The following is a 70,299-nucleotide window of genomic DNA, read 5'->3' as shown; positions in this document are numbered from 1 at the left end:
CTTGTCCACATTGGCAACTCCTGCCGCCGCTGTGAAAGCAGCTCAGGTTGTGCTTTTTATTTAGTCTTCTGCCTCCCCTCGGCTGAAGTGAACTTCTAATGGTTATGCTTCACGTAACCCATTGGGAAAGTTACCGTACACCAGGTAAATGCTATACCATCCTGAAACGTCCTTCTCCGTGGCCTGAACTGACCTTTAAATCAATCACCTGTCATCCGGGTTTATGTGTATCTGTGTCTTTTCCTTCTCCAAGGCAAATGTAAGTTCTGTGAAAGCAAGCCCATGTTCCATGCATCTGTCCCACAGCACGGTGCTCAGTGACCAGGGGACTAGTGGTTTTCCTCTCTTTAACCCCCGAGTCTCCCAGCCTTTCCATTCCAACAGTCCCCTGGGATTCCAAGCTCAAAGAGGGCACTTCCTTCATCTCTGACCTGACCCCAGACCAGGCTGTTACCAAGCCCACCTGCTCCTCTCCCATCGGACCGACCGACGCTACCTGCAGCCCCGCGGCCCTGGGCCAGCCCTTGTGCACGAGTCCAGGGCTACACGGAGTGTACCAAACGGGAGCATCCGGACTCCTTCTCCTTTACAGTCTCCAGTCGCCCAACCACCTGCGCGACGCCATGTGGCCGCCGGTTAAGCACACACCCGAGTCTCACGTCCCTGGTGTAGTCCTGGTAGCCCTACCAGGGGAGGGGGCCACAGCCAACACATTCACCAAATGCCCATGACTCTGAGCTCATCGGAAAACCCCCAAACAACGGGAGGTGTATGCAGGACCTGCCTTGACTAAAACCCTACTGTAATTTTTGATCTAGAAGCACGTTGCATGGAACAATTCAAACACCCTTACAAGGTGTGATAACACCAGCTTGTCTGTGGTTTAATTTTCCACCCAGTATGCTGTTCTCTTTTAGGGGCCGTGGAACTTTGTGGAGCAGTTATGGCTCTCATACAGACTCAAGCGGGAGGCAGGCAGCTGGGAGTTGGTTTCAAAAGACTTGCACACGGAAGGGGCCCCTGGGTGAAGAAGTCAGGGTACGTGAGATTCGGGTAGAAGGGGTAGCTGGGGACGTGTCTTGGATGAGGAGCTGGTGACGAGACTGGCATTTGAATACGGTTACTTGAAAATCCTGTCTGATACGTGATCAACGGAAGTGAGCATTTTCTGGCCAACATTTTATATCACCTCACCATGGAATGAAATCGCAGGGGTCACTCCCCATCGCCGCCTTTGCGGGTGATCGCCTCGTCCAAGGTCAGCCCTCTGCACGGGAAACTAGTTGTGCCGAGCGCTCACCGGGTGCCAGGTGCTGGGTGTGTTGAGAGCTGGTAATGTTACCTCGTTTAAATGTCTCACCACCCCCCTGACATGATTATCTCCACTTTATACGAATGAAGAAATAGAGGGGGCTGAGGGGGGTTGAGTTTCTAGCTAAAGGTCAGAAACAAGCCCCGGCACCAGGATGTGGACCCTGGCGGCCCGACGCAACCCCATGGCGCCCTCCCTGGTGCCTGGCGCTTGTAGGTTCTTTCTAGGTTCTGAGTACTGTCTTTAGAGTTTTGTAGACCCTACTCTTAAACCTCGAGACAGTCCCATGAAACGAGAACCAGTTTTGTCCCTAATATGCAGACAAGGAAACTGAGGCCCAGGAGATCCCCTGACTTACCCAAGGCCACGTGGCTGGAGAGGGACAGGGCTCAGAGGGCAAACAGGCCTCTTCCGGTCCTGAGGCAGCACCCCGAGCACTGTGTTGTAGGACCCCTCTCACCTGCCCCCAGGGACAAAGGACGGGCCACCTCTCGGGGCCACAGGCAAACAATGGGTATAAGGCGTGGGCACAGAGCTGGCCCAAGGGTGTGCCCCACCCCAAGTCCACGCCCTCGTTTCCTCTGAAGACTGTCTGTCTCACCACCTTCTCTCTCTCCCTCTCCTCTGCCGCACGGCGTCCTGGTCCCTTTGCTGTGGCCGCACTCCTGGGGCGGGCTGGAGGGCAGCCCCCCCGGCTTCCCGCGGCCAGGTTTTGTCTGCACGCCCGTGAGAGCCCAACTGTTAGAGCATCACGTGGTTCCGGTACGTGGTTCTGTTAGAAAGGGACTCGGGAGGGCCGAGGTCCTGGTGTGTCCTTCCCCTTTTGTCTGCACGGGCTGAGCAGCCGGCCCGGCCTGGGCGAGTGCTGCCCCCCCATTCTCCCTCATAGTCTGTTCACCAAACCCCGTTTCTTGGGCCTGGCGCCTCAGACTGTGTGCTTGTCAGCCCTTCGCTTGTCCTCAGGAATCATTTCGAATGGATTCGGCAGCCTCACAAACGTGGCGAGTCTCAGTTCTGTTTGCAGACCTGGAGGGGGTGGCGAGCTGCAGGGTAGATGCGGGCCCCAGATGCCCCGGTTCTGCGCGTGGCCCGGGGAGCTTCTCGGAAAGGCAGTTGAGAGAAGGCCGAGCAGTGTCTGGCCCCAGAGCTCAAAGCCTGGCCCCCTGCTCTTGGGGCGCACGTCGCGGAATTTCCAAATGATAATTCCAGGTGATCTGCACCTGATGCAAGAAAGAAGAACCGGCTGGCATAACACTGTAGATGAACAGAAGACGGGGAACGTGGTGCTTTCAGATTACGCTGCTCAAAATGTGTGCGGTCAGGAGAAGAATTGACGGGGTCACGTGCACAGTGTCCGGTGGGGCCCTGGAGCCCGGTCCCCTGGGCCCCTGCCCCAGCTCTGTCACTAACCTCGAGCCGTGTGCCCTTGGGCAAGAAATGAACATCTCTATTTCTCCGGCACCCCCCTCTGCAAAATGGGCCAGCCGGTGGGCGGGGAGCAGGGCTGGGTGGGTAACGCTGGTTACTAAGCACCAAGCCTGCCTGCCGCGGAGTCGGTCTCCGGAAGGGTCAGCGGTCCCTGTTCCCCAGGAAGGAAGGGCGTGGCGGGTGCTCCGCGGGTGGCCGTGAAGGATTCATTGAAAGGTCCCGCAGAGAATACAAGCTTTGCTCCCTAGGTTCTTCCGTGCTGCCTGGTGGTGAACCTGTGTTTACCTGGGAACCCTCAAGAACTACTGTGAGAACAGTTTGCAATACTATTCTTTAAGTGTTTTTAGAAGAAAATGTCGTGAAAATGCTAGGATTTTTGTAATGGGTTCATTTCTGTTTAAAACGTACTATCTTGTTTTTAGAAACGATTTTTTAAAATCACGTACTGGGGTTAATGAACTAGAAAGCGAGGAGGGGAACGGGATGGAGAGGAACGTGCCCGCGGGGAACCCTGCCTCGGGGAAGCTCTTCAGAGCAACACCAGCCGGGGCCCGAACCCCAGCCGCACCCCCTGCGGGTGCGTGTCCCTGCGCAGCTGGCTGGCTCTCGCTTGTTTGTTTCTTCTTTTCGTAAAGCAGCACGAGTACAGCCTGTTGCTGGGGTCTCGGGGGGTCTTCCGAGAGCTGCTGCCTGTCTTCCCCCAGCTAGCCACACCGCAGGCCCCCATAAACGCTCCATTGTTCTGTCCTGCGATCGTGAAGTGGAGATAAAGGGACCAAGCGGCGGGGGGAAGGGGGGGGGGTTGGGGGTCCAGAGAGTGAGTTCTGTGGGTTTGAGGACAAGTTGGTCTGGACCGCCTGTTGAGCTGCGTTCAAAGCAAAACTGTGAAGAAGTGTCAGTGGCAGTCTGGGCTGCCTTCTCCGGGTCCTTTCTAACGGGGTGGGGGGGGACTTTGGAGGGGAGAATGAGATTAATTTATTCCTAGGGACGGACCAGCAAACGACAGGCTTTGCATATAACGACTCTCGAGAAAATTTGCATTTCAACGTCTGAAAAGCCTTAAATTGAAGGAACAGCATGCCTGCCGTTGAATTTCAGCAGGCCCCGTGGAGGGGAGAGTCCGTCTTTGCTTCTATCGGTGTGGGAGGCAAGCAGAGGGAAGGCTTTTTGGCTGCCTTTGAAACATGCCACGTTCATAGACACTTTGGTGCGGGGCGAAGGAAGGAGGAAGTGACAAGGTCCCTTCGGGCGCTACTCAGTCTCAGATGCTGACTTGCGTGGACAGTGGGGCACCCGGAAAGGTCCCGGCCTCCGCCCAGTCTCCGGGCCCAGATGCTGTGTCGGGGAGGACGGTGTCATCGGGCCCCAAGGACAGGCGGGAGGAGGGAAGGACAGGGTCTCGATGAGCCAGGTGACACCGGAGCTCTCACAAACCTCCTCTCACCTCGCCCTCGCCCTCACTGCAGTAAGCGGAGGATGCTCTCAGCCGCGTGCACACGGGAAATAAGGCTCCACATAGACCCGGCAGTGGCCCAATGTTAGGTAGCGGGAGATCAGCCGCACCGGGATCCCAAGTCCAGCTGACTGGCTCCATTAGAACCGAATCCGCCACAAAGGACGCAATAAGCCTGGTGCCTGCTGGGTGAGGCCCCGCCCTGGGGTCCCAGGCGGCCCGTGTTGCCGCCCTGCTGGCCCTGTGCTCTCCCCGGCCCCTGTGTCCGGGGAGCTGAGAGAGCGTGGCCAGTACTGCTGCGCCTGGGGCCGTGCTTCCTTTGTCATCCTGCGTCCGGACGGCTTGGGTTCCACTGCCTCCGCGGGCCTGTCTCCGTGGGAGGCCACGTACTTGGGTGATTGTGCTGGAAAAGGAGTAGGAGGAAGATGGTGAAGAAGAAGAAGAAGAAGGAGAAGGAGAAGGAGAAGAAGAAGAAGAAGAAGAAGAAGAAGAAGAAGAAGACCAATCAGTCCACCCCAACCCTTGGGAAAATGCACCAATGAGTAACTGTTTCCTTTGTTGGGGCTTTGGGATAAATACCTCACTGTCATTTGTCCTGGGGTGCAGATAATCTAAATCAGATGTGATTGGGACAGGTGGGAAGCGCCACTTCCCCATCGGGGTTGGGAAAGTTAGGAGGCAGAAATACCGCCTGCACTTGTTTTTCTCCCCATGGGACATGGCAGTTGCCTCCGCAGTTTGACAGCCTCCAGCCGCCCCATCCGGTATAGGCTCCTGGGGTCACACCAAGTGTATGCTAATGATGCCACTCACGGTGGGCCACCAGGAGCTTTGAGCCACGTGGTCTCCTCCCAAGCTCCTGGCCTTCAAGGAGAAGCAGGAGGCTGGAGATGAGCTCACGCACGTGGCCAGTGACTCGGTCACTCAGGCCCATGGAAGGGAACCCTGAGAAAAGCTCTGGATCCCCGGGCTCCGGCGGACGTCCTGGCTGGTGAGTACGTCGACGTGCCGGGAAGGTGACCCACCTGGTGCCTGAGGAGAGGAAACGGAAGCTCCGAGTGCGGGATCCTGCCAGTTCTGTCCCCATAGGTCTCTTCTTGTGGCTGGTCCTGATTTTTTTTTTAAGATTTTATTTATTTATTTTTAGAAAGAGGGGAAGAGAGGGAGAAAGAAAGGGAGAGAAACATCGGTATGAGAGAGACATCGATTGGCTGCCTCCTGCACGCCCCCAACTAGGGGGTACCAAACCCACAAACCAAGGCAAGTGCTCTGACCAAAAATCGAGCTAGTGACTCTTCATTGTTCGGGACAACACCCAACCCACTGAGCCACCCCAGTCAGGGCCTGGTTTGCATTCCTTGTAAGAAAACCGTAAGTTCGTGTTTTCTTGAGTCCTGTGAGCCATTCTAGTGAATTATAGACTTTGAGGGCATCATGGGAACCTCCAGAGGTGCAGACATTGTGGAACAGCATGGGTGGCCGGGGACCCCAGAACACGTGGCTGGTGCAGCCTGTGGAGGCGCATGCCCTTTGCTGGTGCGGTCTGTGCCCACGTGGAGTGGTGGGTGTCAGATGGGAGCATCGCATGTCTTTGAATGAACAGACGGATCTCCTGCAGTCCCATGAGGGAGGTGACAGCAAACTGCAGTCCCTCTCCTTGCCTCCTTTGGGGACGAGAGGATGCCGTGACTCAGCGCCCCGTCAGCTCTCTCTCCGGGTGAAGTGACGGCCACAGTTCCAGTCCCAGGGCCCGCCCTCACAGAAAGCCCGAGAGCGTGTTTACAGGCTGCCGCCACGCTGACACATTTGGAGTCGGATCAGCTACGTCGGCTGATACGACATGCTAGTGCTAAGGAGGGAAAGGACTGATGAGGAATCCAGCTCCTGTGTCGTTTTTAAAATAGAGCTAATTTCACAGAGTTCAGACGCAGCCTGATCATTTCGCTAGGAAACGGGAATTGGCTTGATCCTCTGCAATGCGATCAGCTGCCTGGCGCTCGACGTGCCAACAGTTTGAGCCTCTCCGCGTCTTCTCTGTGATTTCAACTGGAGCGCTGGGATAAAAGGATAGTCCACCCATCTGCTGCCTTGGATTTTTTCAGGCTTGATTTTAAGAGAGAATTTTTTCTTTACGTGTTCACTTGTTTTCCTTCCCAGACTAAAGGAATCCAACTATTATTTCACAAACCTTTTATTTCTTTTCTTCCACCTGGCATCCCCTCATCTTCTCCAGTACCTTTTCCTTTCCCCCTTTTTTCATGAAAAAATCTGGAAAGAAAACTAAATACAGTTATGAATTTTAGCCAACCAGCCTTTGGATAAGTGGGCTGTGAGCAGAGCATGGCCTGGGTGCAGAAAGATGTGTGGACAAGAGTTGCTTTGCTCGAACTTGCCAGATAAATAATTCGGACACTCCACCCTTTTATGAACAGTGAGACAAAAAGACATGTTTTCACTTCATGGTTAAGATAGGATGCTGGGTTGGGGGCGGGGAGGAATGGTGCCTCTGGTCATTTCCAGGTCAGATTTCTGTGCATTGTTTTAAAAATCAGTGAGATAACACACTTACTTATGTAGCCAAAAAATTTTTGTGTGGTCACGCTAAACAGGCAGGCCGGGTCCTTGTCTTCATAGAGCTTACAGTCGACAGGAAGTCAGGGTCTCATCATGTCGCCAAGTACAGAGACACATGTAGAAGTGTACATGGGCGCTTTGAAGGAACAGCACCCAGTAGCACGAGAACAATACTGAAGACACAGCACGGAGGTGGGCGGGCGGCCAGGAAAGGCTCCCACGGAAAGATGTTTGCGCTGAGATCTGAGGGTGACTGACGATGGGGAGGGAGGACTCGGGCGGAGGGAGTGGAGTGTGTGAAGTTTCCGGGCTGGAAAGGAACACGGCTCGGCCAGGAACACAAAGGAAACGGTGTGTGTGGGATGGCGTGTACACAGTGGGAACAGACCCGCCCAGCGGGTAGCGAAATGCCCCCTTTCCACGCCGAAACCTTTGGGGAAATCCAGCCAAAGGAAACACGGCACCCCACAGGACGTGAACATGTTCACGCAGGCTGGCATTCGGGAAACAACAAAGAAAAAGAAAGGGCTACAAAACACAAAGAGGAGCTCTGATAAAAGAAGGGAAGAGTTTCTGAAAAGGCTGGCCGCGGAGGTCCACGGCACTGAGTCTGCTGCGACGTCGACCGGGCTGAGACCCGAACACCCTGGACCCACAGACAGGGCCCCGATGGTCATCTCGCTGGACCCGTTTCAAGGGCCTGGGCGGGGTAAAGGCCGAGGGGGCTGCAGAGATGGCAGCAGCTGTTCCGCAGAGGAGAGACGTGGGGTGCTCACTGCGGGGGGGGGGGCGGGAAGCAAGGCCGGGGGCTGTGTTTTCAGATTCTTGTAAAGTGCTCAGCGGTTTGGGGCCCATTCAAATATTCAATTAAATAACTTCTTCATTTTTTAATTTTCTTTTCCTTTCCTTTCCTTTCCTTTTCTTTTCCTTCCTTCCTCTCCTCCCCTCCCCTCCCTTCCCTTCTTTTAGAGAGAGTAAAATCTCCTGACGTGTAGCAACAGAAAAAAATCTCTGTCCAAAGGCATCTTGGTTTCCTTGCTGCCGGTGGCAGCAGCAGCAGCAGCCCTAGCCTTTGACTGCTCTGCTAGGTTGCACAGTCAGCAACACTGGGTTTAGTTTCTAACCCTTGGTGCCCCTGCACGCTGCTGCACAGCAGCTTGGGCGCGAACACGGAACTCAGGGAGGACTTACTGAGCTCCTGCGATGCGCTGGCGTGGGACAGGTGCCGCAGGCCTGACAAGGAATGACACACAGTGTTTGCATTTAAGGAGCTCACACCAGGCCAGGGAACAGACCTGGAAACAGATATTGACAAAATAGTGCTGTAAGTGTGTGATAAAAATATAACCAGAAGACAGTGTTAGTAGGGGTTGGGAACAGAAGCCTGACCGTCTCCCGAAGGGCCAGGAAGCACCCGGGATGTAGGAGTTGGTGTGAAGAGTGCGGTGGTTCTTGTTTTCAGGTTATCTCAACTTTGTTCCATTTCCTTTCCCTGACATTCTCGAATCGGGTCCTTCCTTGAAGCCAACAACATGAATTTGTAACAGATTTAACCACTGAACACAAAGAAGCTGATTGGTCAACATAAATAATCCATTTCCATACTTTTATAAGCACCCTACTTGCAATACTTAAAAACATCTAATATACCGAAATAGTAAAATGCAAAACTTGAAACACGTGACTTCCTCTAAGGTGTCGCATTTTAAAGTGTAAAACACATTTGTAAATACTTAACACAACAAATATCTAAGTGGAAGCGTACTTTCCTCCTTTGGTTTTAAATTCCTTGCACTGAGTTTAGGTGGGTGGATGGCGGGCTTAGGCAGAGAGGTGACAGGAGGTGGGACAGGAACGGATAAGGCGAGGACAGATTACTGTGGTTAGCTAGGTCAACAAACTCAATGTCAAACCATGTACTCAAGGAAGACTCGGGCCTTAGGTGAAAACTTCTTTACGAATCTCGGCAATCTTTCCTCACATAATAAAAGTCAAATATGCAGCAACTGTAATGACTGAGTTACCTGGCTGAGAAGTAAAACTTAACTATGTCAAAGAATAAAAATAAAAAAGTTAGAAAATGACTTCCAGAGTTGACTTCCTGAGACCGTGCGCACCAAACTGTGTCCCCCCAATCACACCTGGCTGTAGGACAGACGCCGAGAGTCCCCAGAGATCCCCTCGCCCGTGAGCGCGAGGGGAATCATCCCAGACTGGGGAGCCGGCTAAGCATGGGGCTGTCTGGACCCAGTTAGGGGACCTGCCTGTGTCTGTTGCTGCCCGTGTCTTTTCTAGCGTTCCCAGGCACCTGGAAGCTTCTCCCTGGGGTGTCCTCAGACGGTTCAGTGATAGTGCCACCAGCCTCCTCCTCGCTCACCCCCAGGGAGCAGGTGAGTCCTGGCTCTGCACCATGAAGCATCTGTCAACACCCTAAGCTAACAGGTTCAGAGCTTGCAAGGATCCCCTGCTTCTTCTGCCCTCAGACGTGCTGATGTTTATGCGGTATGTCAAATGCCATCCTGACACGGCGATGTTCTTAAGTCCCCTTAGTGAGTGCCATGGCTTCCGGCTATCAGAACCACCTAGAAATCTTCTGAAAACCCAGACTCCTGGCCCCCACTCCCAGAATCAGCGATTCAGGAGAACAGAAGGATTTGCTTCCCTAGCAGGTTCCCAGCCATGCTGATGCTGCTGGCCCCCGGACCCCACTTGGAGAATCTCCATCCTGGGGGATCCTTGACCCTACTGAAAGGCCGTGCACAGTCTGTGCAGGTGCCTGTGTGGTTTTGTCCTAGCATGAGTGTCCTCATTTTCATCAGAATTCTCCACGTGAGTTAAACCACAAACAAACAAAAGCCGGTCACTTGGAGAACATTTACCAGGGCCCGAGGCCCGAGGGAGTGCTGGTCTCCAAGACCAGAGAACTCACTGTGGCACAGGAGGTGGAAACTCGCTGGGTGGGACAAAGTCACTCCCACGGGAGGTGCTCGGGGTCACGGGTCAGAGCTGGGTGGTGGTCGATGGGCACAAACAAAATGATTTGAATAGGAATGAATATTCTCACCCAATAGGAATTTATTTTTCATTATAGGTCATCGTGCTGGATTGCAACAAGATGATTGGGAGCATGACGCTCATTCAGGAGTAATAAAGCATGAGTCGCTGATGCAATCTTTAGAAATGTCACATCCATCAATCAGCACTGGAACAATAGACAAAAGGCTGGCACCTGGCAGTAGTAGTTTATGGTTTCGTAGTTAAAACCGGCCTGTAACTTACTCTTTAGGAGCCCCCACAGGGCAGTGAGAGGCTCCACGCAGGGCCAAATGCAGGTCTACGTCCTTCCAGGCTCCCCTCCCCACCCCCGCTCCCAGAATCCCTCGCTTCTTAGAGGCCGTGGAGCACAGTCGGTACAAGCACAGGCTTGTGTCCACTCAGACCTTGGTCCAAGCCCCAGCTTTGACCTTTGCTAGTTATAGACCTTGAGCAAGTTTCTTGCACCTCCTCGAGCCTCGGCTGCCTCATCTGTAAAATGGGAATGGGGCATTAAGCACCCGACGCTTTTCTGATGATTAAGCGATGCGGTCCATCAAGTCTCCGACACGGTGAGAATTTGACAGGTGGTCAGGTAGACCACGTCTCGCCCTGATGTTGCTGGTAGAGTCACATTTGGCTATTAGGCTTAGAAACGAGCACCTCGCCTTCCTAGGAGCCCCTCCAGACTGGGGTTTGTTTTCTAGGACATGGTCGTCTCCCTAGTTTTCCTACGACTAACCTGTCACGAGGGTTGTGGCTTGGTCTGAGAACGGTTCTCGAGTGTGCCGACCCAGTAATAAGATGCTTCAGTCCGGGCGGGAAGACAGCGCTGGGCTCACTGACTAAACGTCTGCCCCCTGTGTATTCTCCCCGCTGAAGCCAGGAGACCACAGACCGGAGAAGACAAGGAGGGGGTGGGGAAGTGGAGGGAGGAGCTAGACGACCAAAGTCTCCCCCACAGGGACTGCTAATTTCATAGCAGAAAAGGTGATGACTCGCTCAAGGCGCAAACTATTTCATGAGGAAGGAGGGAGAAAGCGGTATTGAGGACCATCTCTATGTATGGCTTCTATCACAATGCCTTTTTATCGAAAAAAAGAAACAGAACAATATTACCCAAATTTGCAGAGCCAGCGATTGGTAGAGTTGGGATTCAAATGTTCAGACCTGTCTTACTCTACGTGTCACATGCCTTTAGTTCAACCATGCTGTCTTTACCAGAACAGTTGACTTCTATTTCCTAACTTTGCTGTTTTAAGTAGAAGAAAAGGTAGATGGTGGGTCTATGGGGAAGAAAAACCATAATGTACCTACCGTAGTTGCAAGGAAGTCGAGAAAAAAGCACATCTCTGCACACAACCAGAACAAAAATTCGTGCTCAAACACACAACATCGCTTGACAAAAATACAAGCTCAGTCTCAGGCCGCGAGACCTTATTTTCCTCGTAGGATCGCAGAGAGCCCGTCCAAGGGCAGAGGCAATGACACCGTGGGCCTGCTGAGGGCAGCAGAGAGTTGGAACGTGATGACCTTTTCTGGGCGGACATGGAAGCCAACCAATAAAAGTTGCCTGGTGAGATCGCATTGACTTTGGAGAGTTGGGCTCTGTATGAAAGGTAGACAGAGGTTAGGGTGGATCCGGCGACAGGTCTTGGCACTTTTGTCCAGCCACACATTTGCACGTGGGTCAAGGTGGCGAAAGGGTCTCAGCCGGAGAACAAACGGCCGTAGCTGTGAGTGAGGGGAACCAGAAGAGCTGACGGAGGTGGAGCCTCAGGGGTGCCCCCTGTCGGGGTGAACATACTCGGCCCTGCTGGCTCCCAGCCGGGCAGACGGGCTTGGCTTCCGGGCAAGAACACGGACCTGGGTGGACCATCTTCCTTAGTTACTTGCCTGGCTCCAGAAAGCTCATGAGTGTTGGGCTCTCGGTTTTAAGTGGGAGATAACTTTTGAACCCGACAACACCCACTGTAGATGTCATAGACATACGGGGAATTCAGAGCCTACACAATGGAATGGACCAATGGAGACAATGTGACACATAAAGAAGAAATACAGTGTCCGTGTTCTCATGTAGACCTTTAATTTAAGGAGCACCCATCACGGGTCAGATCCCGTGCTCAAGCTAATGAATGCAAAGATACCTACGGCATGGTCTCCCAAAGCCGGTGCGGTGGTGTCGCTGGGGAGATGGGGCCGGTATAGAAGACGGCTTGTAAGGCTGCGTTGGCATCCGTTCAAGGCCAAGGAAGAGTGTAAACAGCGAGGGGTAGAGGTGTTTTGAAGTTCACGGCGGCCTGAGATGGTTTCAGTTGGCTTCACGGAGATGGTAGAACATTAACTGGGTCTTGGATGGAGGTTGCTCAGCTCAGGCAGTGGAACAGCAGGAAGGACGACCTTCCAAGAACGGCAAGTTGCGTGAACTAGAGAGAGCCGGCGCAGAGCTACAGGGCAAGCGGGGCAGGGGGTGAAGAGCAGGTCAGTCTGACCGAGGTGGGGAATGCAGGTGCGGAAAACACTCCGAGGAATTTAAAGAACAATCTCACATTCTGATTTATTTTTTATTTTTTTAAAACTATTTTTTTAGTTTTTTTTTAATTTATTTTTAGAGAGAGAAGGGAGGGAGATAGAGAGAGAGAGAGAGAAACATCAATGTGTGGTTGCTGGGGGTCATGGCCTGCAACCCAGGAATGTACCCTGGCTGGGAATCGAACCTGCAACACTTCGGTTCGCAGCCCGAGCTCAATCCACTGAGCTACGCCAGCCAGGGCCCTCACATTTGGATTTATGAGGCCATAGACGTGTGACATCGTGGCCCCTCTCTTTAACTTGGTAAAATGCAATTGTCCTCGGGCCCACCCATTCATTCTGTTACCCCCCTTGAAGCCAACAAAGTAAGTCCTGTTCACAATTCTGTCACTGTGTCCCTAACCTTAGCATTTGCCACTGGGTAGACTAAACAAACCAATACAGTTTGTCCTGTATACTTTGAGGGTGTTATTCCTAATGAATAGTTAGCTATCGAAAATCTCACTAGGGCCTTAAGGGCTGCATTTTGAGATCTGCAATTACAAAACTACATTTTTCCTTTTGAAATGTAAAACAGGTTAGAAGAGCATAGCTTAGAAAAGCGAAACATCGTTGAGCAAATTCACCCAACCCAGCTTAACTGAGACGTTTCTTCTCCCCTCCCCATGGCAGGGCAGACTTCTTCCTTAAAAATTTAATTCAATTTTTTAATTGTTACCCACTGATAATGAGCCAAGTAAATCACAAAGCTTCTCCAAGCAGCTGTGTGGCACGGGCATGTGCATTTTTATTTTCCTTAAGGAGGTATGACGACTGGATGGTTTTGGGAGACAAATGATTGCAACTGTGAACAGCAGATGTAACCCACTGTTCTTAGTGAATCGATCCTGTCATCTGTGATTCTTATTATAAAAGCTCCGCTGCAGGAGAAATGCTTGTCCTTGTGGCCGCGCACCCGACGAAGGCATGAACGAAAGAGTTCGCGCGGGCGGGCGGGCTGTTGGTGACCCACTCAGGGTGGCTCTCAGCACCTAGGCAACGGAGTGCCTGCATCAGACAGAACGCTGATTTTAAATGTCTACGTCTTCAAGATGAGGCTTGGAAACCTGCATTTTAACAAGTTCCTGGGTGATTCTCACAGCTCTAAATGCTGTACCACCTGCTGTGGAGGAGGGAAGGAGCGGACTTGGGAAGACAGGGAAGCTAAGCTGAGAAGAGTCTGTAGTCGACACTGATCGCAGGGCTGGGAGAGGCCGGGAGAGAGAGCCTCAGTTGCCCTCCAGAGGCTCTGCAAGCAGGAGGGACCGGAACGTAAGCAGTGATGAGGTGATTTGTGCACAACAAGGGGGTCATAAGAGATAAAGAACAGGGTTAGGTCTGGGATGGTCAGACTTGCCTCCCAGGAACCCAACAAACAGACTCACCACCGAGGCACAGAGGACGACGGCTCCCAGGACACCATGGCTGCCCTCCGTCTGCTGCGGCTCTTTGCGTCCTCCCGGCCACACGCCAGCCCAAGCTGCTGGGGTGCCCGAACCTCCTGGAAGCAAGGCAGAACCCCTCGAGGGCAGGCAATAGCAACCGAGGGCCGGATCCTTCGGGAAGAATCCCTGGCTTTAATAAGTTGTTTCTGGACTTCTATCTCTAGGTGGCAAGGATCACAGCACACTAGGTTTTTAAGATCAGGGCTGCTGTAACCAAAAGGGCACCTGAGAAGATGGATCCGAGGAACCTGTGCTAACTGGATTGCAGAGGGGAGGAACCACAGGCGGGGCATCCAGTTAGGAGACCACTGCTAGTGTTTACCTACTATCGTCTGCCCGTTCTTGTGACAGCGCTCCCATTTCCTGCCAGCCCGGGTTACTTCCAGCTCCCTAAAGGCGTGGTGACCATGTCTTATCAATCCCCGTGTTTGCTACCCCGTACGGCCCCAAACAGAATCAAGCAACCTCAGTCTATCATCTCCTAGTAATAAAAATACATTTTATTTTTCATTCAAGGCCCATCATATCTACCAGCCTTCTTAATATTTTTATTCAACAAAAGAAATATTTATTGGACACATATTCTGTGCTAAACACTCGACTACACCCCGGGAATAGAACGATGAGCAAAAGAGACGTGGTGCCCGCCGCGCTGGGGAACATGGTCCACGGGGAGAAAGACCCAAAAGGCAGCGTGTGCAGGGTGTTTCAGACAGAGGAGTAATACCAGCAAAAGAGCAGAGGCCACGAGAATTGTGTCCCCCACGCAGGTAGAGGAAGGGTCACGCAAGCTGGAGCCGTGGGGGTGGATGAAGAGCACGACCTGAATGCCCCCCAAAGGAGTTTGATGTTTAACCAACTGGTGGTGGGGAGCCATTAAAGCTTTCCAGCTGGGGAGCTGACTGACCTGACAGGGATTTTAGAAAACTGAAGAGGCCCAAAGGGCCATGTAGAAGATAAAATCTACCACGGTTGTCACTGGCTGAAAGAGGAAGAGATTAAAGCTAGGGGGTGGGGTCGAAAGCTTCTCCGTCCTGAGGACCGCCGGGATAAGAGAATGTCATTATTAACTATGCCACAGGAGGAGGAGTCTGTGGGAAGCAGGCGGACATTCAGCTCAAACTCACCCCTAACAGGACAGCTCAGCATCCCATTGAACTCGCTGACTGGCCCTCAGCCCGCAGCTGCTCTGAGCTCCCCGGGGGACCACCATGAGTTAACCTCATTAGGGGCAAACTCATTACCTCCTGCTCCAACCTATATTTGCTGGATGGCTGCTTGGTTAAAGTCATTTCAGGGAGGAGTGGATGAAATACTGAATTAAGATGTATCTCCTACCTTTATCAAGCACACAAGATAAGAGTCATCCATCTGTCCCTGAAGCAGGTCACCTGCTTGTTACTATAGACAGTCAGGGAGCATCGGGGAGTCTCCCCCACTGGCCACGGCGGCACCAGCAGAGGTTCTCACACTGAGTGCACCAAGAGCTAGAAAGGTGGATGGGCAGGGCCTGAGAATGCCAAAAGCTAGCAGCAAGTAAAGGGATAGAAAACAACAACAACAACAACACACTCTTCCCTCCCTATTTCTGTAGGAACCAAGGGCTTGAGCAGGAAAGGGGGATGATCTTGGAGACAGGAGTTCACCGTCCTCTCAGGTCCTGACACCTGAATAAACCTCTTTCCTTTGCACCGGCTCCTCTCTCTCGAGTTTAGCTTTCTTTGCAGTAGGCAACCAAACCTGCATTTTCCGTCACAGTCTTTGGCAACTCGGCGAGGACGGTGGACCTCAGCGAGTCTCCGAGGGCCCAGACTGGCGTGGCTGCTGCCTGTGGCAGGCTGACCCCGGGAGTGGGGCTGTGGGGCCATCCCAGCAGCTGCCAGGAGCTTTTCTTGGGGTGGGGGGAAGAGCTTTTCCTGCTCTTCTTCCCCAGGCATCAGCCACCTGAGGCACCTGACTGGTGAGGGAAATGCGTTTCTGGACAGCAGACAGACTCCAAGCCCAGGTAAGTCAAACCGGCGTGCACACTGGGCGTCTTCTATCCCCGCCACTTGGGCTTTCTGCCACCCGGGTCTGGTCAGGACCATTTGCGGTACCAGGTGGTAGGCCATCTGTCTAGGCTACCTGTGCTGCTTGGGCTTCACGTCACTTCAGCTTCGTGCCATTTGGGCTTTGCGCCATGTGGGTCCAGTCGGGACCACTCGTGGTATCCACTGGTAGGAGGTAAGACACCAGGACTGGCTTGTGAGCACTCGTGTGAATGACGGATCCAAATTCTGCTCATATGTTCCCACTTTGTCTGGAGTCCCACTTTTTCGGGGCTTGTGCTTTGGCGCCATCGGGGGTTGTTCCGTTTCAAACCAGGAGTTTGGATGCCAGCAGATTGGTGCGTGTACAGTTATGACCCGAGGACTACGAAGCAAATGGGGTTCTGTTGTAATGCTGCTTGGCCTGTGTCTGCTTCGGACTGTGAGGAAAATGGTCCCTAAATGGTTCCCTAAATTACTGCACCATCATAGAGTTGAAATGGTTTTGCCGATGGTCAGGGAAATGAAACAAAATCCCTTAACTCCAGGTGTGTATGTCTTTATACGGTAAGGATTTGGCAAGGAAAGGAAGACACTAAAGATACAGAGAAGGGAGTTGGTCTCAAACTCCTACCCTCCTGATACTAAGACACAGGACAAGAAGGAAAGCGAGGAGATGAGTCTCTTTAACGCTTTGAACCTGGGGGACCCAGGATTAGGAGCAGAAAGATTTGCTTCACCACGACCCCTGTGGTTAGATACACCTGAAACAGGGCTCAGGGGGGTGACTGCCCACTCCTGTAGGATCCTCTCCCCCTCGAAGGCCTGGCAGGGCCCCCGGTCTGGCCGGGGAACATCCGTATCTGGAGAGGGACAATCCCCTCTGAGGAAAGGGGAATTTTACCCTATGGGCAAAATCAACCAGGAAGGGCAGCCCGCGGGCCACTACTGGGCCCGTGCTCCGCTTTCCACTTCAGATTTACCGAACTGGAAAAGTTCCAACCCCTCCCACAGGGAGAATCCTCAGACCTCGTCACCCCCATTTTTGCCACTCACCATCCGAACTGGGAAGACCTCAGGCTCCTGGCAGCATCCTGCTAGCAGCAGATGAAAGGCGGCTAGTTATGCACAAGGCTAACAAAAGGGCTCATTGCCCCCATCAGCAGAACCCCAACAGGACCTCCAGCCCAGCTGCGGCGACTCCCTTGATAGAGCCCCTCTGAGACCTGAACAGCTGGGACCTAGTTTTCCCAGAGCATTGCAAAAGGTGCGTATCGGAAGGGCTGACGCGAGGGCTGCGTAAACAAAAGAGCCGGAGCGTGCTATGTGCCACTCGACAGAATCCAAACAAAGGTCCTTCTAAACCTTTAGAAAGGACCCATCAGGCCTATCTAAGGCACGCTGATGCTGACCCACAAGCACCAGAAAAACGTCTGCCTGGTACCCATGACTTTTATTGGTCCAAGCGCTCCCCAGCCATCAGAAGGAAGCTCCAGCGTTTGGAAGGGGCACCGGCAACCCATCCCTTCCAGCTGGAGGGCCCAGCCTTGAAGGTTCACCGTGCCTGGGGAGCGAGGAAATTAAAGCAAGCCGCTGCTTTCTTAGAAAGAGTGTGGGGAGACCAGAAGGAGAGGCAGGGCCCAAAAGGCAAAGGGAAAGAGCCAGGAGGCACCACTCCATGCGCCTGTTGCAAAGGGGAAGGCCAGTGGAGGGAGGACTGCCTGGGACTGAAGAAGAAAAATAAAAAAGGATAGAAACCCTCACTGGAAAACGTTAGGAGGGAATGATGAATCCGAGGACAAATGAGGAGGCCCAGGGTCCCCCCTAGATACCTCCTGACCTATCAGTGCTTTCCCACAGGAGGCCCAAGTACGGGGACAGTGGGGGACAAGCTAACTGACTTCCTCATAGACACAGGATCTACGCGCTCAGGGCCAAATGGAAAACCAACCAAGAAAAGTTCAGCCGCGGTGTCAGTTCCTGAAGTGAGCAGACAGTGGCCAAAACAGGCGTTCCTTCGACCTCCGGAATGCCGGCTTTGGAATCGAAAACTTATGCATAATTTTCTCTACACGTCAGACTCCCCCATTCCATTGTTGGGCTGAGATTTACTTGGCAAATTGCCTGCACAAATAACCTTTCCCCTGAGAAGCAGCAAATATGTGTAGGAGTCCCACCAGGACATGCTCTCCAGCTCCGGGTATTCCCGACTTTTCTGGAAGAACCCAGAGGTAAAGTGTTCTCACCTGAGTTCTGCGAACAAGTCGAATGAGCCATTTGGGCTGACAGAACCCCGGGTAGGGAGGTTAACACACAACCCATGAAAATTAACCTAAAAGAAAAGGTGCAGATCTCCCGGAAGAAGCCATAATCCCTTAGAAAGGAAGCTTTCAAGGGAATTCAGCCAGTATTGCCAAACTTCTTAAAATCAGGATTAATTTGGCCACACCCGTTTCCCTCTAACACTAGCATTTTGCCAGTCAAAAAGCCTCACTCTGATGAGTATCGATTTATACAGGACCTTAGAGCCATAAATGACATTGTTCAGGACATTTATCCTACGGTTCCCAACCCTTAAACTTTGTTGGCCTCGGTGCCTGGGATAGCAAATGGTTTTTAGTCCTAGACTTGAAGGATTCTTATTTCTGCATCCCGATAGATGCATAGGCTCAACTATTATTTCCCTTTGAATGGCAGGACCCAGTAACTAAAGCCACACTCCAATACCGTTGGACTGTGTGTTTCCACAAGGATTTAAGAATTCCCTGACCACGTCTGGGGAAACACCAGTAAAAGATTTAAGGGACATTAAATTGAAATCAAGAATTCTTCTACAATATGTAGACAGCTTACAAATACCTAGCAATACATACAAAGACTGTTTGCTTAACACCATTGCGATCCTGAATCATTTGGCAAAAAGAGGATATAAACTATCGCCTCTCAGGGCCCAGATGTACAAACAGGAGGTAGCGTATCTGGGATTCCAGCTGAAATGGGACACTGGGATCTTGATGGCTGATCGAAAACAGGCCATTGCTACAATCCAAATCCCAGAGAACTGGATTCTTAGAAGTTACAGGAGTTTGACGAAATCGGATTCCAAACTTTGGCCGTATTGCAAAACCATTGGATAATTCTTTGAAAGTGTTAGACTCTGAACCCCTTTAATGGAAAAGAGACCGTGTGACCGCATTTGACACCTGGAAGGAAAAGCTGGGTTTGGACCCTGCACTAGGATTTCCCTATTTACGGAAACCTTTCAAATTATGCATTCATGAAAGGCAAGAAATTAAACTTGGGGTACTAACCCAGACCCTGGAAAGTACCTTTCAGCCCATAGCCTGCCCCTCAGAGAAACCGGATCGCATGAAGAAAGGATGGCCGGCACGTGTCTGGGCAATAGCAGCTGCCTGGGACATCTCACAGGAAGCAGAGAAGCTCACTTCATGTGAGGGGCCCGTACTTACAAGGGGCCATTCAGAAGATTATCCAAGCCTGTCAGACGTGCCCCCAAAACAATCCTAAGAGACATGGTCCCTCAACAGAAAAGGGGGTACAATATAAAGGGATATGCCCATTCAAAGACTGGCAAGTTGACTTAACACAGATACCTAAAGACCATAGAAAACTTTAAATTTTTATTAGGTTTTGTAGACACCTTTCCTGGATGGGTACGAGCCTACCCCGCTAGAAGTGAGAAGACAACCGAGGTAGCAAAACTTCTACTCAAACCACAACCCCTGCGTTTGGACTTCCTTACAGCATTCAAAGCCACAGTGGGCCACCGTCCCCTTCAGAGACCTCCCAGATGATAGGACAGGAACTACAGATTCAACGGAAACCACATGCATCTTGGACACCCTGACCTACAGGCAAGACTGAGAACATGAAACACACAGTAAGGGAGACCCTGGCAAAAATATGCCAGGAACTACATTTGAAATGGGGCCAGGTGCTCCCCATTTTCTTGCTCCTGATTAGGGTAGCACCCCAATGCAGTCTTCCACTCAGTCCTTTTCAAATAGCTCATGGGAGACCCTTCCACGTTTCTGTTTTAGAGACACCTCCTTCAGATTTAGAAAATGAATTAAAAAAAAATCAAACAATATGTACAACATTTAGGGCAAACACTAACAACTCTGCACGAGTTGGCTCATTGCAGGTCTGTCCCCCTGTCTGATGAGACTTTACACCCGTGCCAGCTGGGAGACCGAGTCTTACGCACGGCCTGGAAGACTCCAGGCCTGCACAGCAGCTGGCCCGGCGATGGGCCAGTCCCTGCTCTGTCCTGTGGACAACCCTTTCTCCGGGGAGTCAAGCCTCGGGTCCACCACCACGCAGACAAAGCCAGTACCAGCCTGGGCAGACCTGGATCTCGCTGCTGCTGCTGTCGGCACCGCAAAAGAAACTGGACTTGCCCTCCTGGAAGAGAGTTAACATTTCTCTTTTGGAAAGGGACAATGCCTCTCACAGCTCAGTGACAATGTCTCCTTTTATTTTATCTTGCATGTCTCTGTCAGTAGCTTCCTCAGTACATTTACCCCGATGGTGGGTAGGCCATCCAAAGCCTCACTGAGTGAGGATTCGATTGTAGGGATCCTTTAGTCTCTCCGGTTTCTGATTTCACTCCAGCTCCCCCTGCACGCTGAGACTTCCCCTCACTGCACACGTGACTGCTTGTCTACGCAGTAGGTCTCACGGGGGAGCCCCATGTGCAGCGCCGCCCAGGCGTTGAAATTTGCAGCAGTCCACGAGCTTCGCTTGTCCAGCGGGGCCCTTGCTCTGGACCCCACATGAGCCGCCTTCCAAAGACAGCAATCCTTCTCCCTCCCGTAAAGGCTTCCCTCCACGCTTGACCCCCTTCTTCCTTCAGGAGACAGCGAGGTTCTCCAGACCTGGGGGACAGGCAAAACGATGTTGCTAAGCAGCAGGAAGAAACTACACAAGACAAGACCTCCACTCATCTACCCTTGGGAGATTACGAGGGTAGCATTTTTACCACAGACAGTGAGTCGGAGCACCAGGGAGTCTCTCCCGTTAGTCAAGATGGTGCAGGGGGTTTCTTTTTTCTTTTTTATCCTCACCCGAGGACATTTTTTTTCACTGCTTTTAGAGAGAGAAAGGAAGGGGGAGAGAAGCACTGATGGGTTGCCCCCATCCATGCACAGACTGGGGGTCCGGGCCCAGACCAAGGACTGTGCATCCAGACTGGGGGTCACACGTGTCCATGCTCGGACCAGGAATCGAACCTGCAACCTAGGTATGTGCCCTGACAGGGAATCAAATTGCATTCCTTCAGTTACAGGACGACGCTCCAACCAACAGAGCCACACCAGGCAGAGCATGGTGGGGGACCGTTTCTTACACTGAGCATACCAAAAGCTGGAAAGATGAATGGACAGGGCCTGAGCCTGCCGAAAGCTAGCAGCATAAGGTAAGTTGGACAGAAAAAAAAAAAAAAAAGCCTTTCTCTCCCTATCCCAGTAAGAACCGCAGCTTAACCAGAAGGGGGGATGGTATCTGAGACTAGAGTCCGCCGTTCCCAGAGGTCACAGCACGTGAATAAATCTCTCTCCTTTTGCACCAGCACCTGCCTCACGAGTTCAGCTTCCGTGGGGGCAGGCAGCCGGACCTGCGTTTTCTGTTACCCGCTGGGCACTTGATACGCCAGAGGAGTAACTTTCAGCGCCAACAAATCCACACACAGAAATGCATTCCTCGTTGATGCCGCTCCAACACGAGCGTGGGGTCCTCCGACTCACACCTCCAGACGCTGGCTCGTGGAGGCGGTTCTGTTTTTCTCCTTTATTACTTTTAGACAGGGGAAATGTATTTTAAACATGAGCATTTAAACATATCTGTTGCATGCGTGGAGATCACACATAAATATTCCACTTGAGAAACAATTCTGCAGTTCCAAAGTGAAAAGGTGGCTTGATCGATGAAAAGCTACTGGACTGAGATGTGGAGACTCCCTGTCCCTGTCCCCCTGGTCACTGGAATGTCACCTGCAGCAATGACAGAGCCGCTGCACAATTTCCATGCAATTTGATGTCCCCATCTCAGCTTTGGGCAAGTTTGTCTAGACCAAATATGAATGTCCACAGGATGCAAAAAAACAAAAACAAAAAAAACAAAAAACAAACCTCAAAACAGCTGCTTAGTTCAATTTAAAAAATTCAATCACCCAGATTTTTTTTTCCCTCTAAGACACCAGCCAAGTGTGTGGACTGATTTTTTTTTCCAGAGAATTTATTGGTTCACAGCACATAGACAAGAACTCTATGTCCAAAGAACTCAGAGTTTCAAAGCAAGGTGATGATGCAATGAGACATTTTGACCAGATTCCATCCTGGATTTGATGAAACGGCCCAAACCGAGAGGAGTGGCTGCTTCTGGTTTGAACCGGTTCTAGAGGCAGCGGTGTGTACTGCAAACATCACGGCCCCAGGAATGTGGAAGCTGGTGTTTTTGCCCTTTCTCTGCCCCTCACTAGCTGCCAGACCTGGGCTGGTTCACACAGATGTCCTCATCTATTAGCGAGCGGTGCGAGCCAGCGGGTTTCAGAGGTCCCACCCAGCTTTTAAATGTCGATGTTCCCAAGAAAGTCTCTTAAAGAACAGTTCGCCGGCTTTGCCATTCTGCGTAAACATGATCTGATCACGCTGAAATTTCCTGTGCTTGGTAATTACAATTAATTAGCAGAAAGCTGTGGCATAAAAAAATTCATCACGGCGCAATGAGGATTGTAAAAGCTAGCCAGATGGTGAAGAGATGAGCTGAGAGAAGAAACTTCCTTTTGATTCCCAAAGCCCTGCTCCAAGTGTCTGCAGGCTTCTCTTTCTTGGGTGGTGACCAGCAAGTCATTAGTCGTTTCTGCAAGCAGAGCCCAGCCTAGGCTCGGCCTGGCTTTGGAAGACTCCAGTCTGGTCTGAAGTTTCAGCTGGAGCCTGGTCAGGAACATGCTGTCGGTGGTGGTGCGACGCACCTCTTTCTGTGTTTGGGGACAAAGAGGCTTTGGATACACAGAGTAGCAAGAAGGCTTCCCGATCCAGACAGAGCATGTCAGATCCGGAGTGCCTCCTGTTTGCTGTAAAGCAAAGAAGGAGGAATTTTAAGGGGGGCAGGGGGAAAGCAAAGCAAGCATGACTAGCTGAAGACCTCTTGCTGTTTGATGGTGCCTTGCCCCGGCTAAGAAATAGAAGAGTTTTATTAAGCTACCCCCTTCAAGTCTGCAGATCGTAGGAGTGGCCTTCTGCTCAGAGACGTTGGGTTAGAAGGTACTCTGTAAGCAGATTTGGCTTTCTGAAATCCTGGTGGAGGCCGGAGTCTGCCCTGCTGGTGTTTATCCTTAAATCCCGGGTTCTGTCCTCTCTCGTTATGTAATGAGGCGGGTTCCGGTCAATGGCTCATGTGGAACTATTTTAAATTTCGGAGCAATTTTTGGGCAGGGATAGAGCCTTCAGGGTGAATTTGCTTGTGGGAAGAGTGGCACCTCCTGTCCCCCAACCTTGGGTATTTATGACTTTGTTTTACAAACTGGATCCATTCATTCTGCACCCCTGCACGTGGCCCCCCGACAAAGGAGGGGGTTTTATATCACGAACAGAGACTCCCACCCACACACACACCTCCATTTTCACCAAGGGTTTGGGCCCCATGACTCGGAAGGAAAAGGCCTACTGAAGCACAGGAGTGTGGAGCCTACCTCCAGCAAATGATTAACTAAAATGTGGGGAGAAAAACAATAACAGGAAGCAACAATGGCAGGGACACAGACGAGTCATCTGTCAACCCCTCCTGACGGGCTGCCGACGGTGTTTCACAAGTTAAGGACAAGGTGACCTCCAGGGCCACGGGCCCCTACTTCTTCGGATGCTTTTCCTTCCCCAGGCTCCGCCTCTCAGGGTGTGCAAACGCTTGGCGAAGGGGCACTCAGCGATGGGGTCTCCGGCAAGGCGGGTCCGAGGGTCAGGGCTGCTACCCTAAGGGGGTTGAGATGATCGGAACTTATTCTACGGGGCAAGAAAACGTCAACAATTTCAAAACTTTAAAACGAAAATGTGTATGTCTACTCCCTGAACACCTTTATGCATGTTTACTCCTGTCCTTCTGCTTTGTCGCTTCCACTCTTTCCTGCTCTTTTTTCCCTGACGACACTCAGCAGCACCCGACACGCACAGATTTGTCCAGCGTCTGTCCCCCACCCTCTGGGATGTAAACTTCTTTGAGCATAATAGGGATTTTTTTTTCATGTGTACAGCATGTGAGTCCCTGCTTAGCACACAGAAGGTATCAATCAATGAATGAATCTAACTGAACACCTACATAAGGTCTTTCACTGCATGTGAATTAGTAAATAAAGGGATAATTAAGTCTTTCAAGAGAAGGAAAGAGGCAGATTTATTGACCATCTAAAAAGGACATCAGTACATGTGAACTAACAGTACCTTCATTATTTCTTCATTGTTACTCAAATGACCCGGCCAGGACTTTAGATGACCTCTGACACCAGAGACAGTACCCAGGGCGTCCCCACGGCTGCGGGACGAGCCTGACTCTGAGTCTGTCCGACCCGGACTCTGCGCACATTCTTTGTTTAGATGGGACAGCAAATGCCTGCTGGCTGTCAAGGAAGGTAGAGGCGGTGACCAGGAAGCAGAAGCTTTATCTACAGCAGAATCCAGTTTGTAGGCAGCAAAAAGCGGGAATGGGTTCATCAGTTGGTTTAGAGAATATTGTAAGATTTTAATTTCTTTAAATAAAACATATTACATATCTATCTGATTTGAGATAGTTCACGAGGCATTCCTTGAAGGGAAAAAAAAAACAGGTTTCAAAAACATTTGAAAGCTTTTCAGTGTGCAGCTTATTATTAATGCTGTTACGGAGCTCCTTGATTCAGCTAATCTCCTGTGTTTAATAAAGACCAAACAATGATCACTAAATAAGTGAAAGTAATCAACAAAACAAAGAAGCAATGGAACCCGAGACGTGGAAATAAAAACCACCTGACAGTGACCAGAAGGGAGGGGGGAGGGGGGAGGCGGTGCCGGGGGAAAGCCGGGGAAGGGGCACGCACAGGAACACGTATGAAGGACCCACGGACAAAGGCAGTGGGGTGGGGTGTGGACTGAAGGTGGGGGGTGGGGGGTGGGCAGGGCAGGGGTGAGTAATGGGAGAAAATGGGGACGACCATGATTGAACAACAATAAAACAATTAAAAACAAAAACAAGAGCCATTTCATGAGGGAGATGTCGTTTTATGATACTGCGGCGACTCCTCCGCAGAGGGTGCAGTTTTGCAGCCTGGGTCACCCGAGCTGGCCTGCTCCGAGCAGGCCCCGGGGGCAAAGGGTGGCTCTGGGTCTCACGAGACAACGCTGTACAGGAAGGGTCCAGAGGAGTGGGGGATCACACCGGCTGCTGCGGAGGGACACGAGTCCCTTAGCCCTCTTGACCCTTGTTGCACAGGACCCTAACCTGAGACTCCAGCTGCTCGGGGAGGCGGGGCCTGGGAGGGCAGATGCTTAGGGCTCCTGCCTCCCTCCCCAGGCACATGGAGTGGCAGGTGAGCCCTGTGGGAACGTGGGGGGTTTGTCAGTATTTCAGTCTGGAGTCTCAGGAGGACTGGGTAGGGAGAGTCAACCAAATGGCCCTGGCTTTTGGTTTTTTAGTGGGTGTGACTCAAGAAAGTGAAATTATATAAATGCACAAGAACATTAACATTCAAGACTTAAACTGAGAATTAGTTCACCAACCTCTTGGACTTTATTTAGATTTGGGGAAGAGGAGGCAGATGCCAAAAAAATGCTTGGAGAAAAGACTTCTAACACAGAACTAAAAAAAACGTTCTAGTATCTTTCTCTTCATCACGAAGACCCTCGTGCTGAGTAGAATGACTGAGGGACTTCTGTTCACACTCTTAGCTCCAATACTGGACGTACTGTGTACAGTCCCAACGCGACCTGAGCCAGGGCCTCGGCCCCAGGGAGCTGGCTCGGCCGCCGCTCCACCGCACACGCCCCTGGAGGCAGACTTCCCGAGCCCCACTTACTCTCTGCAAAAGAGCGGAGGGCCAGCGGCTCTAACACGCTGTGGCTGTAGTTCTAGCTTTCTCATTAAGGCCAATGGTCAGAACTAGTAAGACTGTCTCAGAGGCCTAGGTCGTCCGGACAGGGCAGGAATATCACCAAGGAGTATTCAAAGGAACTTGCAAAAGCCCATAAACATAATAGAACCATTAGAATAAAGGTGACAATAGTAAGTAAGCTATGGAAGGAAAGACAGGGGCAGGAGGGGAAGAGTTAGAGGAAAATCCAGGTAAAGGCACATACTCTAATTGAGCTTCCTGCTAATCAAATAAAAACTTGTACCAGAGCCCTGGCTGGTATAGCTCAATGGATTGAGTGCGGGCTGCGAACCAAAACGTCGCAGGTTCGATTCCTAGTCAGGGCACATGCCTGGGTTGCAGGTCACGGCCCCCAGCAACCACACATTGATGTTTCTCACTCTCTCTCTTTCTCCCTCCCTTCCCTCTCTAAAAATAAATAAATAAAATCTTTAAAAAAAGAGAGTAGTGTAAGGTGAGAGGAGTGTTATTTCTAAAAACAAACAAACAAAAAACACACACACAAACAAAAAAAATTTGTACCAAAAAGTTCATCACAGCATTATTTTATAATAAAGAAAACTTGGAAACACCCACATAAACAATGAAAGGCAGACAAGAGAATTATGGCTATATCGGGTAGCTGTTGCTGCATAACAAACCAGCCCCAAACTCTTCGACTTAAAACAACTAACCTTTAATCGACATTAAAGCAACAAGTCCTGGTCTCGGCTGGGCTCCTCCAAGCGATTGTGCTCAGCTGACTGGTCAACCCGGGGCCGCCTGGTCCGTGCAAGTTTAGCGCTGATGTCTGGGTTGGGTGGTCCTCACGCCTCCTCCCCCGCACATGGTTTCTCAGCCTCTCACAGGCTAACTGAGGATTTTTCTCACGATGATGGTCTACAGCAGAGTTCCAGGAAGACAGGCAGAAGCTTAGAATGTGCACGCGGTCCCTTCTGCTACATTCTCTTGTCCAAAGCAAGCCACGAGATCAGCCTGGACCCTGAGAGTGAGAAAATAAACTTTACCCCCTGATGGGAGGAGCCGCAGCAACCCACTGCAACGCGCCTAGAAACGGGGTTGGGGGGGGTGGGTGGAGGCGCAGAACTGGAACGACACAGCAGGCTGCTCGCATTCTGGACTGTTATCCCGTCATTACAAGGCAAGCCTGTGCCGCCAGTGGGGGAAGCGAACAGAACAGAAGGAGAAATTGCGCTCTAACTCTCATTACCACCATAGAAACATCCATGCCAAAGGCTAGAGGAGAAAATACGGACAGAACAGCTGCGTGAGAACGGTGGAATTGGTATTTTTAACCGTTTGAGGGAGAAGTTACTCCGACAGCTGTAGGGGAGACCCCAGACGTCCCATCTCCTCCGCCCACAGCACACGCGACACTCGACCCCTTCCGTCAGATGTGGCCGCAGTACCCAGTGAAGGGACAAGAGAGTCATGGAGAGGAAGGGCAACCGACCTATTTTTTCCCCTTTGAGATGAAACGATTCAACCCCCAAATTTCTTATCAGACAGTTCGGCCGACAGAGGAATTTCATGGGACGTCGTGTGCTTGCCATTTCTAGGGAAATGGAGTTAGCGAGAGCTTTCGGAGCACAGAGCAGAAAGCCTACCTGTCCAGGTGTTTAGCACAGGAGGGAACCCTCTCCCTGCATGACCCAGCCAGGGCAGGGGATCTCGGAGCTTCCTTCTGCCTGCCGACGCCTGCTCTTGCCTTCGGTTCGGTAGCCGAGTCCTCGAGCGAATGACTTAACTCAAAGTAATGCCGTCCTGACTTGACCACGGACTTGACCATGCTGATTTCATGGCCTTTGACCCTTGCTGAGGTCAGCCACGGACCGGTACAGTGAGCTCCACTTCGTGCGCTGACGTGAGCCACCGGTGGTGTTGTCCTCACTGGGTTTGCTTAAGTGGTGCTGGGATTCTCGTACAAACCTTCTCTGGACTACAGTTTCTTCAGGACTGCTTTGAACGGGACCCACCGGGGGCCGAGGGGCAAATGCACTTTGGTGTATCACGGGGAAAGTCAAATGCAAGTGTCCACCAGTGATGGAGCCTCCTGCACGTGGCCGAAAGGCACAGTTCTTACGGGACAGCAGAGGCAACCAGGCTGAAGGACATTCAGAGCGGGAAGGCAACCCGGCCTCCGAGGACGGTCAAGTCCAGGGCAGCGTGCTGTTTGCGTGGGTTTCTGCCCTGAAGTTAGTTGCACCGCGGTGCCTCCAACCCTCGTCTCCATGGCGAGCTCCGATGCCGCCGAGAGCCTGTGGGGCGAGGCTGGGCGGGAGCAGAGTTCACTCCTTCACTCTCTCCCGTGCGGAGAGAGTTCACCCTGCCTCCCAGTTCCTTCCAGGAAGATTTTTGAAAGCGCTCAGTCCTTCGTCCAGCCCCAGCACACCCCCCACCCCAGATTCTGGGTGTCGCCCTCTCGCCCAGCCTCGATCCTGTGATCCTGTGCGTGTCCAGTCCCTGTCCTCTGTGTTCCCAGCGAAGCGGGAGCTCAGAGCCTTTTGCCCGGTGACACATAATTTCTTTAAATCTCAACCACGAGTGAATCTGGTTCAGAGGATTTTCATGTTCACAAGGATTGTATCTTAAGGAACTGGGACTCTTAAAGGTTTGACTTCGGGCTGGAGGGGCAGGCAGCCAAAGGGCCAGGGGCCTGGCAGGCGACTTGAAGGAGTGAAGCAGGCGGGGGCGGGCGGCAGGGGTGACCTTCCCAAGGTGCCTGGTTAACGTGAGGGTCCCGTGCGGGTTCCAACGGGCTCCCAGGGGGCAGCACTCAACTGAGACTCTCCAGAGTGGGGGAAGAAGGCTGGTGTCCTTCCTGCGAAGTGGCCAGCCTCTTCTCCCGCCGGTGCCAGAGCCAGGTCTTGTTTCCTGGGGACACTCTGGTCATACGTTTGTCTCTGTGATTTTTTTCAAAAGAAGCTGGAGATCTGGGTTTCCTGTGGAATCTTCTGGTTGTTACATGCTGGGAACTACATTCAAATATGGAAATTCTTTTGGGGAAGGGAGAACAAGCGATGCCATCCGCGGGCTGAATCTGGGCCTCAGGATGCCCTTCTGTGACCTCTGCTGAGGGCGGACAGTTGGAGGCAAGCAGGACAAGGTGCCACAGAGCAGACGCTCCCCAATTCACAAAGCAGGAAAGGGGGTGTTGGGGTGTTGGTATGATGGAGGCTCACAGCACCGCCCGGGATGGAGCACATTGAAGAGGTGTAGGATTTCTGTTGTATGTTCCTCAAAGAGAGACATGATTTTTAAGAGCTGTGTGGCCCTGCCACTTGGCCGCCCACTAGTGGCACCTGCGTGGGACCACGTGGGCCGTGAATGAAGGGGTCGGGCGACACGAGGCTCAAAGCCGCAGGTGTGGGGTCACCACGCTGCCCGTGCGTCCCCGTCCGGGCCTGCCCCGGGACTGTTTCCTGGGTGCGGGGCAGGAAATGTCCTCACGGAGATGCTCTTAACCACCTCGGCGGTCCTCTGCGCAGCCCTGATGTTCCACACAAACCCACCGAGCCCCGAGAACAGACCTCTTGCCCTCACACGGCTGCTCTGCGGCCGAGCTGAGGGCTCCCCCACCCCGCCCCAGGCCCCGGCTGCCCCACGTAGAGCCCCTCTCCAAAACCTTCCCTGTCCCTCACTTTGTCCTCACCCCGGGAGGAGGAGTCACAACGGGCACTGGGGACGTGACAAAATCAAATACAGCTTCATTTTGGCATCTTCCTAAGACTTTCCTATCAAACATTTTGCAAGGCAGGAAAAAAAAATCCTTCTTAAATTCTGCCTCCCTGTTTTTAGGGCTCAGAAAAGAGAGACATCAAATCACTGGACGCTTTGTTGAATTACGACGAGGAGCTTAGTAAGTGCGCATGCCTGACCCTCTGCAGGGGCGTCCAGTCTGCAGCCCAGGATGGCTGTGAATGCGGCCCCACACAAGATTGTGAATTTACTTAAAACATTATGAGATTTTTTTGGTGATTACGTGTCGCAATGTATTTAATGCGTGGCCCAAGACGAGTTTTCTTCCAGTGTGGCCCAGAGACGCCAATAGGTTGGACACCCCTGCATAGGATGTCACTTCCTCTGATCTGCATTGTTTCCCGCTCTGACAGTTGAGGGCAGGGGGGCTTGGGAGGCTAAGACCTGTGCCCAAGGGACAGAGTCAGGATTCGAACCCACACAGTCTGATCAGAGGCCCAAGGTAATGAACATGGTCCTACAGACAAGCCTCACCCCTGGCTCAAATCCCAAGAGATACTAAACACTTCGCAGCTCCATTTTTCTCACCACCCTGGCGTCTGGGGGGGCCCCCAGTCTCATGCAAAACACCAGTCGGGGCCCCTGTGTCATACCACTTCCTTTTCAGGCTTCAAAAATGCGGTCTTGCCTCAGCGTGCCAATCAGGGCGGGAAGAGAGGGTCTTCTCTCAATAGTTCACCATTCAGCATTGACGGAAGAAAATCCTGGAAGGTTTATTTTGAATATGGAAGTGTCAGCCGAAAGGAAAAAAAGTAAAAGAACTCTCGAGGGGGGGTCAGGGGGGCAGCTCTAGAGGTAGACTTTCTGCACTTGTTAACCAGATGTCATGGAATGTGCACACGGGGCGGCGGGGTCTCCCGATCCCAGAAGAATACACGTAAACGGAGCAGGTCATCGGATTCATCATTTTGACACCTGAAAGGGTGACAAGAAACCTTTACCGGGCCGATAATCAGCAGCACTCATTGTCATTGTGTGTTATTCAACCAGACGACAGGCTATCACATTAGCGGGCTGGCTGGACTATTAGAGGCATGTAATTGTTCCACGTACTTAGCACAGAAGTGGATGGAATTCAAAACAGCTTCCTTGTCTCTGACGCGCATCCAAATTTTTAATAGCAGCTAAGTACCTTACTAAACAATTGAATAAAATAATGCATTTAAGCCCGAGAAAACCTCTTCAGGCCTCTTTTTATGTCTACATTTTACTGATGGAAAATGGGTTGTGATTCAAATTTTCAGACTCGGGCACGTGTTGTGCAACAGATTTTTTTCTTCTCTTTGTAAAACTCGAGCATGCTAAACTATTGGAGGAGTTCAGCAATTTTGATCCTTCTGAAACTAGCTGTCAGATTCAATCTGTGCTAAAGACAGAGGAGGCAAATGTATTCTGAAGCTTGTTATGTAATTTGCAGATTATTTTTACAATTTATATTCCATCGAGTAGGGTATATTAGGCTCTCAGAAAGCGCATAATGAAATGACCAATTAATTTGAGCAGAGTGATCCTGGTGGCACTGACGGGACAGAAGTGATTCGACCCTCTTCCAGCCGAGTCCCAAGGTCAAGTCACCGAATATGACTGATTACATTTTCTAATGGCTTCTCTATGCCCATTATAGAACACTCAGCTCTTCGGACTCTCCACGGATCACGACATTCAAAATTTGCTCGCATGGCTCCTGACGAGCAAAAATGTATTCCCTGTTCTCTAACCACATAAACAATAGCTAACCACTTATAATTGACTTTAAATTGATTCCAGGTGGCTTCAGAGAAAAGCAATTTCTACACCAGATTAACCTCTTAATTAAAGTATATTAAGAATACTGTCAGGTGAAGAAATTTCTGCTACGGCAGAAAATGATAACCTCATTGACATTCGTGTATCAAAGAATTGCTGTCCGGTCCCCCAGGGACCAGGTTACCTATTGTGGTTCTTGCCCCACCAGGTCAGCTCAAACCTGGCTCGCCGTGGTCCCTCAGTCCTCACAGTGGGTCGCACGTGGGGAGTGCAGGAGGGGGATGGGACATAGACACTGTCCAGGGCACGCATGATGCTGTCCTTTTACTTACGGCTGCAGGAAGTTACTTTTCTCAGGGGATGAAACCTTCCCGTAAACATCATAGACTACCTTAGATGCTCCGAGACGTGAGGAAGGGCGGAGCCAGGTTTCAGGGAGGGGCTCTTCAGTGCGCTTCAGGTAGACGCCATCCATCCCTGTCTGCTAGGGCCTCGTCACGCAACCGTGGTTCTCAGATCGGCGTCCCTTGGAGACGGTTAGAAATGCAGATTCTCGGGCCTCTTGGGCCCCCACCCAGACCTACTGAAACAGACACACCATTTGAGCAAGCTCCCCCTGAGAGTGCTCTGGGGCTGTTACCCCAAGGACTGTAGCTCCGAGACAATGTTAGGTGGCGTCCCCATCCTCTCAGGCTCTGTGAATACGACCTTGGAAGCATGGCCATTGCGTCAGTTGGGTGAAAACAAACAAAAAAACAATGAAACTGATTGCTCAACCTTATGCAAACCAAACAACTTCCTCTGCATTTTCTACTTTTCACCTCCCTCCTTTCAGTACTCCCCTAGCCTGGCTGTGAATTCAGTCCCACTGGGACATGGGACGCGCGGGTTCCTGACTTGGGCCGGTTTTAGAATGAAGCTTTATCCCTGCACTGGCTCCACAGGTCTGGGGTAATCTGACACTGGTAGTTGGCCCTCTTGACACTGACGCTTTGGTTCATGCTCTTGAATTGGTCCCACACCTGGAGATTTTTTTTTAAATCCTCACCCGAGGATATGCTCGTTGATTTTAGAGAAAAAGAAAAACATCAGTGTGCTAGAGAAACATTGATTGGTTGCCTTCCTTACGCACATCCAATGGGGATCGAACCCACAACCTTATGATGTATAGGACAACGCTCCAACCAACCGAGCCACCCAGCCAGGCCATATCCTAAGGACTTGTTGCTGCCTTTTGAACTCGCACTTTTTATCTTGCCCACCTGGCCCTAGGTTATCTACTTCCTACACTTACTGCCTACACTTACGGCTGTGGCATCGGCCTCTCACCTACCCCATAGGTGGCAGCCTGTAGCCTGCTTTACTGTAGCTCGGGGTAGTTAAAAGGAAGCTACAGGAAAACTCAGCTGTACTCCGTACCCAGGCGTCATGGGAACAGTTGGTTTAGAACCGTGAATCTCAGCTCTGGCTCCCCATCAGAGTGCCCTGAGGAGATTCAAAGTGTCTACTGCCCTGGGTCCCATCCAAGATCAGCTGAAATCAGGATCTCCTGTCCTGAGCGTGAGCAGTCAGTTACACAAAGCTCCCAGACGAGTCCGACAGGCGGCCATAGAAAGCGTTGGTGCAGAGCGACTTCCCCGCCCCGGCCGTACCCAGCTGCGCCCCGCCCTCTGTGCTAAACAGCTGACTTCCCCTTCTATTCTGCGTCACCTCTGTCCCCACCAGCAGAGCGTTTAGACCGCAGTGAGTGAAGAATGTGGGGCTTACCGGGAGGAGAGGATAGGACGAAAGGGGAGGGGAGAAAGAACCTGCAGGCGTTATCAGCCCTGTTTCTCAGATGTTTCCCAGAAGGGGTAGTCAACCAGCCACCCCGACTTCCTCCCGGGTAAGGCATACAACTAGTGCAGAAGAACCACAGAAAGTGGGACAATGTAACCCAGTAACCTTCACCCCTACCCAGACTAGAAGAAAGGCAGACACCGCGTGCGGGAAGAGACTCAGCATGATACAGCAGATGTTTTTCCATTTGCAAATATCCAAAAAAGAACAACACCCCTCGTTGGGTGCCCCGGTGGCAGTTAGTTCTCCACCGGTCCCGAGCACCCTGAGTGTCAGAACCACCAGAAGTGGAGAGGGCCCCGGTGCTCTGTCCATGTGCAAGAGTGACAGGTGTTGGAGAGGACAGCAGCGGCGCCACCCACCCACTCCAGGACTTCCCCCCCCCCTCCCCGGGCTGGGCTCGGCCCCGGGTGGGTCTGCCTGCCGGGCCGGGACACCTGCTGTGGTGAGCCAGAGGCCGGGCTCTCGGGACAGGCTTCTGCCGCTCATCCGTTCTTCGTGGTCAGGAGCTCCTGACAACGGCCACAGTGAGCTCGGCTCTAAGAGTCTCCCCCCGTGGCCGCAGAGGAACCGCACCTGGGGACTTGGTAGACATGCAAATGCCCTGGGAGAGGGCCCCACCCCCGAGCCACTGGAGCAGCAACTCTGCAGGGGGAGCCCAGGAAGCCCCGCAGGCAGGCAGGCAGGTAGACCGCCCGGTCTCATGCTCAGGTGGGAGAGCCAGTCTTTGACTGCACACTTCCTTGCAGAGGGCTGAGTGTCCCCTCCGGCATCTTTTGCTCCTGGTCTGGCGAGGGGACCTGGTGTGGAAGGGGTCCAGGGACGCCGCCTGAGCAGAGGTGGCTGGCAGTTCTCTCCCTGACGGTCTACGCCCCCTGCTCTCCAGGCTCCCGTCTGTGATTCCGGACCCCCGGCCGCCCTGCTTCCTGCGGGCGATCTCTGCCTGGTGAACCGGAGGGAGCTGCCGCCTCCTTCCTGCCTTGGCTTCTCTCCCAGGCTCTAGCCCCCCTCCTCTATCGGGTCCCCCCACTCTGCTTCCTTCTTTCTGGAGAGCTGAGGCGCAGCCACACCCTCGAGGCATCCGGGGCTCCGGTGACTCGGCTGCGATGGCCCTTCGTGCCCGTCGGTGACCGCCTGGCCTGTTGCATTCAGGTAGCTACCGACGTGCAGATACCGGCAAACGCTTTTGAATGCAACAGTTGAGCACTTTCTGGTTTCCAAATCCTTCCACCTGTATTCTGTCATCATTATAGCTCATTGTCAGGCTCCAGTAAAAAACTCAGGTATTATTTCTGTTTAACAGTCGACAGTACTGAGACCGACCCAGGCCCAGTTAATAGAGCAGCAGGACAAAGACCGGAAAGGAGTTCGGCACTCTAAAGTCCCGACGCAGAGCTCCGTCCACACTCCTGACCTCTCTCCCCACTGGCGTCTCCCCCTCCTCACCCCCGACCCCCACGAGCGCACTGGGAACATTTTGTGCGAGGCCCAGATTTGTAATCCACAGTCCCCCACGGCAAGCGCTGGTTTAAACTGGACAAACTGTGAAGAATGTATTTTGCCTGGTCGCGCAGGTGCACACTGAAGGATGCAGCAGAAGATAAGAGGAGGGTGCTGGGGGCATGCAGAGGGGTCCCCTGCGGCCACCGCGATGGGTTCCTGGGGTCCAGTAAGCCTCTGGTGCCCGGCAGACGCGGTGAATGGGCCAGCAGCTTTCACAGGGGGTGAGAAATCCAGAGCTTTTCAACCTGAACCTCTTCTTAGTTCATATGTACCCCTCATTTCTTAGGAGGGCCGAGAATAAATCTGGATGCGTGAGAGCCAACGGGTTCTCTTCAGGGTCTCCGGCGGGAGGGTCTAGTCCCCGAGGGCCGGCGCTTTGCCGAGAGAGGAAGCACCTGTCTGCTCGCCTGGGCCTGCCCAGAGGCTCCGGGTGGCGGCCCGGGCTGGGGCACAACCCCTCCCAGGGTGCCCCGGGGGTGGGGAGCTGGATGGGCCCCTGACCTACCCCTGGTTCTGGCCCCATGTCTCAGCCTCTTGGGGCCAGCCTGTGACGTGGCACTTGGATTGCGATGTTCAACTCGGGTGCCTGTCCCCTCAGCCACCGTGACAGAGGCCTCGACCAATGAGCACCCACTCCTCGCCACACCCGGGCCTCGGCTTGCTACCCGTGCGGACCTCCAAATTCTAACCTCGCCCCGCCTGCGGGGGGGCCAGATCGGGGCCATGCCGTCTGGTTTGGCTGAGTAACTGGGACCCTGGTCGCAGGTCTGCCTTTGAGACTCACATAATCCCCCTTCCGTTTCTTGTGTCATCAGCTGGCACTCTCGCTCCCGTGCTTTCCAGACGGGCAGCCCACTCTCAGTACAAGTCCTTCCTGCTCACTTCTGACCTGCGGCTCCCGGGAGTGGCCCCACTCTCTCCAGCTTCGCAGATGGCCCCGTCCACGCACTTGGCTCAGTACATGGTCATGGGGGGGAAATGTCTGTGTGACCAATGGAATGGGTGGATGAATTGCTTTTGCAGAAAGGGGACAATCAGCAGAGCCAATCAGCATTGACTTTTCACTACTCAACTAAAAAGAACGTATCATCCCTTCCCCACGCGGGCTGACCCCGAGTGCCGTGGGGCGTCTCTCTGCTTCCTCCCAGAGGGTCTGAGTCCTCAGTTACTGGGAGAAGAGCCTGAACTTCCCTGAGCAAACGGCAGTGGAGAACATGGCCGTGACGGGACGAACTAGAAAGAAGGAGGGCAGGAGCGGTTAAAACATAGCTTCTCATGAGCGCTTTCCACCGTTCCAGGCACTCTGCTGGGCATGCAGCACCCAAGGGCCCCCTCAGTCCTTGCACCAATCTTAGAGACTGTCACGTCGCTCCAGTGGACAGCTGAGGACCCTGCGGCAAAGCCAGACCGCACCTCCAAACCTGCACTCCTTCCTCCCCAGCCGGTGGAGCTCCTTCCCTGCGGGCTCCGGGCCTCTGCCCTCCAGCCTAGTTCGCCCTTTCCTTTCAGCCCCAAGGAGTGGTGGCTCGCTTGTCCATCTGCCATCCCTGTCCTACGTGATGTGTTTGCCAGCCATCTCCTCCTCATTGCTATGTAGCATCCATAGAATCCCTGGAAACGCCGAAAAACCAAGTAGACCAGCTCTCGGGGGGATTTCGGCTCCCGTGTCCCGAGAAGATGACCAGCCTTGGGCCTCCTTGCCTGTCCCGGCCGTGTGACTGTGAAGACCACCGGCCATCTCCGAGCCTGCCGGGCTGCGTTCTGTGTGTACCTCCACGGTGTGGTTCACAAACACAATGAGCTCTCGACAGAGGAGCCCTCTGTAAACAGGAAGGCGCCACCAACACGAAAAATTATCACGATGTCCAAAAAGCAGTGAACTCTTTCCTTCCACCGAATTCACTAGCTCCTTATGAGTCGGGGAGGGAGACGAGATCTTTTCTGGCCGGGCTCACCCCAGCAACGATACTTTCTGCAAACACCCATGAAGGCCCGAGCATGAGCCAGGAACTTTAATAGATATTCTGTCTTTTCAGAGACCAGAGATAAGACATTTATGACCGAGTTACTGCTGCGTCTTCTCACAGTTGGGCGGGTGTTACATCTGCTGTGGATTGAACACGCAGTGCTCCACATGACCAGGTCAGTCACTGGGGTTCAGACACCCCGGTGTGATGCTTCAAGCCCTAAATCTTTCTGATTGTGCCCCGGCCTCTTGCCACGGGCGAATCTGTGTGGCCTCTGAGACGAGGTCAAGTAGCTTTTTCGTGGAGGCTGTTTGGTCACGTGCATTCCCCACCGGAGCGCGGGGATGAGTCACAGCAGAGCCGTCCCAGCTCAGGAGGCACGCCCTGCTCTGAGCTTGCGTCAGGCCCGGACAGACTTCTAGACGGTCTCATCGCCGGCTTTCTCCTTTTTCCTTCTTGCTTTGCTTGAGGGTTGTGTTTAGGCCTTAGCTTTGTTGTCGTTAAGTTTACACCTATTTCTGATGCTTCTTTCTAAGTGTCCCCGTGAGAAAGAGGTGGCCAGGATTCTCCCCCAGACCTCACAGTCTGGCTGTGTTTGTCTCTTCGGAGGTCGTGGTCCTTGGCAGCAGCATTGTGAGCACCATCAGGATCGGTCTCGGCCTCTCTGGCCAGTGGCCGTGGCTTCACCTTATGCCAGAGGAGAAGCGGGGAATGAGCCCCTTCGACATGAAACCCCTTGAAACATAGCCCAGACTGGAAATGCGGCAGGACGCACAGTGGCCCAGACTGCGGGCCGCCAGTCCTAAAGACCTGGCATCAAATCCCAGATGCCCCCAAATCCCAGACCTTGTAGTCGCGTGTGCTCTGGGCAGTGACTGTCTCATTCTTGATTCCCCCCCGCGTGGCATGGGAGGGAGAGGTCCAGCTCTGCAGGGGTGTTAGGGGATGCGATAAAGAGAGGCGGGCTTAGCACCGCGCCTGCAGAACCTAAGTGCTGGAGGGTGTTTGCTGTCATTCACTACTTTCCGCCTCAGACAAAGGTGGAATGACACTTTGTCTGTAATTCAGGCAGCGCATGCTTATGGTACACACACACACACACACACACACACACACCCCACTGTAGTTTGGGAAGTGGCCTCATTGGCCTTCTGTGATCCTACCTGAGGTCCCTTGTTACAGGGGGAGGGTTTAAGCACAAGAGGGAATAAAGAAGGAGCGAAGCCTGTATCCTTAGGCAAGAGAGCCCCAAGGGCCTGAATAAATGCCCTGCACCGAACTCGGCTCTGCCGGGGACGGGGGGAGGAGCCAACGGGGGCAGAGGCCGCCATGCGCCACGGCTCTGCGGCCGCCGACTGTTGACGGAGAGGCCGCCTCTAGAAACAAGTTCACCGAATCTTGCAAAAACATGATTACCATAGTAGGAGAGTTTGCCAAATTATGCAATTTGTAGCAAAATGCTCTTTTCCACCCCCACGGTGATGTTCAGCTTCTGGCTATGCTAAAGTACTTGCTGGCAAGAAAATCATTTTTTAAGAAATTTCATTTTTTGGCCTATGGCCAAAGGCAGGGAAATCAAGAAAGAACCCCAGAGGATTTTTCTCTAAACTTCTATGAAAAGGAGGCTCTGGATTTGGCACGGTGGCACGAATCCAAACACACGAGCCCTAAAGAAGCTCGTTGCAAACCTTCTCCCTGGGAGAAATTACTTCTTGTGAAAGTTTTGGGTGAGCAATCTTACATACAGATACATGCTTACGGGCACAGTAAAGACGTACGAGGACATTTAGTGCAGAGCTTTTTAGTGATTTCGAAACACGACTGGAAGGTCCACTGTGGAGAAGCTAAGTGTATACGCAGTGACAGACACCAGAGGGCCACTCAGTTAAAAGACCGCGCTCACGTTGCTGACACGAGGTGACGGGCGATGCTGTGAACTGAACGCACAAGCTGTCCATTAGACGGTGTATCTGTTATTTGGTTTCTTAAGAACATATGAAGATACACAATGCTCTGGACAGATGATAGGTTACAGGAGTGTACCCTTGAAACCAATATGATTTTATGAGCCAATGTCACCCCAATCCATTTCACTTTAAGAGTGGGAAAAAATGTGTAAAAAAAGGCCTATGAGGAGACACAAAACCACACGCTTGCCCCTGGGGAGGAGACTGGGTCGAGGCTGGGTGGATGGTCCGCTGCCCACGCTTCCACACTTGGTCTTTTCGTGGCTCGCATATGTCCGTGCTGGTGTCCGCACGCTCCTTGCTGTTGCTCCCGCCGGCAGGCGCCTCATCCCTCGGGTCTGCGCTGACGTCTCTGCTTCTCTGGCCGTTCTTCTGACTCCCAGCCGCCACCTCCTCCCTTCTCGGCTCTCCTTTCTTCCTGAGCACACTGCCATCGCCCAACATGTGATGTGAGTGTGTGTTATTCACGTGTCTCCTTTACGTGGTCTTTCCCCCACAACGGTGGAACCTCTACGAGAGCAGACACGGCGTCTTCTTGGTTCACTGCTCTGTTCCTCAGCCTGGAACGGCGTCTGGCCCTTTGTCGGGACTTAGGCACCTGTCAATCACCTACGTGAGTGAACGTTCACGCAGCACTTTGGTAATCAACTGTTAAGCGCATGCGTGTGTGTGTGTTCACATGTGTATACTATATACATAGGTACATGTTTATGTCTGTGTGTGTGTGTGTGTGTGTGTATAAAAATGTGACACTTGTTGAAACTGTGGCAACTGCCAAAGGCAGGCAGAAAGACATTGAGGGGTCAACGCCCAGGGAGGCCCTCCCGCACAGGGTGCTCTTCCAGCCTCCTGGGACTGCCTTACCCCTTTATTCGGAGTTGGTTTCCCTCCACTTCTTTCCATGGTACCCCAGTGTCACACATATGAGGCACTTAAGAAACATGAAATAAATGAATGATGTTATCACAGTCTTTTAAGATTCTTAACGAGGAGGGGGAAGAAACCCCCTTCCATGAATTCCAAGTAGGAAGGAAGCAGAAAATGCAAGAAGTGTTAACGGCCACATTAACTTGAAAAAAAACAAAAAAAAAGTGAAAATCTGAATGTTTCATTATAAAACTCGAGCAAAGGCAGTTCTCAAGGAGGAGCAGCATTACATGCTCGGGAAGCCGGCGTGTTCTAAGATGCTTCTTCGCAGCCCCTCAACCTGTGCCCGGGCCCTCGCGGGAGGACAGTGTGATTTCTCAGCCCTTCCCGACAGAACACTTCAGGCAGAAACACTTCAGATGAAAGCACAGAAGAGTCAGGAAGTCCTCGCCATGTGCAGCATCTGGGCAGAAATAGGAACATCTGTTCTCAGCATGAACCCTATGAGCTTCATCATTCAGCTTTCAGTGGAAAGAAGAACGTACGTGGGAGTCATCGCAGCAAGGCAGCGGCCCGTGGAATATCCTTCTCAAAGGGCTTCTTGCCTTGGCCAGTGTGGCTCAGCTGGTTGGAGGGCCCATCCTGAAGCCGAAAGGTTGCGGGTTTGATTCCTGCTCAGGGCATATACACCTAGGGTGCGGGTTCCATCCCCAGGTGGGGCACACCCAGCCCCTGGTCCAGGCGCATACTGGAGGCCACCAATTGCTGTGGATCACACATCGATGTTTCTCTCTCTCCCTCCCCTCTCTCTAAAAGCAATGATAAAGAATATGTCCTCGTGAAGATAAAAAAATAAAATAAAAATAAAAGGACTTCTTCCCAAGCTGTTACATTTTTATAAGAGGCATATAAAGAGGGGTATGTTTTTAATACCCAAAAAGACAGCCTTTGCAGAGGGTCCATGCTCAGCGGACATTCATAAAACTGAAGAGCTGCTGTCGGTATTTATGCGAAGACCCTCTCCTCGGAAGAGGCCCCCCTGACACGTGAACTTCTGTTCAATCTTGAGCAAGGTGCCCGACCTCCCTGAGCCTCCGTTTTTTCATGGGGAAAAACCTTCCCCACGGGTAGAACCTTCCCCATGTGCTAGAACCTTCCCCACAGGCAGTTGTGTACATTAACCGGGGTGACGCACGTGAACAGATCAGCACAGCCGACGCCCAGCACGTGGCGAGAACCCCACTGATGCGAGCGGATGTCATTGTTCCATCTGCATTACTGCTTGGCAACCGCAGTAGACAGAGTGTGCAGTGTGGCCTGAGAGGCCCACAAGTCTGCTCTCTAGAAGTCATCCAAGGAAAGCTGTCACAAATATCAACTCCTCCTTTCGCCTGTCACCCTGTCGCACCGGAGATCAAGTCCTCCCGCTCCCCGTTAGGAGAGCCTGTCCTCTCCACGCTGTGCCTCCTCGTCTCTCATGGGACCACTGCAGCAGAGGGCAGGGGTCTCCTGGGGTTCCCGCTGTGAACCCCCTTGATTCAGTGCTCCATACAGAAGCTTCCCAGCCATCTCCAAAGCCTTAGCTCCTATTAAAATTGGATTCATGCACATTTCCCCAGTCTCTACATATCGTATTTTGCCGTGTATAAGGTGCCCTTTGTTGCCCAACTTTCTGAGGGAAATTTAAGGATGCACATTACGCATGGGTAGTAACCTGAAGTACCTTGTATCTGTTCTTGTGCTTTATAATTATTTGTTATATAAAATTTCCTATACCGTAATACGTACAAAAATAAATGCTAAAATTCCTTTCTAATACAAAAAAATGTGTCTAAATATAAACAAAATAAAAGCCTCTGAGTCATGCCCCTGAGTCCCACAGCTGTCTGTCCTGATCCAGGAACCACGCTTGTCCTTGTCCTTTGCTCTTCCCTAGGCAGTTCCTCAGGGGCAAGGGCTGTCCTTTTCCCAGCTCAGTGGCCTTCTCAGTGTCCGCGAGGCTGCTCCCCGCAGACTAGGTGTGCGGCCCTGCTTGCTGAATGGAATTCTTGCCTTAACCCTGGCAACTTGAAACATGAATTATTGATTTCAGGGGCTGAGATCTTTGAAGATTTTCAAAGTCTCAGCGTCACTGTCCAGTCAGAGAAGCTCAAAGAACGGATTCACCGACTGGCTTATTCTGCTCTCAGAAGTCATTCGCACTGCAGTCAAGAGCGACCAGGGGACACGCTGTTCCCGGGGGAGCTTGTGCCTCTTCGCAGACTATCACTGGAGGGAAGGACTGTCCCCTGCTCTGTACTTCAGGACACATGAACGCTGAGAGTAAAACCCCGCCCTGCCCATGGGCCCATGATGCACTGGATTCTTGCTCTGTACAGCAAGGGACTAAGGGGGCACTGGAGCAGCAAAGCTGGCCTGCACCCCAGACCCCGTGTGGGGCAGCTTAGGGACCCATCCTGGGGCCTCAGCCTCCTTTGTGCACTGAGAGGTCTGGGCTACTGGTCTACCCAGAGGCCGAGACCTGCAAAGATGATGCCACATCTCTAGGGTGGCTCCACTCCCTACGCTCCCTGCCACCTTCCAGATTCTCTTCTTTCCTTCTGGAACCAGCTATAATTTACTCTCAGGGTCTTAAGGTGGACTTGGTGCTACCTGGATGTCAAGTAATGTCATTCATTGCAATTTACGATGATGCAAAGTCCTAACACCTGCACACACAGAAGGAAATCCGGTATGTGGTATGTTCATTGAGAAAAGCCACGTTCTGTCCAGATGTCCTGAAAGAACCTTCCACTGTGCTGACCTAAAAGGCCTGTTCTGAGCCTCCATGTAAGACCTACATGGGAAGGCTGCTGTGCAAAACCAGCCAGAAGATAGGGAGATGAAGAGAGCCATGGGTCAGAGCCCATGGAGGCAGACACGGAAAATTCCAGAGCGCCCACTTCTGCGCTCTGACGGCTTTGGGACAGGCAGCCCCTCGTAGACAGAGGAGTCCTCAGTCACCGTTGCTAAATAGGGAGGATGTAGCTCTCCTCCTCCCTGCCAGGCCATATAAAACTAATTCTTTACGAGTTTTCCTGAGATCCCCATAAAAAAATCATCGAGCGACACTTGCAAAACGAAAACTTGCAGATCTTCCAAGCAAACTAGAAGTTCGCCTCATCGCTTCTCAGAAATAAGGGCATCTGAGCAAAGCCAAGAGCTGGGGCCTTAAACAGCTGTGGATCGGATGGACCCTGGGGCTGGAAGCGGACCATGTGCCCCTCGCCCACGGCGCTGGGAGGGACCCCCGTTCCCAGAAAGGGCAGCGCCGCCCCAGCCCGACTGCTCCGGAAGTGTGCTCTCAGCTGTGCGCCCCTGCGTAATGTCAGGAAAACGGGCTCTGTCCGTGGCGGATTTTTTGACACTTCACTCAGGAAAAATGAGTCGTCCAACAGTGATTTCATGCCCAACTAAACCTGGCATCTGTGCTCTTAGCTGTTTCTTCCCCTTCTTGCAGAGGAAAAGGATCCAGACATTTTCCAAGGGGAAAACAAACTCCCGAAGCTGAAAGACTGAAGTTTTGAAGTTTGCTTCATGTGGAACCCAAGGAGGGGGCTCTCAAGTTGGCAAAACGCTTCCCTCCCACACGGCTGTTCAATCAGCGCCCACTCCAAGGGCCGTGACTCAGAGACGGAGGCCCCCCGCCCCCCCGGGTCCCATAAACACAGTGTTTCCAGCCCCGTGTTCCCGAGTCCTTGCTCCGCAGGGCAACTCGGGGTCGGGGCAAATGAGGTGAAGACGCCATTCCAGTCCCAGTTCTGAAGCTTGGGTTTTTTTTCCCCTTTCTGCTAAAGTTTAGGTAGAAGCCAAAAGGACTGTTTTTATTACTGTCTCAAACTCCACCGCTGACAACCGAGAAGCAGGAACACTTGGCAGGATTTCAATCGCCATTGTTCTGCGGCGCTTTGACATGGGTTTCCTTCTCTGCCTGGCGGAGCGCCGGAAAGCCGGGGGCACGTTGTCCGCGCCCCCCCCCACCCCGGGGCTTCAGGGCCCTCCCTCGGGGCCCTCCGGGCAGCCGCCCGAGGCAGGGTTATGCCAGGGCGGGCACAGGCTCTCTCTGTATGCAGGGGAGCCCTGGGGACCCACAAAGTGAGCCCAGAAACAGGTGGTCACCTTCCTTGGGGAGAGGCCCACGGCTCACCTGCCTGCCACAGGACCTGTGACCGGAACAGGTGACCGAGACCACCGTGAGTGTCCGGGACGTCCTGCAAACACTCACTGTGTGAGTGGACGGGCACGAAGCGGATCTAAGCAGGGTTCTCTCTCTCTCCTCTCCCTTCTCCTCTTTCGTCCCCACGTTTCTCCCGACATCTAGGACTGGCGTGGTGTGCTTCCACCGGCATTCTCTCGTTCAGTCAATGTCGCCTCCTCCCCCCGCGCCTCCCTGGCCTGTGTCCCCCGTGACCCAGAGCTTCCCCAGTTCTCTTCTTCTATCAAAGCCCCCAGCTGCGCGTGGCATTTCCTTTGGGTGTCGTGATCATTCAGTGGGAGCCGAGTCATCTGATCACGTAAGTGCAGCTCGCGGGCCGAGTCTCCCGGGGAACGTAGGCATTCATCCGTTTCTGGAGAAGTGCTAACCCAAGATATGATTTGAAGCATGCGAGACCAGGGCTCGGTATTTTCAGGATGCACATATGATTTAAAAGTAAATAAATAGTGAGCCCTGGCTGGCATAGCTCAGTGGATGGAGCGCGGGCTGCAAACCAAAGCATCGCAGGTTCGATTCCCAGTCAGGGCACATGCCTGGTTGCAGGCCACAACCCCCAGCAACCGCACATGGATGTTTCTCTCTCTCTCTCTCTTTCTCTCTCCCTTCCCTCTCTAAAAATAAATAAATAAAATCTTTTTTAAAAAGTAAATAGTGAGTTCGCCGGTTTATGAGATGAGGAAGGGGAAAGGTCACACTGGCCTCAAGCACAAATGGAGAGGGACTCTGCCAGGACTGTCATCCCACCGCTTGCCTGTCCCCAGGCCCAGTTCTGAGCAGCTTCTCCACTCAGCAGGAGCCCTGCCCCTGGTGGACCTGGGGCCTCTTATCCTTAGAGTTCCCTGAAGAGAAATGACTTCTTTCCTTCAGCCCCAGGAAAAGACTCTGATTGGCTCAGCTTGAATCACATGCCTATTTCTGAGCCAATCACTGTGGCCAGGGGGATTTGGCCAGTGAAAGAAGCCAGCAGGACTAACAAGGAGGTCGACGAAGTGACTGCCCCCGGCCCCCAGCCCCCAGCCACGCCCGACAGCCAGAGCCAACCTCGGCACTCCTTGCCACTGAGCCGGTCATCTTCCCAGTCGTCAAGGTAGCTCTCCAACCGTCCCTACCAACAGTCCAAGTTGCAGCCTGTATGGGAACCCCTCAGTCATTCTACAGTTAGGGAACTTCTAAGGTGCTTCCCAGTGTTGGCATCTAATATTCTAAGGTGTTAATATAAAGCAGTTACTTAAGACCAGAGAAGACCTGGTGTGCAGAGAGCTGACTCACTCCGTCTTGAGAAGCTGTCTTCATTTTAAAACGAATCCGCTGGACCCCTGGAGCCCCGCCCCTTTTTCACCAGGTGGAGTCTGGAAGGGGTGAGAGGCTCCATCCGCATCACTGCAGAACTGCCCTGATTCCTTCCTGCACCCTTTGTCCCTTCCTCCGGGGCAAGGCCCCCTCAGCGGTACCTGCGTTTTAACTCACCCTGGTGCCAGAGCTGCTGGTGTCTGGTACCCTTTGGTCAGCTCCGTCTCCCCGGCGTTCCTTTCTGCCTATGCAGGTCCGTTTCTTAGCGGATTGTCACGAGCATCTGTTCGTGATACAGTCTTTCCCATAAGCCAATGGGGCAACCGCTCCACTGGCGCAGAATTTGCTGGAGCGGGCCAGCTGCCTGCTGAGCAGCCCGGCACCGAGGAACAGACAAGAGTCACACACAGTGACTATGCTGTTCGCTCAGCTTTTAGCAAATGCAGGCTCACTCAAAGTGGAACATCAGCACACACTAATATCCTACTCACACTCTGACAGTCTAGGAGAAATATCACACACACACACGCACACACAGCAATCATGGGGAATGATGAACCTGAGTCCCAGGGTCTCAGTCTGCGGGTCCGGGAGACAGCACAGTGGACAAGGGAGTCGTTGGCACCTTGGAAGGAAGGACCTCTGGAGCCAGGTGGGCAGCGGGGCAGGCGAAGTCCTCAGTCCAGCAGGGCAGAGCCTCCGGCGGCCGATACCAAGGGAGATCAGCGTGGCGTGGAGCAGCACCCTGGGGTGTGGGGCTCGGCCGACTCAGCAGTGGTCCGGAGCCTGCCTCAGTTATGCCTAGAAAGTGGTGCACTCCACCCTTCTGGGTATCTTGGCCCCCTGATATCCAGTGGGGGATTTGCTGAGGAGCCCGTCTGTGGGTGGTCCCGCTCTGCCGACACGGCTACTCTGACCACGTGTGCAGATGTCTTAGTTGTGCCTCCTTGCCAGACGTGTCTGTTCCGACCACGTGGGCAGATGTGTCTCCTTGCCAGACGGGTCTGCTCTGACTTAGGCAATTTTCCTCTTGAACCAAAGTGTCATGGCTGACTGACGGTCGTTTTAGCTGACATAAGTGACTCCACTTTGTCTTACATACTTTATGCTATCCTAATTGGACCAACGCCATTCTGCTGGTCCTGCAGCCCACAGGGATATGAAACAGGAGCTCTGGGGAGAGTGGGGCGGGATCCTTCTTGTTCTGCTGCCACCCGGGGCTGTGTCTCTGTAAACTCTCTTTTAAAAGGACAGGCTGGACTTGTCTGCTTCTTCCTTTGGGCTGCCTCCCGGCGACTCCTGCATTGGGAGGCCATGTTGCAAACTCGGTCTTTTCAAGAAACCCCTGGACTCCCCATTTCCAGCTGGACGAGGACAAAACTACCTGGTGAGATGGCCAACGTACAGAACCGGCCCCAAACTTCATGGCTGAACCCCAGCGCTGCGCACCAGGAGTCACCAAAAAGCTAACAACTACCCTTGCTGCCCAGGTAACCCATTGCCTTGCTACCCCATGGATCAGCAATCTCGGTGGGGCAGGAGGGGATGCTGCAGATACACTGGAAAGGTCGCAGGTCGGTTCACCAGAAGCTCCGCAACGGGGAGGAGCAGCCAGGAAATCACCTCTTCCTCTGCCCCCTCTGGAGGGCCCTGGCCCTTGGCATTTCCACCGCAGGGCCAAAATGGATGCCTTGTGTTCCTTTGTGTCGTCCTGATTCCCTGCTCTGTGGGCCTTGACAGGATGATGGTTCTATTATGCTACACCCTATTGTGTTTCCGTAATGGCTTAATTACTGTCTGTGGGCTCCCGACTGAGCGCTGGGGAGAGGGGAGACTCCATCCGGAAACCGCGTGTGATCTGCCAGGGGCATGAATGTGCCGCCAGATTCAGCTATGTCTCCATGGCACAGGTTCGCGTTGAAATTCAAAGTGTAGCCAAATATATGTTACAGGTAAAGGATGTATTTTAAATTCCTTTGGAAGAGGAATTAAGCTTCAGTCAAGACACATCCCAGAGAGAGGAACTCCGACGTCCCGATGAGCGCGGGGCTGTGCAGCAGTCCACCCAGCAGGTTCTCTCCCCACACGGCAGGAGGCCGCTCTGGCCCGTTCCTTGAGACATCTGCAAGAAGATATTTTTCTTGATGACTAATCGGGCCAAGCAGAACCTTAGAGCCTCATCACTCAGCCACGTTTGTCAGTATTGAAGAGGTATACAAAACTGGATCTGGTTCCGTTGGATGGGCACAGTCCATCGCAGCAAATCAGCCAGCCCCCAATGACTGCCAGCGTTCCCGCGTGTGGGCGGGGAGGAAAGAGGGGGAAAGGGGACAATGGAGGGGAGCTAGAGTGAGAAAAGAGGGAAATCGGGGGCTTGGCAGGGGTGAAGGGGACCCGAGCTGCGTCTCTGTGCGTTGGTTCCCTGCCCCCGCCCGAGAGCTAGAACAGGAACAAAGGCCTGTGATCTTGTCGGGAAGGGGGGGCATGTAAGGCACGTGCCTCAGATGCAGAATTTAAGGGGATGGGGGACAAAACTCAGCTATCGAGAGAAACACTACTTTTAGCAATGCTTTCTAAAAATTGAAGTGTGTGCAAAAAATAAAATCCACCACAGACAAAATATTAAACTCTTCAATACAGACCGACCAGCCCTGCACGTACACAGCTCGGCCCTCTCTGCCGCACTCTGACCCTTGCCCTGGGTCTCCCAGTCTATCCTCCGCAACCTAAAGATGCTCCCTCCATACAGTAATACACTCTCAAGGGTCATCTTTGTGGAGCTCCCAAGGAATGCTGCCTGCAGACGTAAACCCCCGTCTGCACCCTTGGCTCTGTGCCAGGGGGAGGGGCTCTGATACCATCCCCCGCCCAGCGGGCGGGGAAAGGCGGGGGAAACGGGCAGAAAGCCTCCGGGAGAGATGCGAGGAGACCAGGGGATTGGCAGATCCAAAGGCCTAACTAAGCACAGAGCCCGCAGCCTGACCCACAAAGCAGAGTGAACTGGCGCTGAATTGAGACTCCTGAACCAGTAACAGGCGCTATGGAGAATTTTACGTAAGGTCTTCCAGACTCTTAGGAATACGTGAACCTCTTACTGGGCTCAGTCCACATTTGAAGCTATCTAGACATTTGGGAGAAACGAAGAGAAAGAAGTAAGGGAAAACTAGTACAGGCGGCCGAGAGATGGGACAGAAGGTAAGTGTCCGCTACCATCAACAATGGCTTGGGAAGCAGGTAACCACTAACATGTCCTTTGGCCTTAAACTATTAAGTCAGTGTAGGATAGATCACTACCAATGGTATTCAAAGTCAATCATTAGGTGAAAACACCTACCTCAGGAGAGCAGGATTTGATCGCGACTCTACGTTATTAAAAATATATATATATAAAGTTGCCCTGTCTGGCGTAGCTCAGTGGATTGAGCGCAGGCTGTGATTCAGGCATTGCAGGTTCGATTCCCAGTCAGGGCACGTGACTAGGTTGCAGGCCATGGCCCTCAGCAACCGCACATTAATGTTTCTCTTTCTCTCTCTCTCTCTCTCTCTTTCCCCCTCCCTTTCCTCTCTAAAAATAAATAAATAAAATCTTAAAAAAAAAAGTTGATGAGTGACAATGTTTCTCTCATTGACCGCACTCTTCTGGGCTCCGCTGGGATTCTGGGATTTTCCCAGCTGGGCCTGAGAGCTGGATGTCCGTGTTCTTCTCCACGTGATCCCATCCTAGGCAGATCCTGATGGAGTCCATTTAGCGAGAACTCCCCACCTTCAATATCTCCATCACCCTTGGTATCTAATCAGGCTCCTCCTCCTCCCCCACCTCCCCCATGATGCCTGATCACCCTGGCCAGCCTTCTGCAGGAATCCTTTGGGTCAGTATACCCAGAATCCTCCTTTATCCCCAGTACTTCCTCCTAGTAATTTTATACCCACCAACACCCCTCCGCCCCCACACTGCTCGCTATAAATTCTGACTCACCCAAGCTGTGTGAGGAGTTGAGTTTATTCTCTCCTCCCCACTGGCCCCTGGGCCATTGCAATGACCCCCTTTCCCGCCATCTTTAACAAGTGTCCTTGACGCACTTGTCTTTCACATGAATCCGGGCTGGTCCCCGTGGAACAGGTAGCTTTGTTAGAGGGCGCAGAGGAGGGAACGTTGGTTCTTTACGGCCTACCACACCACACGGTAAACAGCTAGGAAGCACTCATGGATGCAAAACACAAGTGTGAGCCAACAAAAATTTATTTTGTTTAGGTGATGAAATCATGAATCAATTATATCTTGAATTCCTATTTTTATAGCAATGTTACTTTTTTTAAAAAAAATTGCAAATATATCAGTGGTAAGGAGGCTGGGTTCGCAAAGGAAGCACAGGAAAAGGAGACCAGCAAAAGCAAGCCCCCGCCCGGCCGGTGGGGAGCAGTCCGTGCTGGTTGCTGTGGCTGCGTCGGACACCAACCCCAAACTCAAGGGCTGAGGACAGCCACCGTTTTACCGTGCTCACGGATTCTGCTGGCCAGGACTTGGGGCTGGGCACAGAAGCAACAGCTTGCTTCCGCGCCAGTGTGTCCGGGCCCTCGACGAGAAAGACCTGAAGGTCTGACTGCCTCGGCTCCTGGGAACCAGAGTCACGGAGAGGCTCCTTCTCATGTGAACTTGCCCTTGAGGAGGGACAGTCCCCAGCCACAGGCAGAAGAACATTCCTCTTTCATTTTAAGCACCGCTCCCTCCTGCCAGCGTGAGTCACTGTGGCCTCCCTCCCCCGGTCCGAGGGGCCCATCCGCTTGGGGACACAGGACTCAGGTCAGCCCCCCAGGCCCCGAGTCAACCTGCCACCGTCAATGCTTCCCTGTGGGGCTGGCTGGGGACACCAGTGGCCGGCCGCAGCCATGACCCTCGACGGCCCCGAGCACCACGCAAGCGATTGTTTGTTTCCTTTTGAGAAAATGAAGTGAAGAGGTGCAAGTCTAAATGGAGGGCAGGAAGTCATGAGGCAGAACTGAAAATTAAAGACAGGGGAGGGAAGGAGGCCCCGAGGGAGTCAGAAAAAGACATCAAAGAGCAAAGGAGACTCTGAGTAAGTCACCATGGCGACGGGCTGTCCGCGAGGTTCCTTCCCCAGAAGCTGAGCCACTTTTTCCCCAGCACCCGAGTCCTCCCGGGGGGCCCTGAGCTGGGTCCGAGGCACAGACGCTGCTCCGGCTGCCAACCTTCTTGCCTCCTCGTCACCTTTCTGAGTTCACACCAGCGAGGGCCCGGCCCGCAGTGAGCCCTGAGACTCCAGTCCCTTGCCCACGTCTACAGGGTGAAGTCCCTGCAGGGTCCTGGGGCCTCAGAACAGTAGGTTTCATGGTAATTTATGGTAAATTGAGGCTCCGAGACCCTAGCCTTCTCACGCGAGGGCTTTTTACTTAACATGCACCAGGCTCCCCGCATGGGGCTCAGGCAGCTTCCTGGGTGCTCTGCAGACCTTAGCCCCGAGAATCCTCACGGCCAGGCTGGGAGGGAGGCGCTGTTATCGCCCGGATCTCACAGAGGCGGAAACTGAGATAGGTCAGGTACCTCACTACTCACACGCACACAGCCAGCAAGTGGGGGGGCCGGGATTCAAACCCCAGCCAGCCAGCCAGCCAGCTCCCAGCGCCCTGCTGGCGGCCGCAGGGCTGTGTGTGAGGCTGCATGGCTGGGCGGGGGAGGGGCAAGGCGGAGAAGGGGGGAGGAGGGGGAGGGAGGCACCCGGCAGGCACACCGCACTCGTGCACAGCAGGACTGGGTCAGCGTCCCCTGGAGGACTCTGGGGGCTGTTCTCCCCCTCCCTGAGGCCCTGGTTCTGTCCCTGGACAGAACCAGCTGCCTCCCCGGGTGCCTGCTTGTAAGTGTGGGGCAGAGGGCCGGGGTCGCTGCGGCAACTTGCACACCTCGTGGGGGACCCGAGAGCCCTCTCTGGTGGGTCTTCAGACTCAGCATTCATAGAGGACGACGGCCTCCATGGTGGGGGTCAGGGGGTGAGGGGGATACTACATACAGAATGTCCGGTGAAATTTGAACTTCAGATTAACTACAAATACTTTTTTAGTGCAAGTTATGACCCAGGCAGTGTTTGAGACGCACTGACACCAGAAACATGATTCGTTTTTTGATGTTTTAACTGGGCGTTCAGTATTTTTTTGCCTTCTAAATCTGGCAACCTGAAATTTGGGCTCCTGGAGATCTCTAAAATGCTGGGTGGGGACGCAGCCAAGAGGGCAGGTGGGCTCCTCCCTGGAGCCCGTGGGGGCGGCGAGCGCTCCGGGGGAACGGTGCGGGGGGGACGAGAGAGCAGACGCCCAGGCTGGCAGCGGCAGTTTCCCGCGGCCGTGACAGAGGAAGCAGGGGAGACACCAGCATAGACTCCCACGCCCCCCGGCGCTGTCCCCCTGGGGCTTGCACCCCAGGTCTTGCAGGGAGCCCTCTTGCCTTTTGGAGAGACTTCAAACCTCCAGAAGAGCTGCAGTCATGGTACACAGAAGACTCCTTTTGTCACGCCTGCTTGTTTCTCAACGTGTTTGTGCACACGGGTGCCCATCAGCACACAGGTGTGTGTGTGTGCGTGTGCATTTGTTGGATGAACCATTTGAGTGTCTGTGGCAGGTGTTGGAACTCTTCCTCCCGAACTACTTCAGCGTGTGCTTCCTCAGGTCAGCGGCGGCCTTCTCCGCAGCCACAGCGCCACGGCCGCATCAGGACAGGGGCGTCCATGCCCTGCTGTCGGCGAAGTCAATGTAAGAGACGCCCACACCCGCAGAGAATACTTAGAAGGGTTTATGTGAGCCCCACTGGTGGCAGGCTGGGCAGCGAGATCGCAAATGCTCCGGAGAAGGACGGTCTTGCAGTTCCTGTCACACGCGTGGGATGAAGGAGGGAACGGAAGGGGAAAACAGGAAGGCGCGAGACGGCGGGGTGGGCAACTCTCCACGATTGGACTCCAGGGTCGTTACAAGACTCTGTGCTCCCTGGAGGGTGGCTGCACCTCCCCAGGGGTCCAACGAAGAGGCTACTCTGCCGTTTCAAAGGTGTGTTAACCTACACGCACAAAAACAATGGGCAGGGCTGGCTTAAGGCAAAGGTGAAACTTTATCTAAGAAGTTAGAGGCCTGGGACGTGACTACTGACCGTGACCTGCCCAGCGAGGAGTTCAGGACCAGATCACCCTGTGAGGTTGCTTCCAGTGGCTTGACGTTGTCGGATTCATTCCAGAACCCCATTCTGATGCGCATCGAATCCAAAGTTCACATTCAGACTCCTTCAGTTGTTCCAAAAAATACACACGCAACTGCCCCAATGTATGCAATGCACACAAATACATGCATGAGTACACATTACTGGGACAATTGGAGGTATCTGAATGTAGACTATAAGTGTATATATACATACATATTATTTTTAACATATGATATTAATATAAATATTTTTTTAGATGTTTAACTCAAAATCCCATCAAAAGTCCCAAGCGCATTTAATTGTCGTGTTTGCTGCGCCTCCTCCCACCCAGAACCACCTTCCAGAGTGCCTGCCCACTGCGTGCTGGACAGCATGCCAGCGGCTGGTGGGCACACTGTCTCCAATTCCATCCCTGGGAGACGGAGGCTGTCTCCTATTACAAACAATGAACCTGACGCTCATTAAAAACTAACAACTTCCCCAGGGCCACACGGCTACTGCATGGCGTGGCCAGTATTTGAACCTGACCCTGACCCCCAAAGTCCATCCCTCCTCCCCTTGACACTGTGCTCAGCTCTGTCTTCAAGAACTGACAGGGGGAGAGTAACACGGGGTTGAAACCTGCGGATGTCCCAGAAGGTGAGAAAAAGTTCCCTAGACACGCGTGGGATGTTCGATCAGGTTAGCCAGGAGGGCAGGAGAGGGTTCTGGAGAGAAGTCAAGTCTTGAAGCCACACAGACCTGGTTTCAAATTTGGGCTCCTCTGCTTCCTAGCCGTACTCCCTCTACCTCACAGAAGCTTCCCTTCCTCACCTGTAACATGAGAGCAATGGTGGGTGCCTTACCAAGTTATCGTGGCTCTCTATGAAATCGTCACATTAAACCCTTAGCACGGCTACTAGTAGGCAGGGGAGCCATGCCCATCGGGAAAGCAACCGGACTCCCTGATTTCAACATCCACGTAGGGGGGTCCTGCCACACAAGCAGGGAAGCAGCTGCAGGGAACCGGGGGGCTAGCTTGCATTGCTGGGGGCCAGGGAGCTGAGCACCCCTTCCTGGCTGGAGCCCCCTTCACGGGGAGCCCAGGGAAAGGAAGCCCAGGCGGGACACCAGCCATCCACGCCGCGCAGAGGTGCGGGTAGAGGGCAGGGCTCCTGCTCCGTGTTCTCAGGCGGACCCACTGTCTCCTAACGGTCTGGAAGCCCAGGGACTGGGGCCGAGTGGGGGCGGGCTTCGGGTGGCTGAAGTGGAATAGAAGCACGCCATCCTGGGCTGAATGGTCCGCCGCCGCCCAAACTCACACGGTGAAACCCTCACATCCGGGACCTCAGGATGCGACTGTACTTGGAGAGACGACGTTCCCAGTGGTGGTGATGTTAAAATGAGGTCTTTAGGATGGACCTTCATCCTTTCTGAACGGTGTCCTTATGAGGAGAAAAGATCAGGACACAGACAGGCCAGACCTGCCCACAGGCAGAAAAAAGACCGTTATGAAGACGCAGGGAGAGGACAGCCTCGGACAAGCCGCGGGGGCAGAGCTTCAGAAGAAAACAGACCTTCCAGCCTCTGGACATATGAGAAAGTGGTACTTTGAGGCGGCAGCCATGGCAGACTCATGCCCAGGAGACCCACACGGCCGGAGGCAGGAGGGCCGCAGTGCGCGCTAGACAGAGGGTGGGAGGTGGCCCACAGCAAGGAGCACGCTGGGGTCCCACCCTGTGGAGGGGTGGGGGCCGTGGCAGCAGGTCCCCAAGCCGGGACTCAGGAATCCCAGGGGGTCAGTCCCCTCCACCGGCCCTGACCCCCACTGGGCAGAGGCAGGAGACAGGCCAGCTTGCAAGGCTGCATGTAATCAGGTCGTTTGCCTGACTAATGACTTACTTATCTCTGAGATGAGAACACTTGGATGGACTGCTTTTGAAAGTCCCTGCCTCATCTAAGAGTCTAGGATTCCCGTAGAAGTGGGGAGGGATCCACGGGTTGGAAAGAGAGCTGGGCTGAGCAGCGGACAGAGGCAGCTGGGTGGGTTGAACGCCCCTCGTCTCCGAGGAGAACCGGCACGGGCCGCGGAGAGCCCGCGGACTGCGGCGCCGGAGCCCGCGCGGCAGGTGGTGGGAACCGGCCTCTTCTGTCTCCGTGGAGGGGGCTGCTGGACAGGGCCGGGTGGCACCCGGGGTAACTCTCGTCCTGGAAGCTGGGCCTGCTGATTGTGTGACGTTGGCAGCGGGGACTGACTTCTTCTTGGTGCGGCCTCGGGGGATGCGGAGAGTCTGGCTCTCCAGGGACACCGCCAGGCCACACAGGAAGCCAGAGGCTGGGAAGCTGCTAGGAGACCAGGGCGGCTGGCAGCTAACTCCAGCCACACGCTCCAGCTCGGACACCAGTTCCCGACGCCCCTTGAGGGGGCGGCGAAGTTGTGCGGTCCCAGCCTCCAGCTCCCGCCCGGTAGCACAGGATGGAGGAGGCCACCTCCCCCTCCCTCCCCCCACCCCCACTACCCAGCAGTAGAGCCCCTCCCTGGCCTCCCTCTGACCTGCCCCCATTCTGAACCACAGGCCCCAAGCTTGGGGGCCAGGAGCTCCGGGACTCTTGCTCTGCAACCCTCTTAAAATAACTAACAAGCCAGTGGCCAAGCTGAAAAAGATGCCGGCAGTCCTACGCCTAGCAGAGCATCTTTCCGGACTCTGCTGAGCTCTCCAGCATTGCTTCTCTCTCTCCTCCGGCCATCTTTGTGTCAGGAGGTGTGACCCAGGCAGCACAGATAAGCAGGTCCCTGACGGTCCACCCCATGACCCCCGGCACGACGGCGCTGGAGTACGACGCAGGCAGCACCCCCAAACCCCCGCAGTGAGGTTCCCACACCTGCGAGATACACGTTTGGCCCATTTCCTCCTGAAATTTGTGTTCTATGGTGTTAGCATTTGATGATGTTTACTCTTAACACCCGCCGCCTTTTCTTACATTTTACGAAATTATAAAACACATGCTATTACTTTTATTGCTTCGAAACATTTTACCTGTTTCAGGTCACACATCAAACTGAAACGCTTAAATCGCAAAGAAAGGATTTTCCACCGTTGACCTGGGCACTCGACGCGCATCGGGGTGGGAGGCTCGGGGCACACTCAGAATAAAGGGAAACAAATGGCTCTGCAATGGGACAGCGCGTGGACTTGCTCGTGGGTGAAGGGCAGAGATCTGCCTTTGGAACGTACAGTGTTCCTGCAGACGGGAGGGGAAGGGGGGCACGCCCAGGGACTGGTGTTCGAAGAGGCCGTCCTGCCCAGTGCGCAGCCCGAAGGCGCACGCCGATAGACAGCTGCACTCACTGAGCACGAGTGCACGCCCCTTCCTGGGGATGTCCCCGCTGCTGTCTGAAGGGCGCCCTGAAGTGTTCAGAGGGGTTGCTGGTTTCTGCGAGGGAATTTAGCCAAGCAAGCTTGGTGAAAACTGGGGGCCCCGGCCCCTCAGTTCAACCCCCTGACCGGCAGAGGTCAAGGCTGTGGGTGAAAAGATCCGAGGCTGAGCGCCCCAAATTGCCCCTCCACTCCCTCTCCCCGCCTTCGCACACCCGGCCTTTGCCAGGGAAGCCAGAGCGGGTGTCCCAGGAGGGTGACTGACGATTTTAGCATCTTTCCCAGCTCCTCATTTTTCCTTTTCTGCATCCTGATTAGGTCTCAGGTGAGAGTACATTTGCCTGCGGCGCTGTCAGAGTGTCTGCAAAGCAAGTGTGGGGAGAAGGAGGGCACACGAGGGGGCCGTTCCTACACAGACCAGTGACGAGCCCCTCCCGGCCCACTGGCAGTGCGGGGGTGGGGGGGCAGGCAATGCCGCGCAGCCCAGGACAGCACAGGGCCTTGCTCGGGCCTCGGACGGCTGTGGACCAGCCTATGCGTGTGCTCGGCCAAAGGGGGGAAGCAGGAAATGCACTGTGTATACGACCGCCATCACGCACTCTGCATTACTATGTGTGCACAGTCAACATTTGTACACGGGGGCTGCTGCCCAGGTTTCTGTACTCGAACCACCTGGGCCACCGCCAACATGCAGACGCGATCCGGGGCTTTCCGCAGCGAGAGCACTCAATCTCTGCCCCACACACCGACCTCAGAGCCTCGCGTCCAGAACGCCACCGGCCAGGGCAGCCCTGTCTCCACCGGGCAGCGTCCTGTTTCCAAACCATCTGCCTTCACCCACTGACCAGGGACACTTTCCGTCTTTACCCTTTTTTAAATTTTCTCTCTCTTGCAATTTGAAGGATTTTTAGAAACAACTGGTTCTACCTAGTCTTTGCCAGTGCTTGGGACTCGTGGTCGCCCAAGTCACCGTTAAATGGCAGCAAGAATGGAGCGGCCTCAGCGTCCCTGGTCAGGACTGGACGGTGAGGAGGAGATGGAAACCTGTAAGGCACCCAGCACTGGACCCAGTACTTTAAATACTCGTCTCATTAATTTCCTGCGGCGTCCTGGCGGCACGGGCTTTATCACTGTCGTTTGGCAGACGAAGAAGCTAAAAAGTTCAGAGAGATTTAAGTTACTTGGTCAAGGCCACAACATTAATAAGACGTAGGATGGGGATTTAAATCTGGTTCCGAAGGCCTTCCAAGTCCCCCTAAGTCCCTGCTTTTTAATCCTTTCCTGCATTTACGCTTTCTCACGGCCAAGACATTCCTCTCTGCTGGGCTTTGATAGTTGATCCTAGCTCTGTAGAGTCAGGTAAATCATTCTAGTTCCCGTGTTTGTTTTCTCATCTTGGAAGTAGGGATGATAACATTCATCTTACCCGCCTCGAAGTTCAGGATCAACGTCAAACTACCTCCAGAAAGTTTATAGCCTTCGCACATGCCAGTCGTGATTATAGTTGTTCCTGCTAAACTGAAGGACTGTCCAGTTCAGAGGAACCCTCCTAAGGATCTGAGGCTCCTCGTATGGGCCAAGAAATGGATTTGTTGTTAAAGAGATGCAACTCTCCTTTAAAAGTACTTTATCGGCTAGGGTGTTTGCAACAGCCAGTAACAGAGCCCTGACTCAGCCAGAGTGCTATTCACATGGTAGGAAGGTCAAAGGCAGGGCAGCTCCGAGGGGAGTTCATGCCTGGGCTCCCCGACGTCACCTGTGAGCCAGGTTCCTCCTGTCGTTGGGCTCTGTCCCCCTCAGCAGGTTGGCTGTGTTCACGCTGGCTCACGTCACAGAGGCGAGGTGGCAGACCCCAGCACCGCTGGCAGCCCCGACGCCCGGCAGAGGGACGTGGGGCTGTCTTCGTGTTCGCGGTGGTCTCATTTCACAAGCAAAACTGTCCTCTCCAGGGGCCCCCATCCCTCGGCAGACATTCCTTCACGTCTCCCTGGGCAAAACGTGCCCCTGCCCAAAGCAGGTCTGGGAGGCAGAGGGGTGGTCGGGACCGTCTTCCTGAGACACGGAGCTGTGGGAGGAGGGGCGGCTTGTCCCAGCCCAGCAGAGTCCCGCTCACGGGGAGGACAAGGCGCAGACCCGTCCTGGCGAATAGCCAGTGAGCTGTGGTGGACCCAGAGGACTTCGAAAGCAGAGGCCGTCTCTCCTGCTCTCCACCCCGACTTCCACGGCATCGCCGCCCCGTTCTGGGTTAGCGTATTCCATTTCACTCCCGCTCGTGCAGCCTGCAAAGCCTTCTTGTCCTGCCTCCCCGGATCTCTGCCTTTCTCTGTAGTTTGGATGCAGCCTGTGCCAATCGGTGTCCGAATGCGGGAGGGCTGCTTTTAACACCGTCTTTCCCAGGCCTTCCCCAGGGAGACCGGGCAAGAGGCCCTCCGGGGCAGGGAGACGCTCCAGCTGCCTTTCCTGACACTGAGCCGCACGCTTCCCTTCACGCCTGCGTCCCCTTTCCAAATCACATCGCCCTCCGCAAGGGCATCGACAGCGCTGCCGCCGTCATCACCTCCCCAAAGGATTTAGCCTCCAGTGAAGACGTACCACCCAGGTTCCAGAAAAAGAAGGCCCTGGTCGTGAATGCGCAGCGTGGAGGTGCGTGGTGTGCGGGCCTTTCTGGGTGCGGTTCAGTGGCCTGGGACTCACGGCCGTCGCCACGTCCCGGGAGAGAAGCTCCGGCTACCCAGATGGGCGTCGAGGTTAATTATATAAGAACAGGTCATCGCTGTTCGGGAGTAATTATCAGGTGGTGCACCCGCAGATGCTGAGTCGCAGGAATATTTTTAGCCCTGGAGTCCACTGGCTTTTCCTGTCTTTCTCTCCCTGTATTTACCCCCAAATTAACACTAATCAACCCTGGGCCCCGAGCACACTACGCTTTCACCATGTAATTATAACAAGTTTCCTAATAATATAGTTTTAAAGGTTTGACCTTCATCTATCTCCGAGTCAAGATCAGCATATGCGGCAGTGAGTTAATGAGGCTCTGGGGCCCGCGGATACTTAAGGAGCCCCCACCCCACCCCCGCCACCGCCGCCCCAATCCCACAGAGGCTGCCGTAGCCCACACTGGCCGCGACGCTCTTCCCGTGGAGTTGAAGGGACTATATTTAGGTTTCGTGTCATGGGGAAATTATATGGCACCAAAGCAATAATACGCTCATTATCGCCACTTAGAGACCACCAAAACAATTATGAGCAGACAGACAAGCTGGGTATCTCGTCATTTTTTACACGTTTTAAAAACCACACGAAAACCTCATGCTGCATGCCATTCATTCCCTGGCTCTCTGATGCTGACTTCTTGAGGCCAAGGTTGAAAGAGTCTCAAAACCCTGGTGAGAAAACGTGTTTTCCTCACTCCCTGACCAAGGGAAAAATGCGGAGACGCCGTGCGACCTCTACCGTGGGGTGGACCCTGCACTTCCTTGCAGCAGAGACAGAGCCAGCAGCAGAGCTGCCTCCACGGGTGTGCAAGGGGCAGGGACCCCATGGCAAAGCTGCTTCTGTGTCACCAGAGCCTGGAACTCGGGGAGCCGGCGGTCAAGGTTTAGCACCTTTAAGGAATGCTTCGACCCTGGTCTCCTTTTCTAGTACTCGTTTCATTTGTAAAAACTGATACAGATCACTAATACCACTATTTGCAGACTTACTTCCCTCGCTCATACGTTTGGCTTTTCCCCAATTTTATTGAGATATAATAGACATACTACATCATTATTTTAGTTTTAGGTGGACAACCCAATGATTCGACATATGTATATATTGCAAAATGATTACCGCACTAAGTCTAGTTACCATTGTCCACCTCACATGATTGCAAACATTCCTTTCTTACTCACGAGAACTTTTAGGATCTATTCTCTTAGCAACGTTCCAATAAACAACCCAGTATTGTTAGCTATAGTCACCGAGACTCATTACATCCCTGGGACTAACTTACCCTATAAATGGAATTTCGTACCTTTTCATCACCTCCACTCATTCCAGCCCCCCTCTGGGCTCCTTTTTGACATCTGGAAATGACCTGCAGATTATAAAGTGAGTCCTTTTATTTGTTTTTAAGATTTGATTGATTTCTTTTCAGAGAGAGGGGGAGTGAGGGAGAAAGAGAGGGAGAGAAACAGCAGCTGGTTGCCTCTCGCACACCCACTACTGGGGACCTGGCCTACAACCCAGGCATGTGCCCTGACTGGGAATTGAACTGGCGACCTTTCAATTCACAGGCTGGTGCTCAGGCCCCTGAGCCATACCAGCCAGGGCTAACGTGTGTCCTTTTAAAAAACAATCTCCATCCCTGGCTGGTGCAGCTCAGTGGATTGAGTGTAGGCCTGCGAACCAAAGGGTTGTATGTTCGATTCCCAGTCAGAGTACATGCCTAGGTTGTGGGCCAGGTCCCCAGTTGGGGGAGCTCAAGAGGCAACCACACATTGATGTTTCTCTCCTTCTCTTTCTCCTTCCCATTCCCTCTCTCTAAAAATGAATAAAATCTTTTAAAAAATTCAGGGGACAGTGGGAAGGGTTCACGTGAACAAACTTAAAGGACACAGAGACAAAAACTAGGGGGAGGGTGTAATGGGAGGGAAGTGGGGGGGGGGGGGGGGGGGGGGGCTGGATTGGGAGTAAAAGGGAGAAAACTGTACTTGAACAATGATTAAAATAAAATTTAAAAAAAGAAAATAATACAATAATTAATAAACAATAATACAACATTAAACTCTGTTTTGAATACTCACAATGGTAAACCTACTTTTGCCACATGCTGTATGTAACCATGACCTATATATTTAAATATAAATTTGTCTCTATGATTTTTTCATTCTAAAAAAAAATTCTCCACATTTACGATCTCATGTAAGCCTCATACCCTGTGCCATAGACAAGACAGGCATCCTTTATTGTTTTAAAATTGATAAAACTGAGGCTCAAAGAGGCGAGGTGACTCACCTGAGACCAATGTGGGGGGACCATATATACCAGTCACTCCAGGACAGTCCTACTGCTGCTCGGTGTTCCACAGAAACTACAAAAGGGCCTCCTCGGACTCTCAAAAGTGTCCCACTTTGAATGATAAAGTTTATTGTCACCCTAACCCTAGATCGAGGTCAGAACCCAGTCTTCTAACTCTTGCAGCCACACCTCTAACGAACATGGCTACTAAAAAAATCAGGCAGGCAGCCAACAAAATCCAATTATGGCAAGTGGCAAATCCAGCAAAACCCGCCTGGAGAGGAAAACGGCGTCCTGGTGACCGAGGCGGCTGCAGAGACGACTCTCTCCCGACGCATGTGGCTGACTCAGTGGGGTGCCAGCCACCCAGACTGGCCCCAGAGCCAAGTGCCAAATGCTCCTTAAAGGTACCCAGCGTGGATCTACCCAGAATGCACACTCTACCCTTCCAGCCCCCTGATCCCCAGCCTGTTATTCATTTGAGTGCTAAATTCACCTCCTGCTCACACCACCCTTCTGTTATCTTACAGTAAAATACAAACATCGGAAGCTGGGGTTCCGATTCTGAGGTGAGTGGAAAATTGTATGTGCATTAGACTCCAACATGCGAGAAAACTCTAGTTAACCACGGGGTCCAAGGGTAGAAGCACTAGACTCAGGAGATGAAAGTCATATTTTGAGATCCTTATTTTAAGGCATGCCTTGCCCACACTTAGAGAGACTCCCACTACCTTCTACTCTTTTCTCCTATTGAAGAAAGAAAGAGCTAACCAAATGCAGATGCGTGGAAATAGCCCGACTTCTTGGGAGAGACAGAGCCAGAGAAATCCAACATTTTGTCTTAAAGATTTGATGTTATGAGCTCGGTGGTCCTGTACGTTTCTGCACTCGGTCTGACCTTGGATGGCTTTCTCTCCACCTGACGCTCTGCGGGAAGAATGCCGTTAAAACCAACCACGCAGGTGGGCCTCGTCCTGCCCCTGACGGGTGGCTCGCAGCCGGCTCTGCGTGCATGCGTGTGCACTGGTGGGCCATTTTCCCGGTGGGCGTTTGAGATCGTGCTTGTGAAGAAGAAACTGAATTATTAATGGAACGATGCGGGGCATTGTTTCCCTTTTGAAAACAACTACCATCTCTCTTTCCCTTGGCTGTTACCACCTCTAGAGAGGAAACTTCTAGTGTGAGAAGTGTCCAGCCAGTGCACACCTCAAGTGGCCTTTTCCCAGAGCCCGTCCCCTCCCCTCACTGATCCATTCGCCTTTGGAAACTTCTCGCAGGCTGCTGGGCAACTCCATCCCTGGGGCCTGGGCCATGCTGAGCCGGAGGCCAACACGCCCGGGCTTGCCCCGTGCAACGCGGAGCAGAGAACAGCACTGACAGCTCGCACTCGCTCCTCTCCCTCAGAGCTGCCCCAGGGCCGCCTCCACGGGACAGGGGAGAGCGCGTGTCCCCAGAGTCTCAGTCGAACCAAGGCAACATGTCACACAGACTCCCTCGGAGATGCCAGAGTTACACGCTCTGCACAAAGCCAGGGCGCCGTGTGCCAGGGATTCTCCGAGATAATTAGCGCACAGGCCGGGCAGAGACGCCAGCCAGCCGAACGGCTCCGGGACAGGGGCTGCCGCATGCTGAGGTTCCGTTGTCCCAGCTGAGCCGAGCAAACACGCCCTCGCCAATCCCTCTCCTCCGTCTCTGCTTTATCCCTTATTATCTCAGCCGCCAGCCCAAAGGAGGACCCGCAAATGAAGCAGGGGTTAGAACCACAGAGGTCCACATCATACTTAATGATAACAATTATATAATTATACGTCTCTCGTATAATCGTATGTAATTACCCAATAATTACTATTAAACAGTGCAGTGGTGGCCGCTGAGGTCCCAAAACCCTTAATTATTCTTATGGCTGATAAGGAAGGAGGAGACTCTTCTCGAACACTGTTTTGGGGTGTCACACTTTCCTGCCTCGAGTTCCTGAGCGTCCCTGTCCCTACTTAGGTTTCCATTCTTGAGCTGATGGCTGACAGGAAGATGGCAGCTTTAGAACTCAGGTCCCAGAACTCCGGCTTTCTAAGCACGTTACATGCAGATCTCCTGGGTATTTATTTTCTCTTGCATCTCCCAGGCTGGACAGCAGCTGGGGAAGCTCCTCTCTGGTGAAATCTCACATCGAAATGGGTAGAATGGGACGACGCCCCAACCGCCTCCCACCTGGCTCTGAGATGCTCAGGAAGCAAGCCGTGGACGACTCTTGGACAGAATTAAAACCAAGTCCTCAGTCAGACTGGCTTTGTCGTCCTGGACAATGCAGTCTCTCTCGTCCAGTGCGTGCCTCCTGGTGGGGTGGGGCAGACACTGAATGAACTTCATCTTTTCTTTGCTGGATTCCAACTTTGAGACATCTTTTTTGGAAGTGGGTAGGTGGAGGGAATACCACAACAGTATAAGGATTTCTTTTTGAAAACATTCTGTGCTAAAATCGACATAAGGAAAGTGGATTATTTGGCTGAAAACAGGATGGCAGACTTCCAAGCCCCGTCTTTCTCCCTGTTTCCCAGGCTACCGGTCCATCATCAGAAAATCTATCTAGGAGTCTACGAGCTGAAACAAGAAAGACTTCCCTTTCCTGGTCTGAGACTCAGCCCTCTTCCTTCCGTAGTGATACTTCATTTCCAAATACAATGAGCTAGGAACTAGCCCGTATCTGTAGGCTAAAAGATTGTAGGTAAATGAGACCAGGGAGATGAAGGCACACGAGAATAATGTGAACTTATTTCCTCCCCACTAAATTCTTCGTAAGATGATATTTGTAAAAAGAGACACAGTTCCATCTAGTAAGAGGCTGATCCTTTTAGCAGGTAGTGATATTTTGAATTGACCCCTAACCCTGAGAGCACACTGTGTGCAGACGACAACGTCTGGAATATAACCTCATTCGTGAGGCCTCTGTAGCCCTCGCTCGTCACTTTGGGGCAAAGGGTTCGTAAGCACAGAACGTCATCCGGGGCCGACGCCCGAGGGTGCTGTGTGGGGCGCACGCCCGCTCCGTGCCGCACACCGGCGATGGAGCTCCTTGCTCTCCCAGGTTTCGCTTGCTCACGCCGCCCCTCTTCGCTGTCACACAGTCACCCCGTGTCTCACAGGCTGGGTGGGGACACAGGACTCTTAGTCTCAGGCGGGTGACCGGAGCAGCCCCTGCCCGTCACTCTGGGCCCAGCGGGCAGCTGAGTTCGCCAGATCCAGACTCGAGCCCCGTCTCCACCTGGGGGCCGAGGGCTGGGGACCGCGGATCCCCAGGGCAAGTGAAGGCGGTCGCTGCTCAAGGCCTTCCCACGGAGTCCGGGGGCACGGGGAAGGGAAATGGAAGGTGCTGCAGCCCAGACGGCCCTCTGTGGACGGTCTGTCCCGTGTCAGCAGCGGACAGCTCTCCCAGCCCCAGGCACGACGCCCACCACCACTGGCCCTCCAGCGCGTCCCTGCTTTAACACCCCCTTCTCCTCGCTCTTTGTCCAGCTAATGCCCACTCATCCTCGGGTTGCCATCGCAAAGTCCTTGCCTCAGAGAGACCGTCCACGGACCACCCCATCTGAGAACACTCCTGAACGCGCGTGACTGTAATCAGTCCTCCACAGCACTTGAGTACGTTATCGAGAAGCTAAAGTAAAAAATTATTACAAACTGCACCACACACATTTTTCCCCACTGGAGGGGAAGTGTTACGAGGAGAGAGCTAGTGTGTTCGGTTTCTTCTTATTTACTTGGGGTAAGGCATGTCGTGGTTTACAATTAACCGTATAATAAACGTGTGGATTCAGTAAATGCAATGACCAGAGTAAGTAGGGATGCATCGTCCTACAAGCTAATCCCAGGAAATCATTAAGGAGACACTAACGCAGGGGAATACACAGAGCTGGTGTCCGGGAGCTGAGCTCCAGCGTCCGGCCCCACCATGCAGAGCAGCACACCTGGGCATTGTGTTGCACAGCCCGCTGCCCCCGGAATTACTGGGGAACTCAGCCCCAGTGCGGGATCCAAAACAAAGGTCCGGGGACCCTGGCTGCCCCCAGGGGGCAAGTGCCCCCTGCCGTCTGGCACTCACTTTGAAGGTCTGGCCCTTGGTTCTCAGAAGCCACCAAAGTTCTGGCCCCGCTGATGCTCCAGCATGGTCCAGCATGCATCTCCCAGGGCCCACACCCAGAGACAGGGGAGACAGGGAGGAACCCTCTGTGAATCACAAATCCCTCTTCTTGGTTTAGAAACCGTGAGCAAAGAGCTTACACGTGTGTCAACCTCAAACGTTAGGGAGGTGTTTGCTCCAAAATACCCTTCCTTCCCTCCGTGACGGACCGCAGGCTTGTAATTTACTATTTTATTTATAGCGTTTTTGTAGCAGTGGTTTTAATCTTTACTAAAGCTTAGGGATAATCGGTTCCATGAGTTTCCTACCTGCTCTGCGAAGCTGTAATTTCATAAGCTTCTCTGAGACGCTCGATCCTGAAGGCTTCAGGCCCCCTGTGCCCCTCTGTTCAATCATTTGTTTATTGGGCAAGGAAGGGTCCTACTTCTGTCCCCCGCTTCCTGCCTCTCCGCTGGTCTTCCCAGCATGATTTCTCTGACTCACTTGTGTCCTGTGACTTCTGGCTGGTCAGATCCTTTATTAGCAAACTTGCCTCACAAAGAAACGCTCAGAAGAGTAGATTCCCTTTGAGAGTAGATTCCCTTTGCTGATGCACGTGGACCCTCACTACTCGATGGGCAGTCCCAGCCGGCCATGTCAGAATCCAGGAAAGCAGCATTCCAGGCCCACCCCAGGTTTGGAATCAGAGTCTGTGTTTTTTTTTTAAGATTTTATTTATTTATTTTTAGAGAGGGAAGGGAGGGAGACAGAGAGAGAGAGAAACATCAATGTGCGCTTGATGGGGGCCGTGGCCTGCAACCCAGGCATGTGCCCTGACTGGGAATCGAACCTGCGATGCTTTGGTTCGCAGCCCGCGCTCAATCCACTGAGCTACGCCAGCCGGGTCAGTGTCTGTGTTTTTACAAGAATAGTAGGGGACTGCAAGTTTAAGAGCTGCTCTAGAGAACCTTCCTCTCTGGCCACAGGAACCCTTCCCAGAGGTCCCCGCCCCACCCTGTCTCAGCCCCGCCCCTCTCACCAGAGCCATCCCTTACCCAGCAGCTGGCTGGCTCCTGGGACCCAGCCTCGCCCCCACTTAGACTCAGAGGAACTCGGGGAGCCCAAGACTGTGAGCTCCCAGGAAATGCGGGAACTGGAAGTAGGGAGAGGGGGTGTCAGCTGCCTTGTGTGTTTGAACACACACGTTTGTGAGTGGGCACAGGACTGAGGCCAGGGGTCCCCAACCTCCGGGCCACAGGCCGCCAACCTGTACCGGTTCAGGCCTGTTAAGAACCAGGTGCACGGCAGAAGGTAAGCTTGAACGTAATGCCCTTGAATCACCCCAAAACCAGCACCCCCACCTGCAGTCCGTGGAAAAATTGTCTTCTATGAAATTGGTGCCTGGTACCAAAAAGTTTGGGGACCGCTGCTCTAGGCAGTAGAGACTAGGGACACTGCTGAACACCCCACAAGGCACAGGACAGCCCCCACGACCAAGTTCGATCCAGCCCCCAATGTTTATCCCGGGGAAGCTGAGAACCCGGCTCCGGGTTCGAGTTGACGGGGCATTCAGCTCACCAGCCTCTTTCTCACAAACTGGCATCTCCCCCCTTCTCCCTGCCTTTCGTTGCCCTTTGCAGGGGGTCTTCTCACACCCTCAACCCTTCCTGCCCCACTGGGAGCTTCAGCCTCTCTGGGATGGCCTGGCGGTTCATTTACTTCTGGCCACAGGGTCACAGCCTTTACCTCAAGACCGGAACAACTCGGCAGGTGCAGGGAGAGTGTATCAGCCACCCCGCCATCTCAGAGAGAAGGAAGTGCACCAGGATTCTGGCCACTGGCCCTTGTGAATCCCTAGTTCTTTCCACCTTTTCTCTCTCTTAGCTGTTCTCGGGGTCTCAGCCCCTGACCTTACCCTCTGGGTCCCCACCTGGCCCCTAACTGCACACCCAGCACCGGAAATCAAGCTCTCTCTTGCTTCTGACATTGGTGGCTCTCTCCTCCCTGTCACGGTCTTCATCCGACGCCAAGCTTGGAGCCTCTGTTCCTGCTGGGCCCCTGTTGTATCTCCTACTGGACAGGGGCTAGTTCAAGTTCCCCCCACTTGAATGCGCCCCAAGACTCGACCACATTCAGCTCTTCCGCGAACATCTGTGACTAACTTCACAACTACTCAAAAATGCTCATCGGCCGTGTAAATATCGAATGATCTGAGAGGACGTGGCTCACTCCTCGCGCATACCTAACCTTTAGCTTACAAAGATGACGCCAACCATTCTTTTCAAAGGGCGAACTGAAAGATACAGAGAGAGGACAATTGTGAGAGGCATAAAAGTACACTTGAAGTGATGTGTGTAAAAATTAACAAAATGCACGGAGGAGTCCGACTGTTCGAGAGATGGTTTTTACAGCTTTGCCAAGCAAGAGGGCACGGCACGTGGACCACGAAGCCCTCGCACTCGTTCTTCACTCCTCCTCCTGCTCGGAAAGGGAAGTCCCGGGGCGTGCAGAGCAGGCCCCTCCTAAACGCTTACGGGACGTTGTGCAGGGCAGGGCCTGACGGGCCCGGCTCGCAGAGCTTCCCGGACACAGGCCCGCTTCTCCCAACAGCCGAGCTGTGGGTGCTGCTCTCGGTTTTCTGGTTTCGTTTCCATTTTCTTTCTGGTTGCAGGGCGTGCAGACGCCTGAGCAAAAGAGCCTGGTGTCAGGCCATTTGGGGAAGGTGACCGAGTGTCGATCCCTCTACAGGGTCCGTGGACTTCAGCTGGGACTATACTACCTTCTTCACGGGAGTATTGGTGATGCTGCTTTGTGGAGAGCGCAGTGGGTACGATCACTCCCTTCCTTTCCCCTAATTCCTCCAGGCTCCGCCCTTTCTCTGAAAAGCCCACAGGTCTCCCAGAAAGCTGACCCCACCACCAGCCCCAAGGGCAGACCCCGATCAGTCTCGGGCAATCCAGGTGAACCCACACCTGTTGCCAGGACTGGCGCTGGAGCTCAGGCCTGCTGGCGTCGCTTTGGTACGTGCCGCCAGTGACAGAGTGGCACCGGACCCGGACCAGCCCAGTGAGACTGCAGCGCAGGGTTTTCCTTCCATGAATGAGGAGAGAGTTTCCCCCTTCCCCAACCCCAGGGACGTGAGCAAGGAAGCACAAAGCCCCAATGTTTGCTGGTCAGCCATCATACAACCTTGAGGAGGAAGTTTAAGAAGGAAACCGACGCCAAGGACGCAGAGCAGAAAGACACTAGTAACTGGATCCTGATGACACGGGGCCATCGAACTAAACGTCCCTGAAGTGCACGCGACCTTCACCTTCGTGCTGGGAGAGACAATACGCCTCCTGACGGCGTGTGAGAGGGATTCTCTGTGAGCCTGGAGCCTCGCTCCACCTCCTGCAAAGGAGGTGCCGCACCCTCCCCTCCCAGGAGGCTTGGTGAGTCACTGACATCTTTGTCGTCTCCAAGGACTTCCAGAATCATCCTCCTGGCTCTTTATCGCTATCAAAACACCCCCTTCCTAGAAAGGTCAGACGCTGATAGACTCAAACTTTGGACACTCGACAAAGCCTCCCGGGTCCCCTTCGACCCCCTCAGCCTTTGTTTCCCTTCTCCTATCCTTTCCTGTGTTCATCAGCCCAACCTCTCTCTCTCTCTCTCTCTCCCTCTCTCTCTCTCTCTCTCTCTCTCTCTCTCTCTCTCTCCATTTCCGCCAGGGCTCTGTGGACTTCCTTACAAGCGCACCCAAGAGGGCCTCGGTACAAGGGCTGCTGCAGTGCACGACGGGTGCTCGCTAATCTCTCAGAAGCCACAGGGCACGCGGAATCCTGCCGTGTGTCTGGACGATCACACCGTTCCACTGTTTTACTCCCTTTACTTAGCACCGGCACCTTAAAACAGACCCGGCTCCCCGCCTTGCCTGAAAAGAAAGAGCTGACGGGCTTTGCAACCGGCCGTGCGTCCGCTCCGCCTCGAGGAAGCCCACGGGGATACGCTAACGAAATGGAACAGTCCTCGCATTAACCAGTTAGCGATTCCGCTGCACACAGCTGCGGAAAATAAGCCCACATGTGACAAATTCATTAAAGCGAAATTATCCGTTCACCACCTTGATGTCTGAGCAGACTGATGTTTCACAATTATTATAATTATGATCCTGGGGATAAAGAGAGCCAAACTTTCGGAAGAAGGCTTGAAAAAAAATGAAACATTTCAGCACTACCCTGCGAGATGCAAATAATGAGCTGGTCGCAGGTTCCCCAGGATATCGGCAGTTGCTGTAAATCCTTCTGGATGAGGAATTGGTGTCTCTCTGAACTCCACATTAATTCAAATGCAAATAGCGGCTCTCCCCCCCACCCTGCGCAGCATTATTCCTGATCTGGCAGCAGTGGGACGGGGTCTGCAGGTGCAGGAGGCTGCGTGGGGGAGCTGCTCCAGCTCCAGATGGAGGCTTGACTCCTAGAGACACAGAATCTGCGAGTGAGCCCTCCCTCCCCAAACCCCCGCCCCACCCACCCGCCTGCCCGCCTGCCCTGGAGATCTGAATTCCTTCCCTGTCTCCGAAGTCCGGTCCGGTCAAGTGCATGGGCCTCAGTAGGGTGCAGATGGGGTGCCTGCCACTTGGAACCACGGTAGACCTCTTCTGCTTCACGCAAGCGCCGCCCCCTTCGGGTGTCTGTTACGGCCTCCACCCTCTGCATGGAGGTTCTTCCGAAACGCTGCCTGCGGAGGACGGTGACCAGCTTTGTCGCCTTCAGGGGACCCACGTAGGAGAAAAGGCCGGAAGCCTCTGACATTAGGCGGCTTGGGGTTGAACGTAGGATGGCAGGACAATGACATGGCCACCCGTGCCCCAGTGTCTCCATCAGCAACGTGAGGGCCTGGACATGTCCACCCAGTAGGCCCACAACGCGTCTTAAGAGACGTAACAAACTTCCTGGAGGCGACACGGGGAAGAGGTTAAGGGCGCGACCCCCAGAGCTGGACTTATTTGGGGTTCACTCGGAGCCCCATCTCCTGCTGTCTGACCCACCTCAGCAGGTCACCTGGACTGTTTCTTTACGCCGGTTTGTTCGGCTGTGAAATGGGGATGACACGTCACGGAGAACAAGTACGTTTTTAAATATCTTGGACCAGTGTCTGGTTTATGTAACAAGCGCCCTGTGTTGGTTGGGTACAGCGCTTGGCCCACAGCGAGAGCTCCCTGATGTTGTCTTAGGACCGGAATTAGTGAACACGTTCGTGAGAGTGGCAGTGACATTGCCGATGAGGGGAGGAGGGGACACTGTGTCAAAGACAGAAGAGGAAGGGACAAGATGCTCTTAGTCAGGAGAAGGTGCCTTCTCAGCCACCCCCCTCAGGAGGCTCCGTGTCACAGGAGCGATGCAATGTGAGACGTCGGTGTCTCCTGGTGACACAGGATCACCACCTAGAAATACGCCGGCCCCTGATGCCACTGTCAT

The 70,299-nt window shown here is 53.3% G+C and overlaps 1 protein-coding gene and 1 long non-coding RNA gene across 4 annotated transcripts; both read right to left on the bottom strand.

The window, feature by feature from the left end:
* Positions 1 to 3,857: 3,857 nt before the first annotated feature.
* LOC123818636 lies at positions 3,858 to 11,175 on the bottom strand. Its single transcript, XM_045838874.1, has 4 exons — positions 11,118 to 11,175; positions 7,959 to 8,062; positions 5,219 to 5,302; positions 3,858 to 4,596 (listed from the first exon to the last, which is right to left on the bottom strand). Exons 1-4 carry the CDS (start codon positions 11,148 to 11,150, stop codon positions 4,167 to 4,169), a joined length of 651 nt encoding a protein of 216 aa, XP_045694830.1. The 5' UTR covers positions 11,151 to 11,175; the 3' UTR covers positions 3,858 to 4,166.
* A 10,909-nt stretch (positions 11,176 to 22,084) lies between these two features.
* On the bottom strand, positions 22,085 to 33,863 carry LOC123818865. 3 transcript variants are annotated; one of them, XR_006785715.1, is made up of 4 exons: positions 31,875 to 32,159; positions 26,653 to 26,960; positions 24,297 to 24,517; positions 22,085 to 23,831 (listed from the first exon to the last, which is right to left on the bottom strand). It is a non-coding gene; the product is annotated as an uncharacterized LOC123818865 (long non-coding RNA). The 3 variants fall into 3 exon arrangements; XR_006785716.1 differs by lacking the exons at positions 22,085 to 23,831; positions 24,297 to 24,517; positions 26,653 to 26,960 and adding exons at positions 30,425 to 30,652; positions 33,760 to 33,863 and having other exon boundaries at positions 31,875 to 32,066; XR_006785714.1 differs by lacking the exons at positions 22,085 to 23,831; positions 24,297 to 24,517; positions 26,653 to 26,960 and adding an exon at positions 30,425 to 30,652.
* Between the last annotated feature and the right edge of the window lie 36,436 nt (positions 33,864 to 70,299).

Source organism: Phyllostomus hastatus, unplaced genomic scaffold (genome assembly GCF_019186645.2).
Source record: "Phyllostomus hastatus isolate PE091 unplaced genomic scaffold, TTU_PhHast_1.1 phas_contig_29, whole genome shotgun sequence".
Classification (NCBI taxonomy): domain Eukaryota; kingdom Metazoa; phylum Chordata; class Mammalia; order Chiroptera; family Phyllostomidae; genus Phyllostomus; species Phyllostomus hastatus.
This window is presented reverse-complemented; position numbering and strand designations above follow the sequence as displayed.

Coding starts and splice junctions, on each gene's coding strand:
- LOC123818636 (XM_045838874.1), bottom strand. CDS start 11,150: ATGTGCTTTTTTCTCGACTTCCTTGCAACTACG. Junction 8,063..11,117: donor TCGACTTCCTTGCAACTACG/GTAGGTACATTA, acceptor ATCTGTTTCCAG/GTCTGTTCCCTGGCCTGGTG. Junction 5,303..7,958: donor CAGCGCATCGCAGGAGCTCA/GTAAGTCCTCCC, acceptor AAAAAAAATCAG/GACCAGCCACAAGAAGAGAC.